At 40.3% G+C, this 70902-nt stretch overlaps 4 protein-coding genes across 13 annotated transcripts in view; 1 reads left to right on the plus strand and 3 right to left on the minus strand.

The window, feature by feature from the left end:
* The window catches only part of VTI1A (vesicle transport through interaction with t-SNAREs 1A), a 273725-nt gene extending 267369 nt beyond the window's left edge, over positions 1–6356 (minus strand). For 2 of the 5 annotated variants that reach the window (XM_027692101.1, XM_027692100.1), the window contains exon 1: positions 6176–6350. In XM_027692101.1, coding sequence (XP_027547902.1) covers positions 6176–6269 — 94 coding nt within the window. In that variant the 5' untranslated portion in view covers positions 6270–6350. Of the gene's footprint in view, positions 1–6175 lie in introns of all 5 variants that reach the window. The other 3 variants (XM_027692103.1, XM_027692104.1, XM_027692102.1) reach the window with 3 other exon arrangements.
* Positions 6357–6661: 305 nt separating this feature from the next.
* On the plus strand, positions 6662–17078 carry ZDHHC6 (zinc finger DHHC-type containing 6). Its single transcript, XM_027692146.1, has 10 exons — positions 6662–7046; positions 8310–8401; positions 9999–10158; positions 11228–11389; positions 11965–12018; positions 13551–13718; positions 14026–14067; positions 14465–14610; positions 14699–14742; positions 16499–17078. The coding sequence occupies exons 1-10, from the start codon at positions 6798–6800 to the stop codon at positions 16600–16602; spliced, it is 1221 nt and encodes a 406-aa protein (XP_027547947.1). The 5' UTR covers positions 6662–6797; the 3' UTR covers positions 16603–17078.
* A 3664-nt stretch (positions 17079–20742) lies between these two features.
* ACSL5 (acyl-CoA synthetase long chain family member 5) lies at positions 20743–41770 on the minus strand. Its single transcript, XM_027692145.1, has 21 exons — positions 41616–41770; positions 32295–32480; positions 31639–31747; positions 30939–31003; positions 30759–30860; positions 30327–30426; positions 28942–29120; positions 28284–28316; positions 28032–28083; positions 27416–27489; positions 26892–26969; positions 26551–26685; positions 25929–26063; positions 25759–25854; positions 25144–25216; positions 24278–24366; positions 24077–24193; positions 23505–23648; positions 22483–22584; positions 22040–22111; positions 20743–21594 (listed from the first exon to the last, which is right to left on the minus strand). The coding sequence occupies exons 2-21, from the start codon at positions 32448–32450 to the stop codon at positions 21454–21456; spliced, it is 2052 nt and encodes a 683-aa protein (XP_027547946.1). The 5' UTR covers positions 32451–32480; positions 41616–41770; the 3' UTR covers positions 20743–21453.
* Positions 41771–67863: 26093 nt separating this feature from the next.
* The window catches only part of TECTB (tectorin beta), a 19369-nt gene continuing 16330 nt past the window's right edge, over positions 67864–70902 (minus strand). For 4 of the 6 annotated variants that reach the window (XM_027692152.1, XM_027692150.1, XM_027692149.1 and 1 more), the window contains 4 exons: positions 70859–70902; positions 69505–69574; positions 68561–68593; positions 67877–68079 (listed from right to left, as the gene is read on the minus strand). The exon at positions 70859–70902 is cut by the window's right edge and continues 119 nt beyond it. In XM_027692152.1, coding sequence (XP_027547953.1) covers positions 68027–68079; positions 68561–68593; positions 69505–69574; positions 70859–70902 — 200 coding nt within the window. In that variant the 3' untranslated portion in view covers positions 67877–68026. Of the gene's footprint in view, positions 68080–68560; positions 68594–69504; positions 69575–70858 lie in introns of all 6 variants that reach the window. The other 2 variants (XM_027692151.1, XM_027692153.1) reach the window with 1 other exon arrangement.

Genomic DNA, 70902 nt, shown 5'->3' on the forward strand with positions numbered 1-70902 from the left:
TTAAAAATTAAAATCAGTTTTAAGCGATCATCATCTGCCAGGTTCCCTAACAGGTCCATGTCCCAGCTGTAGAGATTGACTTTTGACCTGCCTCCAACCATCCATTCACAGGCGAAGGATCCAATAGGAACTGGGGACTGAGATTCAGTGTCACATTATCACAAACACTTCAACTGCTTGACCAAGACTTGGTTTGTTACAGCACAAAAGGGGACTTTCTGAGAAACATTCACACACTGGATAATAAAAAGTCCCCACATTGCTTAATTACTGTGGCATTAATTAGTGGGGTATTCAGGGGTTTCGGTACTACCATTGGCACTGCCCTTTGCCCCTCTCACGGCTATATCTTCCATCCTTCAGACAGTAAATCCACCCATACTCTCAATGAAGTTAACACAACTCTGAACATGCAACCATTTATAATGCTGTTTGTTTGAAACTAAGAGTATCATGAGTCATCTATGCTGGTGGTTTGCCGATGAAGCAAATAAAAAGTGAATTGCACTAAAGTGTCTCCAGTCACAGCTCCTCAGAGATCACGATGGGTAAGTCTACACTGGCACAAGACTTTATCATGTATCTTTAAACTTCAGCTTTCTTTTTTAGTCTGAATTCCTTTGTTTCTCTTCCACATGATCTCTTTGTATCCTGGAACTGACAGATTAAAGACCAAAAGGGACTATCTGATGATCTGCTTTGATCCTCTGCATGCCACAAGCCACTGAATTTCAAGAGGGGACCGCTTTATTATTAGATATAATTTAGCTTCTCACAGGCTGAAATGTTTATCCATCTATCTTCTCATTTACCTAACATACCCCACACTCTCATTTAAGGAAACACGAACATCACAATCTGTCCTTCCTCTGTTACATACATTGGAGCTCTGCCTGCAGAGAGGATCAGGTTCAGGATCATCTTTCTTGCAAATCTGGAATTCATGGTGCCACGTCTGGTGGATTCCACTACAGCAGAAGCTGCAGGATATATTTTTTGTGCAGCACTTTTAGTTTTCTGCTAGCAATGTCTTTCTTTAATTCCCCACCAAGTTCTCATGATAGCACCCAGGCCAGAATATTTAGTGATTTATCTTCTTAAAATAACTAAACCCAAAAGAAAAGAGAATCTGCCATCTTTTTTCCCACACACATTTCTATTCCCCTACTCAGCATCCCAAAACACCTCCATTCTTTCCTTCATCAGAAGTTGGCAAGATGATGGTGGACAAAAATAAACACAATGGAAGATATAAAATACACAATATTGTTTTATTGAAGCTGAAATATAATTTTAAAATATAGCAACAGAAAATATATGTTCTATAGTAATTTCAGTATTTCCCTGAGTTGTATTGGATGACTATTTCCATAGACACTTAGTAACCTGAAATTTAGGGATATAAAGCTGGGGTTTTTTGGAAGGCATTTCATGCTGTACAAATTCTGCTTGTACTTGTGATTACAAGAACTATGTAGCACTCCACTGGCCAGTAAGATCCTACCTACTCACAGAGAAACTGAGCTACAGACCTTTAGTAGGGAAAACTCAGTACACAGGGAGATCTGGCTGAAACTGCTCCCATAAGATTGGGGGGGGCGGGGTGGAGGTATTCAAATGATATCCAGTGGTTTAGTTAATTAAACTTTAACCCAACTCCAGATTTTAACATCAGCCCAGATTTACCAATACATAATCACCCAGCTGGCAACAAGAGGAGCTTCTGGGAGTGAGGTCTAGTGACAACAGGCCTTTGTTGTTCCTTCAAATACAGATGTATGAGAGGCACATGACAACATCCCGGCACAGCAGCTTTGGAGAAGTATCTTCACAGACTCCCAAGAAAGCAGCTGCTGACCCTCTAGGGCACACAATAGCATGCAGTCCATGGAATGGTTTTCAAAGCATTTACTTTCAGCTTTACTTTCACTTCCATGGTTAAGCGAAGGAGAGAACTTATTTCACAGTCAGAATCCCCAGAGGAAGGAGGGCACAATATCACAGGATGACTTGCTCAGAGATTGAAAATGAGATGCAAGGGAGTTACTCTGACTAAAAGAAGCTTGCCACTAGTGAATCAGGACAAACAAGCTACTATCCAATTAAGGATCCTCATATTACCAACCCTATAAGTCCACTGTGACTTAGTAGTTTTCAACCTGCCAACTTGATTATATCTTTAAATACACTTCCATCACACGAAATGAAAAGTAATTTTTTAATAACTTTTTGTCTTGATTCAGAACTGAAATATCCTTTCAAGAAAATAAAAAACAATGCTCCATCAAATATATCTAAATTTAATTTTTTTCTCCATATTGCTAGACAGAATGCCCCAAAGATAATATTGCATGTAGCTTGTATAATTTAATTGGTCAAATTGACAAACTACAGATAAATATAAAGATTGGAAACAAAAGTGTGGTTTTCCTCTGTGTAGGATTGCAAACAAAAATCCATTCTGTGTTTCTCCACAAGGTTGTATCACTTTCTTAAAAGAAACAAGTTTTCACTACATTTTCCTCAGTTCTTTCAGCTTTGCCCTGGCATTAGTCATGTTTTTTGTCCCCTAAAATACAGCAGTTACAGAAAGGTGAGAATCTGCCTACAAAAGCAGAAAGATAACACAGCACTGGTTTGATCTGACAGCCAATGAAGAGATTGAAAAAAACTGGATCAAGACTGAGTAATCCCATTGCTTGTGGAATTGTTTCTTTTTATTAGTACATGCTGAAGAAGAGACTGAGTAACAAAGGGCTTCAGTTCACAGACCACTTGTAGATTTTGCTGTGCTGGCTCAGGTGATTTACATGTTCACCACTGCCAGAAGTTACTGTCCAACAGCAGAGATAAATGGAACAAGACACACGTTTCTCTCTGAGTTAGAAACCTGTGTTCTAGAAGCATAACACAATGAGCCAGATCTGAAATGGAGACAGTAAACTTCAGTACAGGGGTACAACAGAAAATTAAAGGTGGGACTTTCTTCAGCTAAACCTCTTAGAGACTGAAACACAATGTTTTGATCGCCCAGTAGAAAATGCAGGTATCGAGTATCAGAAGAATGGCAGCACTCTAGTTTAAAACCATCACAGCCCAGAGTCTATTGTGCTGGGAATAGACTAAGTATCACCATTTGTGCTGGTAAAACTATCTTTCATATCAAGCAATCAAAATTTTGATAAATTTTTGGTCCAATCACAAGACAGACATTTCTCTGAAACACCAAGGAACATTAATAAAACACATCAGTCAATTATATTCATTCTTCAAAGACCTGCAGCAGCATCACAGAAAAATCTATTTAAAAGGCATTTCTCTATTTATAACACTTTCTTTAATCCTCTAGATGATGTCTGCCTTAACAGAAGACACTTTTTCCCAAGACATTCTATTGTCCCTGCTGCTTATTGTTTCTGTATTATCAGAGAGCCTTTGTTACATTTCTTGCTGAACTATTTATGCATTTGTGACAACAGGATTGTTTGCTGAGCCATTATGCTGCTAGAACACAAGACATCACGTCCTGACAACACAGAATGCAGGAATGTTACAAAAACAATCAACCAGTATTTCTCCAAGTTGACCGAGCAGGAAGCTTACAGCAGGTCCATCTTGAGCAGCACAGGGAAATAAACCAGTCATAGACTTCAGAAGATCTCTTTGTATTATGCAGAAGTAGCACAAGTCCTTACACTTTTCATCCTGCTTCTTCCAGCGCGGAGGAAGAAGGCCATCAGCAATCTCTCTCAAATCACTGCTGCTGAAAACTGTCACCTCACAACCCCCTCCCACTTCACAGTCCTCTTTTTGAGGCTCTCCCAGCCATCTCCACAAGAACTAACTGGAACTTCTGGTGATGAAGAAACAGATCTTGTAAATGTTCCTATTAAGAAACAAGGGAAAAATGTGCATTTAAAATATTTCTGAATAAAGTGTTCAGCATAGTCAGAGATTTTTTTTTTCCCCACGTGGTCAAAAGCCTCTATTAGCTAAGTCTGCAGTTTGTTTTGAAGTCATAGAAAATGTTTTTTCTGATGAAAGACAGAATAGCCCCCAAAACAGAAGTAAAGCCTCAGTTGCCAATGTACAGAGCAAGAAGCAGCTATAATGCAAATCAGTCTGAACCATGTATGACCAGCCTCAAATTCCAACATGGAAAAGTCACCTCTTAATAAAAAAGTAAAATTAACCATTGCGTTATCTTGATGCCATTTAGCCCAGTACCATGGTACTGGCCCTGCAGGGAACATGTATTCTTTCTCCTCTGAGAGGATGGCAAATTCTGGAAAAAGCAACCTTTTTCTGAAATCTGAATGATTTCAAAGCCTGCTGCTTCTACGCTATGACACTGTTTAAGCCAATACTCTTTAAACATCTGGCATGTAAGCTCCCAAGTCTTTTTAAGTGAATAAGGGAGACTGATTAAGCAGAGGATTATGAAAATCCACTATTACTGAGCAGAATATTCTTCCTACTATTGAACAGACTCTGATGATTTCCAAAATCTATACAATTAGGAACTTAAATCTCTATTCTTTACTATTAGGAAATTAAATCTCTCTTCTTTTTCCATAAATCAGTGTAGAACTATTGATTTTCAGAAAAGGAGCCAGCAGTGTATTTATGATGTCTCCCTATTCCTATAAGAGGTCCTTAAATTTGCTGTTTAAGAGTGAAGAACCTTTGTGCATTCTCTCAGTAAATTTTTCTAGTGCACATTTACAGGTTAAATATAATTTATGAGCAGAGTAAATTACACCAATTCTAAATTCTAATCCCGGGAACTCTTTGATTGTCTCCCTTCTTCATTTTGCAAGTTTCTATTAGAAAATAGACAAAGTTTTCCACCGCAGCTGCAGCTTCTTGGGAATTATACCCTCATGTCTTTTCTGTTAAGATCAAGAGCAAAACAGCTTTGTTAAGCCAAGGAAAAGGCACAGTTTCCTATTCTTTAACCATGGAACTGAACCCAATTTTCTCAGAAGACTTTCTAACTTGCTAAGAATAGAATTGGACATAACCTTCCACAATCAAAAAGGCTTTTACTCAAAATCCCCTAAGATCACATATTTTAGTTGACCACCTACCTCAAATCCTGTTTAGAGTCACTACTTAACGATGCATTTCCCACTCTAAAAGTAGGATGGTATTTCTTTGGTCCTGGATGCCCGATACTTTTCCCTTTAGTCAGACAGGAAACTGACACACCATTAGCATGTGTTTATTTCCTCCTTATACAGTATCCACTCCTATGGTTTAAGTTTCCTAAAGGTTTGGGAACTGTGCATTAGAAGCAGAGGCAGAAATATTAAATGACCTGGAAACAGAAAAGGCATTAAGCTGAGCTACAAGAGGAGCAGATGACAAAATCATGAGTGTCACCTTCCCTCTGTCTCATACTCAGCCCCCTGTATTGGGACACTGATTCATATGTGCTGGGAGATTGACCTGGGCTGATTAATGAGATTATCATTTTCACCTTTTTACCCAGACACTCTTACAGACAGAATTGACTCTGTTGCAGGGACACGTCATGAATCAGACCACGAACGCTGCAGGCTCCTGACAAACACATTAAAGCAAATGAACACTGATTTCTTTTGAATCTGCTCCTGCATGTGAGTCACCACAGTCAATTATCCAAATCAAATGTACGAACAGTGGGCAGCAAAAATAAACATTCAGATTAAATCACGCACGAAATCGGTCTATGCCACAGGAAAAAGGCTTGATTTCCACCACTGATGTTGAGGCATGACCACAATAAACAGCATCCAGCAGCAGTGCTAGCACAGGGAACACCCCTCAGCTCTGCTCAGCTGCACTGGCGTAACCTCGCGTGGCCCCACAGCGGGGCAGAAGGCAAGGGCTGATCCTCACAGGTGACCAGCAAACGATATTCTTATTGAAGAGTATTCTGAACACACCTCATGAGACAACGCGCGGCTCGGACAGACCCGGGGCGGGGAGGTGGATCCCGATTCTGCCGTGCAAGGAGCGAGGACACACATTCGGGTACCGGGACACCGAGACCTCGCTAAAAACACATCGGCCCCTCCCGCCGCCGCCCGCGCGCTGGGAACGCGGCGGCTCCGGGACCGGAGACGCTCCGACAGAGGAGCCCCCCGGGCCTGCGGGGCGAGCGCCGCAGGGGCAGGGAGCAGCCGCTCACCTCCTACCAGCTTGGGCACCTTGCCGATGCGGCCGGTGATGTCGGCCGTGAGCACGGCGAAGTCCTGCTCGTAGCTCTCGAAGTCCGCGGACATCGCGGCGGTGCCAGTGCCGCTGCCGGGGCGGCCCCGCCGACACTGCTCTGCGCCGCTTCCGCGTTCTGATACCGCCAAATGCGCCCCGCCCGCCCCTGGCTGCCTCGCCGCAAGTTCCGCCGGTACTCTGGTGCTTCTACCGGCACGGATTTAAGAGCCACGGCTTTAACCCGGACTGGCCTGGTGTGCGGGGTCGCGCTGCTCCTCAGGCACAAACCGGCGGCGGCGGTGATGGGTCACTCCTGCCCCGCAACCCCGCAGCGCAACCTGCAGGGGCACACGGACGCGGCTGCCGCATCGGCTGTTTCCCGGAGGGCCCGTATTGAGGGCGCACCGCGGGCGGGCGGTGGCAGCGCGGTACCCGCTCCCCCCCCGGCCCCGCCGCTCCTCCCCTTCCCTGCCCTCCCCTTCCCATCCCTGTCCCTTCCCGCCCTGCCCTCGCCTGCCGGCGGGAGCCATGCACGGCGGCGGCGGCGGCGGCGGCGGCAGCGGGGCGGCGGCAGCGGCGGGCGGGTGGCGGTAGCGGGGATGGCGGTGCCGGGCGCGCTGGGGCGGGCGCGGCGCCTGTGCCACTGGGGCCCGGCAGTGGCGCTGGCCGTGGTGGCCGTGTGCTCCGCCACCGCCATGGCCGACGCCGCGCTCTGGTACTGGCCCCTGGACACGGCCGGGGGCAGCGTCAACTTCATCATGCTCCTCAACTGGACCGTCATGATCCTCTACAACTACTTCAGCGCCATGTTCGTGGGGCCCGGGTACGTCCCGCTGGGGTGGACGCCGGTAAGCGCTGCCGTGAGACCACCGCGCCCCGGGGCCGGGCTCTCCCGCGGTCTCAAGGGCAGAAACCGCGTGTCTTTCCATGCCACCTCTGTCCCCTAAGAATGCTCCGGGCTCGCAGGCCACTCCTCCCTCCTTATCTTGTTTCGAAATCTGCCCTTTCCGCCTCTTTCCTCTCCCGCCCCGCGCTTAGTTGCTGCTTCTCCCAGAGTTCCCAGTCCGCTCCAGCTTGCTCCATTCCCTCCCGTGCTGTCAAGTCGCTGTGTTTTATAGGGGCTTCTCAAAGCAAAAAAACAGGAAACAAGTAGTGTTAGCAACACTTGAGAACCTCAGAGTTATCTGCAAGCTCCTGCAGGCACTTGTACTGGAGGCTTTGCTGCCAGCACTAACAATTAGAAGAAATTAATTTAGAATTTTTTTTTATGTGAGCCAGAAAATTATATGTTGATCTTATGCTTAATGCAGTATTAGAAGGAAATTTTTCTTTCCTGTGCTTCAGTAATCTCTTGGAAGAGGAAGTAGTCAAGGACCACAATGATAGAAGTTCAGAGTTTCAAGGCAGCTGCCCAGAGTTTTGTGTTCCAGTGGCACAATAAAAAGTTTAGTAATAGTGACATTTCTACTTGTGGAATATTACACAGGACAGAGTCTAGTCAGAAGAGGATCCTGATGTAGTCTTAGCAAGACAACTGCATATTCCACTTCATGAAGAGAAGAATTTGTCCACAATTACTACTGGCTATCAACAGGTGTCTCTGTCTCTCATCCTGCTGTAGTCTGCGTGTGTATGTGTGTGTGTGTGTGTAAGGGATATTATAGAAGATAGATGAACATTAATGCTTAACCAGTACTGTATCTTAGTAGTAAACCTAGATTGGCTTTTGGAATAAAATGGAGAGACGAGGGGCACAAGATTGATTGTTTGTATTTTTTTTTTAATTATAAAGGCCTCGTGCTGATTTTTAGTCTCAGAACTTCACTATCAAATCCTGCTTGTACAGTCACTCTTGCTGACCGAAGAACTGTTTGTTTCTTTTAGCAACCAGCACTTTCAGCAGTGGGAGATGGCTGTGTTGATAGCCAGATTAGCTAAGAGATTATTTCATTTTGGTTTTTTTCTCTCTTTGCCACCTACCATTAAATAGTGTTGGACTGTGAAACTCACCCTTTCAGAAGAAATCAAATATGCTTATGTTAGGAAAATGCCAAGAATATGCATTGTTAGTGAAGTTATGTATATATCTAACACTCCTCTTCTTTTTAAAGGAAAAATCTCAGGATTGCATGTATCTCCAATACTGTAAAGTGTGTCAGTCTTACAAGGCACCTCGTTCACACCACTGTCGAAAGTGTAACAGGTACTGTATTTCTTTAAAATTGTTTAAAGTCCTTATTAAAGCAGCTTAAAAATCTAATCGTAGACTGTTACCATAATTTGTTCTTCCAGGACTTGTATTGTGCTTTTTAAAAAAAAGCTTCCATATGAACATTATACCTGTTTCAAATATTTCCTCTTTGTAGCTGTATGATTTCTATACAGTTTTACTGTATTTTAGTTTAATAAATGAATGTCTTTAACATTTTCCTTATAGCTTGAAATCAGTTTCTCCTAAGAACTTCTTGACACTACTAACAAAACAATGCAGTCCTGCTTCAGGGATGTGAGTGTGTGTAAATACCTAAAAGTCTTTGAGTCTTTTTTATGTTCCGAGTTCAAACATTCACCTACTGAGGGAATAGAAAAATCTTTTCTGTCATCTTTCCAAAAGTGAATTAAATGTTGATTTGAGTGGAATTTTTGTACTATTCTTTTACTCTTCACTTTTTTTGAGGGGAGTCTGCATGTTAAGTGAGGCAATAAATCTTTTTTAGGTCAATTTCAGAAGTTTGTACCTTGTTATCTTCCAACAGACTTGTTCTGATACAAAAGATACTTTTATTATAAATAGCTGCACTGGAATTTAGTGCAGCTTGAAAAAATCAAGGCATTTCAGCTCTCTGCAGTCCAGGCTGTGGTTGCATTTATCTTGGGTTTACAGGGCAGGTCGTCCTCTGGAGGGTTGTTAAAGAATGGGGTAAAAGGATATTGCAACATACATGTTCATTTGTTATTTCTATAAACACACTGTGTTTTTAGGAAGTTGAAACTCTAGAGCTGTGCTGTAATTTGGCTGCATCATCTCCAGATTTAAAATTTGAGGCTCTTTTCCTTGAGTGACAATCTTTACACTGAGGACTGATCACTTAGGTGGTCACTTACTTTTACACCTGTTAAGCTAATTTGGGATGTGAACAAATCTTTAACCCCGTGGGGGTTTTTTGTACCTGTAAGCTACACCAAAATAACCAGCTTTAGGTTGAATACAAGAGTGTATCTAGGGTGTTTACACTTGGTAAAGATATTTTGAAAAGGATTTTCAGTGGTATGAGGTCAATACATAGCAGTTGAGGAAACTTTCAGTGTTTACTCCTGAAAATAAAGAGGCACTAACACACTTGCATCTGTGTAACTTTAAATATTTTTTCTGCAAGTAGTTCACAGGGAATTTGATATTTCCTTTATTTTTCTGGTGTGCTTATTTAAAAAAATTAGCAATAATACTAGTGCTTAATTATTGTGATGATAGTTCTTACAGGTCCCATCTTATGGCTCTGTGTCCTGGCTCTGGAATATGCTGCTTTTTAGCAACTAGCAAGTTTGAGTAAAGAGTAGGACAGATAACTAAGAAGGGTAGGACCTGGAAGCACTTTTTATTTGCTTTCTTTTATTTTATAGTGTGGAAATATAATTCTGAATAGCAACAAAAAAAGAAACTACTGTGTTGGTCTGTTGGAAATTGGTGGGTTTAGATGAATGAATGGTGTTTGAATAATAAAAAGTTAGCTGTCCTTTTCTTTGAGCTTTTTGATAAATATCATGTGTCCTTTATATTAATCAATATTTGTTATTCACAGATGTGTCATGAAGATGGATCACCATTGTCCTTGGATCAACAACTGTTGTGGATACCAGAATCATGCATCTTTCACTCTGTTTCTCCTCTTAGCTCCACTGGGATGCATTCACGCTTCTTTCATATTTGTTATGACTATGTACACTCAGCTTTATAACAGAGTAAGAAAACATAATTAAATGCTTAGAGTATTTAAGTCAGATGCGTAAGTTATCTCTGGAAGTACGAGATAATTTGGCTTTCTGAGAAGTAGCATGTGGAATTCCTTGCTATTGTTTCAACACGTGCTCTTAGTTCTGCTCTCTACCTGTGAGAAGTATATATATTAATTGGAGGAGGATTCAGAAAAAGATGTTTCTGTTTTCTTTCTTTTTTTCCCCTGTTGCTTGTCATAATCACAGAGAGTTTCCTAGTGCTTTACATTGTCTGAAGACAATTTCTGAGTAGCACTTTATATAGAGAGAGACAGTCTGTGTTGTGGCTGCCACAGAAACTACCTGCTATTTATTTCCAACACACAAGTTAGACGCTATTTATTGTCTTTTACTTGCCACTTTTTTAGAATTGTGTCCATTTCTTCAAGGAAAGAAAAGTACGTTATTTTTGAGACTAAAATTAAATGTTAGTTTGTGGTTTTTAAGTGGAAAACTTTAACTGTAGCAACAATGAGCAAAGGTTGTTCTGCAGTGCAGCCCTTATCTCAGATTCATGGTTTCAATTATGAGCTTTGATTTCAGCCTTTGTGGTTACAGTGAAGAGCTTGTTAACATGAGCTGAGTGTAACAGATGAAGTTGTATTTGTAACAGCCGAGTGCAGAGTGACAATGTTGAGAACTGCTATCTGCCAAAGCTTTCACAGGCAAACCTGTAGCATTTCCGTGGAAAGTGGGTCCTGTTCCATGCAAACCTTGTCTGTCTGGCACTTATCAATGTGTTTTTGTTAACATGCAGGAGTCTAGATATTTTTTGCTGATTTGGGGCCTGTAGAGCTGACAAGATGGTATTTGTGGTTTCACTTTCTATCTCAAAGGTCTCCATCTAGCAAAAAAACATATTGATGAAGACAAAAGAAAAATCTTTTGAAACTTTTTTTTTTTTTAATTACTACACTTGCATTATAAACCTGTCAGAAGTTGGACACTTACCTTCAGAGCCAGATTCCTTATTGGTAACTTGCTTTGTTTCAGCAGTTGGAATGTTCTAGACCTGAATGATATTTTCCTTTTGCAGATATCTTTTGGGTGGAGTTCTGTGAAGATTGACATGAGTGCAGCCAAAAGAGACCCTCGACCCATTATTCCCTTTGGCCTGTCTGCATTTGCTGCATCTTTATTTGCCTTAGGACTGGCATTAGGAACAACTATTGCTGTTGGTATGCTGTTTATTATCCAGGTAATGTTAAGGCTCTGTTACAAAGAAGTTTGAAGTTTTGCCTGCTTGTGTAGCAGAAACAGAATTCAGGATTGAGATAGGAAGAGTCGTTTAGAGCTTATGTTGCTGTCTGACTTTTCCAGAGGTTTATGTAGCTTTATCCCAGTTTCTCTGTTGTTACTACAATTTTTTTTCCATTATTTTTCATGGGAGAACTTGGAGGTGAAAGTCTAATGAACTAAAGAAAACATAAGATAGACTTTATAAGCTCTCTGAAATAGGCAAAATACTTGGCCCTGTCTCTGAAAATAGGTATAAATGTGCCTGATATGTTGCTTAAAACGTTTTAGATCTTTGGAAGGAAGCAAAAACATTTTAAGCATAAACTGAAATACTGTGTAATACAGACTTAAGTATATAATTCTGGAGCATGTATCTCTGCTGAGTGTTAATATTTAACATTTTATGTTTCATTTAAGTCTATGAAAGTTGCTTTGTTCTTTAAAATAGATTTAGTTTAAGTGAAGATTTCTTTACATAGGTGATGTATTTCTGCAGAAAATAAATGCTAATTTCACCTGTCACTTTTATTTTAGATGAAAGTAATTTTGACAAATAAAACTTCAATCGAGTCCTGGATTGAAGAAAAGGTAAGCTCTTATTATAGTATTCTTGTACTGTTACAGAGTTTATTCTCCATATTTATTAGTTTTTTGTTTCACCTCTCTGGATTTAAACCAAAGGTGTCATTTCCATTCACCACTGACTTAACACCTACAACCAGCATTTCCCTTACTCTGTCTCTGAAATTCAGTGAAAGAGATGAGAAATCAGGTAAATGCATAATTTTTCTTTTCTTTTTTTGTTTGGAGGAGTTTGTTGAACCTAGAATAATATTTGCTTTGAAAAGACCTTGCTTATCCACTTGAAACATGTGGGTGTTTTCATCTGAAACTTGAGTTGTCTTTGTTGTTATACCTACCTGTATATTTAATTGTCCACCTCACTGACCCATTCTAAGTGACATCTTCTGGCTCATGGTTTTCCTCATTTCCTACTTTGGATTGTAAGGGAGGATTTTTCCTGATTTAGGAAGATTTTCCTCGATGGGTAGGATTCTCCTTGATTTTGTGGAAATACTAGAAAATACTTAGTCTTCTTACCTTTAAATTTCTCTTTGATTTCCTTATCTTTGTGGAGGTTTTCACAAGATTTTTCAGGAAAAATACAGTCAAGCAGTAAAAGCTAAATTTAGAGGAAGCAAAACTGACTCAGTGTTTAGAAACTAGTTCAGTGCTACCAGGTTTTTTTTATTTAAGTCCACAAACATTTCATGAATGTCTTCTAGTCTTTCTTTTATTCTGTGTGTCAAAATTACCATGAGAATCTTGACTGGGTATAAGTACTGAAGTGTTGTAATACAGGCTCTTTTCAGAGCATCTGGCTGGATCCTAGTCCTGGTAGACCTTTGAATAATGGGACAATTGAATATAAATGAAAGAAATTTCTGTTACAACTGTATAGTAGGTTTTGGAATAATATGTTCAAATTTTTATTGTAAAACACAGGCTGCTAATATGTCCCTTCTGATAACTGAACATGGACTGTAATACATAAGTATTTAATAAAATGACTTTATTGCAACAGAGGGCACTCTTCTGTGGCTGCTCCACTAGATGTCATTGGTACTGTGGGAATGTAAAGCTCTTGACTGTGGAATATGGGCAATTCAGAGCATGTCTGTGTGTGCAGTTCTTAGAGGTGGAATTGGCACTGCCCTTGTTGAATTGTGCTCATGATCATCAATCAAAGAATCCTGAGCTGTGAAAGCTTCTGTAGGTAACTGAGAATTAGTCAGGCATTGGTCCTTAAAAATGCCATAAAATCAGAGCATGGAGTGGGTTAACAGTGTAGTCAGTTGACTGTTGTTTCAGAGTAAGTGGAGGGTGATGGGGATGGGGGACACTCAAACCAGACATACTTCTAAATGCCGTGATTGTTATAAGTAGTTTTAAAAGGCTGGGTTAGTATAGCAGGAATTAACTGCTCTTGCCTCAAAATGTTTACCTTTAGCTCTCATGGACCCATACAGGGCTTATGACCTGGCATTTTTCATATTTGCTGCTTGATTGCAGTTTGTAGGGTATGTTTTTATGTCCTGCATTTCTTAATTATTTTCTAGGCCAAAGACAGAATCCAGTACTACCAAACGGGTGAGACCTTTATTTTTCCCTATGATACGGGAAGTAAATGGAAGAACTTCAAGCAAGTGTTTACATGGTCTGGGATTCCTGAGGGAGATGGCCTGGACTGGCCAGTTAGAGATGGGTGTCATCAATACACTTTGACGGTAATTGGTCTGCAACGATATCCCAAGTTAATTCTCCCCACTATCTAGTTGTCTGCTTTTCTTTGCAATTATAGACTAGCTTTTTAAATAACTAAAATAGACTGGCTAGAAATAAATATGCGGTGTTCTGTTGAATGTTCTCTCATTTTTGATAGACTAAAACTTATACTTTTGTGAGTGCTTTTAAATGCTAACAGTATTTCCTGTGTTTATTGAATGGTTTCAATACCTGGCTTCATTTTGCATTGAACACACAAGTCCTTTCAAACTAAACACTGCCTAAATTTCTATTTATAATCATTTATAGATAGAGCAACTGAAACAGAAAGCAGACAAGCGAGTAAGAAGTGTAAGTATTTGTGAAGTTTGATCTGAAATGACGTTGAAGTATCAATATGAACATGTAATTAGTTGCTAAGTCTATTTCTTTTCTTAATTTTAAATTTAGCAATTAAATTAAAACTTTTCCACACAAACAATGTATAGCAACCTCTGCTTAATTCAAGTTGGCATTTAGCCTACTTTGCATTTGCTTCTTAGTTTCCAGATGGGAAGAAATGTGATAATAAAGATGACTGTGCTTCATTGTTAAACAGTTAATTTAAAATTTAGAGTCCCTTTGACAGCCACTGTCATTATGCTTAAATCTAATAATATGCTTGAATTTATTTTTTTGGTATGAAACTTATCAGCAAGACCATAACCCCTTAAAAGAATCTATTGCTGTGTTCTGTTAAAATTTGTAGGTTCGGTATCGAGCCATAGAAGATTACAGTGGTGTCTGCTGCCCCGTGACTAAAGGTGTTAAAACGTTCTTCACAACACCGTGCACTGAAGAACCCAGAATTGCACTGAGTAAAGGGGATCTGATTTTAGCCACAAGAGGCTTAAAGTTAGTGGCCCCACACCTTTATGTTTGGTTAAAAGAAATATCGAGATGAGTTCTGGCGTCTAACTACCTGTTACGCTTCCTTCCCCAGACACTGGATGTATGGTGAGAAGATTCTCGACTCAGCTGCTGATGGTATGAAGCAGTTATTTTCACTTTCTCTGTTGAAAATTGCAAATCAGTTTTATAGCTGTCTGGAAATGTAGCCAATATTATATGTTCAGTTCTCAAAATGTATAATGATGACCTTACTTGCATTAGCTTCTCTCCACTCCACATCCACAGTTTTTAGTCTATACATCTGGTAGACTTGCCAGTTTTGAGTAACATTAAATGACTCTGTCAGACTGGCAGAACACTCATCTAGTAGTTTACTGGAAGTTGAATGGGAAGGGGGACACTTCATATTCTAAGAAAAAGTTAGACTTTTAGACTCTAAAGAGATTATTTACTTTTTTGATATTTAAATGGTGGTCTGTCTTAAATACACCAGGTTTCCTATCTACACACCCTGCATAACTGTAAGACTGGGATTAATCTTTGTATATCTTGAAAACAAGGAGACATTATGTCTTTGGTTTGGAATAATTTCCAAAGACTTTGATATGCATTTGTAAAACTAACAACTACGTGTGTTGAAGATGTTAAAGGTTCCTACTGATCTGCAGAGAATCAATATCACAGCCACCTACACTGAAGCTTTTACTTTTTTTTACTTCAGACCTCTTGCTTTGGACTGAAGTAAAATTTTATCTAAAAGACAGTGTGTTGGATTCTGTTGTCTCTTCCAAACAATTGTTAATTTATTGCATGTGCATTCCATGTTGGCAAAAGCGAGGCTGCCAGCAGCCAGTACACTGACAGTGTCCATGCTTTTTGTGGGAGGTCTGAGACCTTTATGGGCTGGAAATGCTTTGGCAGCTCACTCCATGAACTCCTTCAAACATCAAATCTAAATGTGCATGGTAATAATTTGTATTGTGTTGCTTATTGTGAAGATTAGCAGACATATCTGCTATATTGAATGTTGGTGTTTTTTTTTAATCAGGTAGAATGTAGTGTGGGTGGGGAATGGTGAATACTGAGAGGCTGGATTAGAATCCAAAATAACATTGACATTTTGGAGAACTAGACTTCAAAATAGGATGAGATTTGTTAGGAATGTATAACAAAATGCTATAAATAAGCAGGAATAACAAGCTGCACTACAACAAGATGGCAAAATGAATGATTCAGTAGCAATTCTGTGGAAAAAGGACTCAATCATAATCTTAAGATGAGTCAACACTTTCAAAAAAGAAAAAAGCATATAGCTTCCCAGGTGTATGAAATAATCCTTTGACACTGGCAGAGACTCAGCTGACATACTGCCACAAGTAAAAGCAGTTGCTGCATCTCAAGAAAGGGTAAGATCAGCTATAAAGAGTTGAGAGGAAAACAGTGAAAATAATTAGAATAATAGAAAATGTGACTTATCAGGCAAAGCTGAAAGAATTGGGATGGCTTACCTGGAGGGGAGTAGGAGATAGAGAGCCCAAGGTATGTACAAATAGTCATCAGCTGCATGAAAGTCTGTGGTAGAGAAGTTTATCTGCTTCTTCTGTCCCTGGTGTGTAGAAAGAGAACTTGTGAACCCGATTTATAGACAGAAAGATTAAGACAGGGTATTAGGATGAATTTTTCTCAAGGAAGGTGGAGGACTGGAAAACTTTGGAGATGTCTGAAAACATTGTAGGTAATGGAAAAGAATCAGTGCATCCTAAGGCAATGATGTTAGGAATGACTTAGATGTTCTGTCTTATAGAAGAAAATAACTTATTCTGGTCCTGTGTTTTTCCTCTGTAGTGGGTCATGTTTTTTTCCAAGTTAATGCAAATTTTCATGTCTTAAGGTGGAATAAGAGAACGAGGCTGGTTCCCTAGGAAGTGTGTGGAAAAATGCCAGTATGACTCTGAAACGGATCAACCAGTGGATGGAGAGAAGAAAAACAGATAGCCTTCTAATTTTTTTAACTATGGAATGGAATTTTTACTTCAGACCACAATCCTTTACTTGAAATTTTCTGTATATTACTTTAGATTTATGCAATGAATATGTTAGGATGAGGTTTTCTTTTCCTCACAGCTGAAAGGGTTGGATATACCTGTGCCATGGTTTGCATACTTTTTAAACAATAAATAATTGAAGAAGCCATTCAGTGGATTGCCTTCAAGATGCATCTTTTTCATCACAAGTCAGGATTTTTTTTTTTCTTTTTGCTGTTTAAATTGCATTCTGAGGGTTCATTTGTTAGGTTTTTTCCTCGATCGCATCTGATTGTGATGCGTGCTGCTTATCTTTTGTATTTCTCTGAAGCTGCCCCTGAAAAATCACAAAATAAACATCTGATTCAAATTCCAGATAAAATTTGTTACCTGTGACTCTTAATCGTGTGAATTGTCCACCTCAAATAAATGATACATTCATATTCACTTGTGAATTAATTGTTCTTAGACCTAGAAGAACTTGTTTATAGGCATGGGATCATTAACTGACTGGGAAGTAAAGATTTCACCATTGTAAGTTGTCTTTCAAGCTTAGAAAGATTTCTGCTCTTGGGATAAGAATATTCTGTGCTTTTCATGGCAAAAAATACAGCCAGCACTCTCTGCTTCCTCTGAAACCTGAGCCTGTACCCAAGAGACTAGAGTTCTTGTTCTATGTAGGAGCGAAAGAAAGCAGTAGCCAAGAATGAAAATTTTTGTGAGTCGGGTTGCTGCTAGTGATTAACACCTGTCTTAGAGCATTTTCATTTAGCATCTCGTATGGATTATTAGCAGGAAGACCTTAAATTGCAGTAACTTGTACCAGCTGAAGTCTTTCTAAATGTCTCCAAAATGCAGCAAGTGGCCTTGCTCTCACACATTTAGTGTAGTTGCATGTGACAGACGTTGCAAGTTTTTGCAAGTTACTGTTTTAAACAAACACCTGGTTTATCTCCATCTGCCTGAGTTGTCTCGGGCAGATGAACAGTTCTTAGACAATACTAAGTGCGTACAGAAATCACTACACAGAGACAAGCCAGCATTACTCCTCCTACTCAGATGCTATTTCCAGCAGAAAGCAACTTTTTTGTTACCCCCAGCCTACTGTGCTTTAGTGCTGACAGTGAACCATAGTCCTGGGCTGTTTCTGAGCTGTGGCAAGGGGAGAGCTAGTGTTCAGTTTTAGTAGTTTGCAAGGTGATTTGCCTCTTGAAAACAAAATACTTATTTTCTAGAAGCAATTAGAGGTGTAGGGGTGAATCATACTCCTAGTTTCTTTACTTGCAAGGATGTAGCTACTTTGAAATATGAGCAGGAATTAATATGAAAACCCCCAAACTACATGGAATACTTAGCCTCAACTGCAGTAGATTCTGATCAGGTCTGTAGTCTATAACCAAATATTACAAAAAGAACTTTGTCTTCCAGCTGAGAAAGCTGGCAGCTCAGGACCTCTTGAGCTTGAATTAAATGTACATTTCGGGCAGCCTGTTCAACCACCAAATAATGAAAATTTTGTTTTCTGCCCCTGCTTTTGCCTCTAGTCTGAAGAGATCGGCCTTATGACACTACGGACTGTGCCAAGTACCACAGTTCTCAGTGAGGAAAGGCCTAGGTTATGACCATACATGACCAGCTGTGCAAAAGACTAGCCTTGGTATTCTTATGCATGTAACTTGGAGGTGATTGCCAACAGTAAAAGAAATAAATGATGAAAAACTATAATCCAGGTCTCTTAAGAGTTGAGCAAATACAAGCTAGTGCTAGAGTTTAAGCATCTCATACAGCTTTTCAGATGCCAAGTAATGACCAGGAGGAAAAAAAATAGAACTTCCCATGCTAAGATGCCAGTGATTTGCAGGCTACTTAGCTTTTACAATTGAGTTGCCTATGGCATTAGAAAATTATTCTAGAGCTATCTTAGTAGTATGGATTGAAATAAGAATCTCATTAAAACCAAATTATGAATTACAAGTCAGTATTTGAACACTTCCTGCCTGGATCAGGAACAGTAAAGACTAACAAGGAATTGCCAAGTTGGAGGCCCAGTGGGTTTTTCATAGAGGTGGAAGGAAAAAACAACAAATTTTATTTTGCTATGCAATTCTGACATGATTTGGGAGCCAAAATCAGACAGTCTAGTTCCTGATGCAGTACACAGGAGTTGTTTCCACTTTGTTAAGTAATAGGAAGCTCTATTATCAATGTTCATATTAAATATCTGCCTGATGTGAATCATGTCCTTTAGTTGTGGTATCTCATTATTCAGCATATATACACAGCTATACTGCAGACCCCTTGGATCAGTTCATAATGAGAGCTTTTAAAAGAAAGTTGAGAAGACTGGATGTTATTTTAGTGCCAGTCTTTGTATCATGGGAAAAAAGTTGCAGAGGGTTGAAGTTCATTGTCCCTGTAGCCATCCTTACCTCAGATCTTTGTTCCCTGGGTACAACAGTGCTTCAAGGCTGCTGTAGCTTTCCCTAGTGCTCAAACAATAGCCTGAAGTAATTTATTGCACCATTTCAATGCAAACATGGCTAAGGTACTCTTGTTTCCACTTCAGATTGATGTTGTGGAAGCCATTCCTATGGCAGAAGTGGCACCCAAGAGCCCAGTTTCAGACCAATTTACACTTGAATTGCTATATAAGTTTTATTGTTCAGGCAGTGCCATTACCTGTTGAATTCCATCTCTTTGTAACAGCTACCAGCAGATGCCACAAACATGAAAAATGTAAAGCACTGTAGCTTACACTGTGAGAAGAGGCTTGATTGTAATTAGGAGCAAACCAAGAGATTGAGGCATTTCCTCTTCCGAAAGAGAATGCAGCTCTACTGTATTAGAAAGTGAGCTGTACAAAGTTGCTGCTTTCTGAGCTGTGGCACAGAAAAGGAGGCCTTCTCTACTTAGCTCAGAAATAAGAGATCACTTTGAGTTGAATGAAGCATGTGATTGGTATCTGAACACTGCTGGTTGAAGGACCCACTACAGAATGCTGGGCTTCAACATCCAAGCAGATCTCTACAGGGAAGTGTCACTGTTTATTGTATCAACAGAAGTATTTTCTGGGCACTGCACCAGGTGGCATCACAGGATTCAGCCTTATCAGTTTACACACATTTCAGTTGCACCAGATTTACTGTCCCCAACTGACTTGCTCATTTTTGTGTCCAAAACCAGTTTCTGTATACATTTCTTCTTCCCTCAAGTTGTTTTATGTTCTCCCCCATGGCTCATGGGGAGAAAGATTAAGTCATCAGTAAGTCTTATGTCACATTGCTTTAAAGAAGCATAGGAAAGATAAGCAGCATACTTAGATACACTTTCTGAGTCTTAGAAGTCTTTATAGCCTCACATTTGTGACAAGCACAATAAGTGACACGAGTTACTTGAAAAGGTCAAGGTCTTGGGCCCAGACTAGAAACAGAATTGAGTCAGTTGTTTTTATTAGGCAAAGCTAGAGATGCCTCACAGCAAGGGTAGGTCCTTCCTGACCAAGAAGTCTACTTGTTTTCATTTTGGTATATCTGATGTAGAACATTAAATATGGAGAGGAACAGCCACTAGCTATTTGACCAAGATAGAGAAGACAATTCTTGTTCCCAGACAAGGAGAACTGGCATAGGAAAGGTACCTGTACACCTTCCCCATATTGCAACCTTGTTAGCGCTGCATTGCCTTTTGAACTGATACAGCAGACTGCTGCAGGCACAGGGAGGAACTCCCAGCAGAGACAGCATAGATTGATTGAAGACATAAGATAGAGAAAGTATTCATCTTGCCTAATTCATTCTCTGAATCAGCAGCTTTAGCCCAAGAAAATATTTGACACCTTATTTTACCTGATAGGCTCAGCAGAAACAATAAACTTGGAGACTTTGGCATATATTCCCTTACTACAAGGAAAAGAAAATTGAGTAGAGGAGCAACATCTGGACTATACTACCTTATTTCCTCATGGCTTGAATTGTGGCTGACCAGTGACAGCATAGGGAACAAGTTAGCATTCTGCAGCAGTTGTGTTCCAGCTGCAGCCATACAGAACCAGGCAGCAGTAAACCTTGCTGACAATCTGGTTGCAGCAGATAAACAAGTAATTCACACAGGCTTTAGTTTGATTGTGCAGTTACAATTTATTGCATCCTATATCCTTAGGATTGACAGCAAAAGTTTTCCTAGGCTCAAATTCAAAAGTGAAAAATCTTTAACACTGCCATTTCATTTGAAAATGTGCAAAAACTGATCCAGTGCCTCCCATACTAGAGTATAAACTATGTTTGCTGTAGCCACATGTCCTTTGTAAACCAGTTGATGCCAAATTACTTATTTTCATTAGAAGCAACCTATACCATGTGGTCCAGGGCTAGGAACAGGAAATTCACTTCTGTATTTGCTGAACAGATGTTATCTTCAATTCATATTGTGTTCAGTCTGATTGCAGATCAATCCACAACAGGTCACAATGGAGTTCATAGTTTGAGCAGGAAAACAAGATTTGCTTTTGACAATGGGAAGTGCATACAGCTGTCTTTTAAAGTCTGAGGCTCTTGCATGTTTTTGTACTTCAGTCGCAGTCCAAGGAAGATTAAAGTTCTGGCTTTGCCTAGACAGCCAGTTCTTAGTCCTGCAGGATGTGACACTGCCAGTTGTCAGTTATGCTATATCCATCTTCATCCAAAAGTCATTTTTCCAGAATACCAGAAACAAATAAATTTGAGTTCTCCATGCTCCCCTCCACTTTATGCCCATGTTCTCCATAGGTCACGTAGTGTCACAGATTTATTTGGATACTCCATGCAGTTTAAATTAAACTGGCCACTTATTCCTGTGCAGATGAATAGAGGGCCTCAATCTGCTCCTGGAAGACTTTAACAAGCTCTGGTCGCTTTGCCTTCATTGTTGGTGTCAAGAGTCCATTTTCTACAGTGAACATCTCTGTGTGAATGTACAGATCTTTAACCTATTAAAGGAAAATAATTTAGCACATGACACTCACATAATTAGAAGAAAACAGTTCTTCCCAGCTTCCTTGAGCTCAGTGCAAGAATTCCAGTCCCAGAGATCCAGTAAATAAACTGGTTTTTGATGGAAGTCAAACTGCTTTTGGCTGACACAGTAAGAAGGTGAAACTACAGAACAGCCCCTGCAGCCTGTTGTGAACCTCTACTCCATCTCATGGCAATTGCTACTGTTGCCCTGTACAGCCACTGGTCTCTCGGTCAAGAGAGGAGCATTGGCCAAGAGACCTGCAGCCAGTCAACATTTCACTGACTGCTTTAGTCAGCTATTGGGAGCAGCCGCCTTAGGTCCCATCCTGGCACAGTCAGTTTCAGGAATTAGGGACTTCCCAGCCATTGTATTACCCATACAGGTACTTGTGACAAGCAGGGTTTGAAAGGACTCACTTGCTCAAAGGATTTAAGGCCAGCCTGTCTCCCCAGTTTGATCATATCTTCTAAAATAGCTTTCTTCACTGCCTGGAAGAAAAAGAGCAGAAGCAGACTGGATAAAGCTGCCATTTTGTAATTGCAACTCAAGACCATAACCATTGCCCAGTCAGGGAGAATTGGCAAGAATACATATTCCAATATTCAAGACTTCCCATATTAAGGCCACTGCAAGGTCACGTCTATCTTCTCATTGTAAAAGAAGCAGCAATAGCCCTTGAAACATCAGAAGATACCTATACTCAGTTCCAGTTTTCACTGTAAGGCTGCTTGTATGACTCACCCAGCATTAAAGCAGTTTAATTTACAAAAAAAGGTGGATAGAACAAAGTCAGAGCAACACAAGATTGGATTTCAGAATTAAATTCTGTCTCTAACCTACTAAAAACAAAGCCACTCACTGGATTTTTGCAGAGGTCTTCGTAGGAACCTTTTACTCCCAGTTTTGCTGCAAATTCTGGAAGCGTCTCTGGATCAGGAACCACTATACCTACTAGAAAAGACTGAAAACAAGTGGAAGTCATGCTGAGAGCAAGATAAGGCATATTAAATGTCTTTGTGAACTTGATTGTGAACAGTGTTTCTATAACAAGTCACATTTACATCCCCATCCATTTTCAGAGTTTCAAAGGCAGCTCCAAGGACTTTCAAGTCACTGAGAGATGAGAGAGCAATAACTGAAGTACTAGCGCTGTTTGTCACATGTGCTGAATGCTCCAGCAATTACTTTTGGCTAGTTTATAAATTTAAGACTGGCCTCTGCTACCATTGGTGGCACCTCTGTGGCAAAGGAATGGAGAAACACTTCTGCTATGGAGAAGGGCTGTGAGAGTTGGGGTTGTTCAGCGTGGAGAAGAGAAGGCTCCATGAAGACCTTATTGCAGCCTCTCAGTACTAAAAGGGGGCTTGTAAGAAAGATGGCAACAAATTTTTAGTAGGGCCTGTTGCAATAGGACAAGAGATAATGATATTAAAATGTAAGACAGTAAAATTAGACTAAATGTAAGGAATTTTTTTACAATTAAGGTCATGAAACAATGGCACAGGTTGCCCAGGGAGATGACAAATGCCCCATCCCTGGAAACATTCAAGGTCAGGCTGGCTGGGGTTCTGATCAATGTGATCTAGTTGAAGATATCCCTGCTCATTGCAGAGAGGGTTATTCTATGATTCTAAACTGTACAGAACTGACCTAACATGCTAATCTCATACAAGTATGTAATTAGCCTTTACATGGCATGCAACCTGATGCCAATTGTCATTTGGGAAGTCTATAGGTCTTAAAGCATATTCCTATAAACATGGTACTCTTGGGAACAGATCTTGTTTAAGAACTCTTGTACCTGCATATATCTGTGCCCTGATCATCCAGAACACATTGCAGGAAGAATCTTGCAGGATGCTCACGCATAACATCACTTACCCTCAGGCTCTCCCCATGTACAAAGACCTGGGCTACAGGACCACTTCCAACATAGACATTTTCTATCTTCTCCGGAGCAATGTATTCTCCTTGTGCAAGTTTAAATATATTCTTCTTCCTGTCAATGATCTTCAGCGTTCCATTCTAGAAGTTAAAAGCGGAGGTCATTCGTTGCAAGTCTCTGTCTTGCTTATATAACAAGATAAACAGGCTTTGCTTTGTTGCATGAAAGGCACCTGCTAGTCTACAACTGGTCTTTGCGTTCTATTGAGAGAATGGGCACTTTGTCTAATTTCTCCAGTTAGCTCAGGACATGATTAGACAGCTCCTTTTTTCTCCTTTGACAGAAACCAAGAAACCTCGTTACGTCACTTCTACAGTGAAGAATAGTCTTAACTATGGGCCTAACAGGTGTTATTTGAGATCTTGTAACCTAATTGGTCTTTGGAGCTTTGCCTGGAGTTACTTGATGAATGATAAAGGCTTTTATCCTAGAATTCCATCTTTTGAGATTACTGTAAACTAACAGGGATTCACATCCAAGGGATCGCTTGTATTAAGCAATTACTCACTGGCAACCACTTCCCTATGTCTCCAGTGTGGAGCCAGCCATCTTTGTCAAGTGCTTCTGCTGTCTTCTCAGGGTCTTTCAGATAACCCTTGAACACATTTGGTCCTTTAATGCAGACCTGTAGTAAGTAAGCACAGAACATTTTTAGTCACCAAGTCTTATGTTTCAGTATTTCCTGACATGGACAGGAGATGGTGCCTACCTCGCCTTCATTGTTAGAAGAGAAGTAGCTCATTTCTTCCACATCATCTAGTTTTACAATATTACAAGCCAGAGGGGTTCCAACATGGCCTAAGAGGAGGGGGAAAAAAAAACACAACTGCAGCAATACTAGATACTTAATGGCTTTGTTCACTGCTTTAGCAAGAACCAGTATTGTTTAAAGGAGTCTGACATCAAATGTTCACAAAAGTTATTGAAATGCCGTTTTCAGACAGTTAATGCAGGACAAGTAACAGCTAAGTCTCAATGCTTAGAGCATTATTGGTGTAATCAACCAGACCAATGCCAAACCACATTTGCCACCACAGGAATCCCTCATAGACCCTGGTATTCATTTCCATTTCATTCTCATTATGCTCTGCAGTTACTGTAGGCCCAAAGACAATGACTTGAGCTTGAATTTAGAATATATTAAAAATAGCCTTGCCAAGATAAAAGCTAAATCTTCAAAGTCAGGTAGTCCTTCAGGAAAATAGTCAAGTATCATGTCTAATATTTTAGTTATAATTATTTGAGTAAAACATACAATTTTGGAGATAAAGCTAGTTCCTTAAAGCCATTTGTGAAGTCCCTGTTCAGTTTGCTCAGCTCTGTATATTCCTTTCCTGTATGCTGGGACAGGGTCTAATCTGACCTATGTTGCTTTGCACAAGGAATCCTCATCTACTTGAGTCAAGAATTTTGGTACCTATTAAGCACATAGGTGATTGTTGCTACCAAGAGTCACTTTGAAGTTATGTACCCATGATTTAATTTTAATTAAACTAAAACCAGTAACGCATCTAGGCTTCAAAGCCCCTTTCTGTTGACAGCTCTGGGAGACTGTCCAAGTCCTAGCTGCCTTACCTGTTGTCCAGTCTCCAGGCATTGAGAAAGTGCATCCAGCTGAGCATTCAGTCTGGCCATAAGCTTCAAAGATCTGTGTGAGAAAGGATGAATATTCCTTGAACATCAAGTCCTTGGTGTGAAAGAGCTCTATTTCAACTGTGCCCATGCTCAAATCTTCTTCTTAGGAAGGAAGCCAATACAACCTTAGCCTTTAAGGTATCTTGATCTAACTGGTGTAAGCAGGTGTTTAAGTTCACCTATCCAAACACTGCTTTGGTCACCTCATTTTCTGTTCTCTGTTCTCAAATGTGCTACACTGGGAGCTCATCAACTGTCAGAATAAGCCACAAAGCTCAGAGGTAGCTGCCTGACTTTGAGGGCTGCATGTTCCTATTTCTGCTGCTCTACTTCTCTTCCCAGAGCCCATAGCATAGTGTTTTGGTAGTGTAGTTCAAAGTCAGCCGTGCAGAATTTTTTCCTGTTACACTAAACTTAGATGAAGCAGCCTGTCAGTCAACACCCAAGACTGACAGCAACCTCCCCAGGAACAACTTGGGCTGGAGCACAGCTGTATCACTGGGCACTTATTTGGGCATAATCAAACAAGTCTTACTTTAAGAGAAAACAGCTTACCTGACAGCCTAATGCTGCTCTCAGAAATGCCAGGACAGAGGGAGATATGGGGGCTGCGCCTGTTACCATTATACGCACTCTTCCTCCCATGGTCTCCTACAAGGGAAATACCAGCTGTCAGATCCTCCAGTATTACACTGCTCAGTTTATTTAGGCTTGAAATAATTTACCTGAACTTTTTTGAAGATTAGCTTATCCCAAATGCTGTCATTTCGAATGATGCCCTGTTTTAATTCAGCCATCTTCATAGTCACAGCCAAGTTTAGCAGGCAACGTTTCACTGGGCTGTTTACACCACTCTGTATCTGCAGGGAAAAGTAGCAGATTCTTGGGTTTAACTCACATCTGTACCTCCCATTCTTGCTTTGTTAAGAGGCACCACATCTTACTTCAGTGTTCTAAGGTCTGTCTTCACTGCTGCCATGCTAAGAGATGAACCCAGAGACAATACTTATTCATGTTACTGCTGGTACACTGCAGCCACAGCTTTGAGTAACAGGGATCCTTCTAGCTTTGCACTTGCTTTATTTGCATTCCAAAAGTAAACAGACTTTTTGTCTCTGAACAGCAACAAACCTAGCCCAGTTATGACTGGATATACTGTTCTTATACTCCAGGTCCCAGGACTCTTTCCATCTCCTCAAAGATTTTAAAGAATTCTTCCTGCCAAGAAGTAATTTAGTTATGACATAACTAGTTATGACATTAACGTTATGACATAATCAATGTTACTTTATATGCTCACTAGGATATATGAACACAAAGATGATTTAGCTAATATTGCTCACATACCTTGTCATATACTCTATTCAGCAATCTTGGTACAACTGGAAATACCGTTGGCTTCAAGGTTTTCATGTCATCTGTTAGCAGCTTGATATCTCCTTGGAAGAAGCCTACTTTTCCTCCACAGCTGTACATCACGGCCTAAAGATTGACCAGACTAAGCTTAGTCAAGGGTAATTCCTAGCTTCATTAGCCATAATTATTTGTCTATGATAAGCAGCAAGATTTCCAGTGCCCACTTGTAGGAAAGTTATTCTGTGAATAGGTTTTGAGGACATACAGATTGCTATAGTATCTTTAACTATAATTTGATTCATAGAAGCTCAGATGTATATATCTGTACATACCTGTACAACTCTCTCAAACATGTGAGCCAAGGGAAGATAGGAAATGGCGATATCTGAACTTGTACACTCAATTGTGCCCTAGAGGGGAAAGAAACAGAAGTAGGTTAGCATTCCCTGTGCCTGCCTGAGTTACTCCTAAGCAGAAAGTTGATAAAGTTTGGATCAATTTGACTACTTTGAAATACACTTCAAATGACTGAAGCAACTCACGCTCATCCATCATGTGTTCAAGATTTGCAGCTCTCACACTAGATCAAAATTAGTTGTATCTTTTTGCAAGACTTGTAATAGTGTTGTTTAGTACTCTTGGCATTTAGGACTGACTCATTCTAGAGTAACTTCTACACAGAAGTTCTTGTTCAAGGTTAAACCAAGGTTCTTTCAATACTATTGTCCCATTGAAATATGGGCACTTAGGAAAGCATCAATTTCTGGGAGTGAATAATTTACAGACAGTGCCCACATTAAAGCTGTTTGCATGATTGAGGGACATACCCTGATGATCACCATTAGGAGTAGCTTACCTCTGTGCATCTAAGGAAGGAAGCAGTATTTGAAACAACATTTCGGTGTGTCAGCATGGCTCCTTTAGGGTCACCTTTGGAGAGATCAAGCAAAGTCAGCTGTAGCTCTGACTGCTTCTGCTATCAGTTTTCCATTTTTTGTTTGGCTCAGTCTGAACTACTTTGGTACTAGGCTCAGTCACAGCATGCATTGTCTTAAGAGTTCACAAATATGCCTCATCTTGAATGCTTTCAGCTACAGATGTTACATAAAGGAAATGGCTACTGAAACAGCAGAGTAATTGGGAGTAGCATAGAGAATGCTGAAACAAGATTTATTTTTTTTTTTTAGCTTCCGTGGATCAAAATACACACACAGGTCAACAACCAATCTCTTGAACATTAGGACTGTATTTTTCATAGAGGAAGACAACATGAATTTGGCTATTCTTGCCCCCAGTTCTAAGAAGCTTTGTCTTAGCCTACTTGTAGCAACAGGGTCCCAAGTAAAACTGCAATAGTGGTTTGACACTGCTCTAACGTATTGTTTTATATTCTTAAGATTTCCTATTTTTGTGCTGGGAAGCTGCAGGGGTAGGCTGTTCCAGTGGGGAAGCATCACTATATATTCTCTTACCTGTGGTTCCACTTGTAAAACACACAACAGCAAGATCATCAGGCTTAGGAGGCTGAAGAGAAAAAGCCACATAAGGTCAGTGTTAGGATTATGGTGCTTATCAGTATTTACATAAAATTCCTAAACTGTGATTAACCAGGAATTCTGGTTCATAAAAGAAAAAAATCCTGCCAGTCTCCTCTAGTAACATGGCATGAGGTCTTTTCAGAGACCAGTTTTCAAAGTTTATAACTGTGCCATAGAGATACTTACAACTGGTTGTCTGATGTTGTTTTTTCCCAGCTCCTGTGTTAGAGAAAAAATATAGCTTAGCAGATGTGCAACAACAATAGATGAATAGATAATTCTATTTCAAATGCAACACTTGTTTTTGCTTTGCCTCTTGATGCTCTGTCTCATTCAAAGAGAGATGTCTTCCTGAATTCAATACACACAACTCTGAAAAACCGACTACTGCAGTTGTGGAAAGCACAAAGTGTACATATTTAATTTTATTTTACATAGGCCATATGTCTTATATTTTACATGTATGCAAGATTAAGCCTAGTATTGGGATGTCTAAGCAGCCACTAATTTGAATTTACAGTTTCAATTAGGCTCAACTGCCAGCTTAGAACCCTGATAAATCCTGTTACAACTGTACCATGAATTAAGCTAAGCAAGTCTTCAGTTTCATGCATACTGACTGTCCACAACACATGAACACAACTTAAGTCAATGGTTTGAACTCTGCAAGTCCATCTGGCTAAATATATCAAGTTTCAAAATGACTGCTCATCAAGATCCAAGCTACAGGAGTGACAACCAGATAATGCTTACATTAAAGTGTCATTGTTGCCACAGAAGGTCAAGATGTCAATCTGGCAAGGTATTCCTTGGCAAGATCAAGCAGAAGCCTTTAGTTACCTACCTCAACCTCCTGCAGTGATAGAATTTCAATTCCAACTTTATCTCCTCTGTCCTTGAGCTCTTTATCAAAGAGATCCATGAGAACAATAATCTTCAGGCATGGGGTCTTTTTTTGCTCACAGTTCTCAAGCAAGACCTGTGCCTTCGCTGGCGTGTCACAGATCACTACACTTATGTCAGCTACAGAAAAGAAATTACGTTTCAGAAGTCTGTTTAGAAGACATTAGACCGGTGACAGCTCAGAAGCACATACGTTTAGAACACAGCATTGGTTTGTTCTAAAGCCATTTGTATTTGTTCCTATGGATTGAGTGGTTGGCTTACAGTGCTAAGAAGGTTCCTCCTACCATCATCAACTGATTGTATAGGTAGAATCTTAAGTTTGCTCAGAGTGAGAGCAAATGCTGAGGGACTGAAGACAAATATCTTCACTCTCAGTCAACACAGGCATTTAAATTTTATGTATTACCATAAGAGTTCAGAATTGTCCTCACTGATTGTTTAGGTTTAGCCATCTTCCTTAAATCCAAAGAAATTTAGGCCTGGTTGAAAGAGGCTGCTAAGTTATGGAGTTAATACCTCAGCTTCCCCACATGTGCAAGTGAGTTTTACACAATTACAAAAGTGTTTTCCTTTAAATTGGCAGAGGAATTGGATTTGCCTGAACATGCTGGTTCCCCGCTAGACTACTAAGTCACAGGCAAGACCTGTTTGCAAGGTTCACCAGCATAACTGTTGAAGGGATTTTGTCTGGCAAGTCCTGTTTATGGGGTGGATCCCAGATTACTGTGACAGTAGCACATATTATTTCCCCCATGTCTCCCAAAAGACTGGGGGAAGAAAGTCTGAAGATTTCTTTAAGCTTTCTTACCAGTTTCTTCCATGATGGCATGTTAGTTGTTGCTTCTGTAGAACAACAGGCACTAACCAGATAGATTAAACAGATTTAGGCATATCTTTACCCTTCCCTCCTCCACTCTTTTAATCCTACAACTTTAAATCAGAGACACACATCTAGTCTTAATTTGCATGCAAGCCTATCTGCATTGTCTGATTGTTTGGCAGTGTAGGATTTCAAGATTTCAAAACCTCAAATAGCAAACAGTTGAGCACTCTGATTGCAGAATGGTCCACAGGATCTAGCAGGTCCTTCCATGGACTTGCAATCAAGACACTAGGAAACATAGGAATCCCATTGGATTCTTCTAGGCATTAAACCATATGCCCTGCAAAGCAGCTTCATTTAAGAAATTAGGTGTCTATAAAAGTATAAGAATGTAAGGCTAAAACTACTCTGATTTTCACATCAAATTTCCTTGAACTTAGCCCTCTCAAAACAAAGTTTCTTAGAAAAGCCATTATGAAAGAGTGGAAGTCAATATTTACCTTTGTTAACAATATATACAATGGCCTCTGGCCCCAGGGTGTCATAGAGTGGAACAGCAACCATTGAGTAGGTGTAGCAGGCATACTCTGAAATGGTCCACTGAAGAGAGAAAACAGCACAGCTAAGGAAAACTAGCAGCTCTCAAGACAGGATTGCCTACAGATTTCATACAGCTTGACTGCATCTCCCATGCACTCAGTGGGGGGGGGAGTTATGTGAGGAGCACATCCATGAGAATCAGAGTAGTGAGAGTTCAAGATCATTGTATTACATGCTTGGAGTGGTATGTGCTCAGTCAGTAAAAAGGGAACCAGGGAGGAAAAAGAGTTGTGATTGTTCCTCATGTGGCCTCAAGCTATTTAAATACAGACCGCCCTCTCACCCCAAGGTGTCAGAATATTGTGGGAAAGAATATACTATTTGTTACTTACCTCTGGCCTATTCTGAGCAAAAATACCAATAAATTGGTTTGTTGATGGTTGGCATCCTTTTTGCAGAAGCCCTGATCCCAGATATTGAGTTCTGTCTAAAACCTGTAAGATAGTTTTTCCCCACTTTAGTGTTACAAGACAGTGTCCCAAATTAAGTCATCTGTCATTTACTATACTCACCTGTTTGTATGTCAGCCACTGATAAGGTTGCTTGGGTTTTCTGTAGCCTAGACAGTTACCATTTCCTAATGGAAGAGTTCAGAAAAGCAATTTCAAAGCTCAGTACTGAAGGTGCACAACACTTCAATACAACACTAAGTGGGAAATATTTTCCATCAGCCATCCAGCTAACTGTACAGAACATAGAAGGACAATGTCCATAGTTAAACACTCTGCCCAAACCAAGATTGTAAGACTGCTGGCTTTATCCTTACAAGCAATACTTCCAAGATCTGGTGATATTTTCCCATTTCACAACCCGCATGAGATTGAAATAGCTTGCAAGGTATCACATATTTCCATGCATAGTGGCATGTGCACAAATTCATATCTGTTGTAGACAGGCAGTAATTTTGAAGTAAAACCCACATGGTAAGATAAAGCAGAGGTGTTCCCCCCCATGCAATTCCTCTGATGTTTAGTATCTGCTGACTCTTGACTGAACTCTACCACCTTAAGCTTCTGATGTTTATTCCCACCCAGTCTGCCAACTAAGACTACAGCTAAATTGGGGCAAGGAGAGACATGGTCACTTGTCTCTCCACCCCACAGAAGGCTAGAAAAGCTTCTGCTAGTCTGAATAATTACCACAGCCAAGACACAAGGAAAAAACTTATTTACTTGTGATAGACAAGTACTAACTAGCAGATACAAAGCTTACCAGAAACATATAGTCCTCTCTGTAAAACTTCATACAAGGTTTTACCATCTTCAAAGTAATAAGAAAGCAGGTTATTATCTGTCAAGAGTGCACTTCTTCTGGCTCCTCCCTAGGAACAGAGCATGGTCATGAAAAAGTGCAGAATAGATGAAATGTCATTAATTCCTCAGCCATTGTCTGAACAATCCCCTTTAAACCATTTCAATAGCATTGCATTGTTAGGGAAGTCTTTTTCCATTCTGATTCTGATCTACTCAGTCATATGCAGAGGAATTTTCTAGATGGCCTACATTAACATTTGATTACAGGTTATTAGAGGGACCTTGACTAGGACTGAGTGCTACCACTTATCTAGTTACAAGAAGTATAGCACCAGCTTCTAAGCTGATGCAGTGCATTTAAAATACAGGAATAAGTCAGTGACAGCCAAGGCCATCTGGTAAAAAGCCTATCTAAACCTGTTGGCAGGAGCTGCTGTTTCTCACTCTTAGCATCTTAACATCTTCCCTTCTTCCCACCATACTGTTGAGTTGTACACCTGAGAGAGAAGGCTGTATATGTCAGACAGGAGAGTTTCCACTGGCACCCAGAGGCAGAATGGATCAGTATTCAGATTAAGCTCCAAATTAGACCATGCCCACAAGCAAAAGTATTACCTCAATTCCTACTGACTGCTTGTTCAAGTCAACAGGAGGCAAAACAGGTTTTGGCCTGCTTACTACCCACAGGAAGATGACAGATCCAAATACAATAAGACTAATCAATGCTGGTGTTGGGAGCGGTGAGAATAATACTTGAAGTATCCAGATCATTGTGCTGGATCAATGGAGCCAGAGCTGAACCTGAAATAAACAGGAGGTTTAGTAGACTTGAGTTAGAAGTTCTGACTACCCATGAGCCATGGTTACTTAAGTAGCTTGTTAAGCAATACTGCAAATCATTTCAGCAGTTTGCCCCTGAAGAGTCCTGGTACAATTATGAAGCATGCTTATGCAACGTTTTAAGCCTCTTAAGAGATCTCAAGTCACCTGTCCCCATAAATCTTAATCTATGCTGCATCCACCTCCACAAAAAAACTGAAGTCCAATGAAGTCACACAAGGAACAGATTACTTCTATTCAAGAGTAAAAAAAATCTGCCTGGAGAAAGCCAGTATATCATTCCCCTAATAAGTATAACCAAAAAAGGCCAACAGTTTAATGATGTGCATAGTGGAAGTAAGAAAACTCCTCAATAATATAACTCTCCAACAGAAAGGAGTTTTGCTGAAATAGTAACTGTATTGCTAAATTACGTTTGTCACACCTACATATATAAATCTGCAGGACAAGCAGTATCTTCATTGTCAGCTCCTCTTACTGGAAAGCAGGGTTTATTCTAGACAAGTATTTCAGATAGTGACAGCATGTTCAGCATGAGATACAATATATGTCAAAACTGTGAAAGTTTCTTTCCACTAGGAAATGATGACCTGGAAGTCATTGTGTGCACTAGAAATCTAGCTGGGAAATACAGAAGCAGTACTGCTGCTTGCATCCTCTAGAGTGTCTTCTTTCAAGGGCAGGGAAGCAAAAACTGAGAACATAACCTTCCTTGTAAGAGACAAAGAAACCTGAGCTTTCTCCCTTAGAAAAAAGTACTTTAATCTCCAAAATGTTCTGATATGTTTAAGATTGAATCACCAAGAGAAATTACTGCTTTTTGTCTGAATCAACTCAGATCTCACCAACTTATCTTTGCTAGTGTCTAAACAGCTATGCAGGAGACAACACATCACACTTTGCAAGATGAGTAACAATACCCTTTCAAAGTCCTTCACACAGAATCAAAGGAACCCGGTCAGTAGATAATATGTCAGCTAGCAACTAACTAAATCCCTGTACTAGAAGAATACCAGGCATCCTGAAGCAATGAGTTCCAGTTACCCTTTAACTATAATTCCAAGGAAGTTGAAGGTATTTTACAAACCATCAGTAAGTTCAGCCAGGGCCCAAAGTCAGAGTCTGGGGCTCTGAGCCTAGACTGACCAGAGTTAGATCACCCATATCTGTGTAAATCAGCAGTCCTAATGTGTTCTCTGGTGAGAAAAGACATGCTTTGCCCACTCAGCATCTGGATAAGAAACAGTACCTCAGAGGCTTGTCATCAAGTCCAAGCTGCCAAATGCATATCCCCTACATATCTGAGAAGTACCAACTCCCTAGTCCTCTTTTCTACTCTAAGCCTTAGTTACCATGTGCCCTTCAAAACTCCTGGCCTTGGCTTCATGTACTGAGAGCCCAAAAAGATTGTGCTACAGCAAGAAAGTAGAAATTGCCCTTGGGACTCTCTACTTACTGATGAACAATTCCTGTCATTGAGCCTATTAAACCTATGGGAGCACAAACCTGTTCTTTCTGTAGCACAACCTATCACCCATCTCCACACCCTTCCTTTGGGCCTTATCAATTGAGCCTGGAGGAAAAAAGAAAACCCTAAAAGCAGGTCTGCTGATTAAATTTACAGTCAGGGCAAAGCTACTTAGCAGTTTAGGTTTAGCACTGCTCAGTTTGGAAGACAGAATTTATTAATAATAAAGTGAATTTGGCAATCAGCTGCTCTTCATGATATCATGAATCATTCATCTGGCCTTGTAACCCATTACTGGAGCAGTTAGCAAGCAGCTTTCTGTAGGTGATTAAACTGTATCTGGCTTATGGTGTGAGTCAGCCACTTCCTCTTTTGGTAACATGAGCAGGTCACTTTTTTATAGCACAAGCGCTGAGGCAGTTTGGTAGAGGCATCTCCATTCTCCAGCATGAGGAGTTGGATATCCAAGCTTTATTCCTTCAACTCAGAGCCCACTACTAGATCCAAGTGACAGAGCAAATCGAATTTGCATCATTTGTATGTTGGAAGCTTTCTAGACCTTTTCTAGACCTTGATAGATCTATTCTCACATGTTTTTAGAGGGATACCAGAATACTCATGTTCAAATGCCTCTAAATTTTGAGTAGCAGCAAGCAGTTTGGGCCCTTTTTCAGTCTTTTCCCATCTCCAGATTGTCAAAAGGAATTTCCATTCTGTACATTTCACATGACTCTTCCCTGGACATGAAATTTTTCAATCAGCAGCGAGAGAATAGAGGTATATACAGGTAACCAGAGATCACAGGTACAGCTGTACCAGTTTTAATGACTGAAGTGTGTTCATCTGCTCATTTTAATGGTAATTTTGAGACAATTTCCTAGAAGCCGTGAAGGATTGGTTGACTTTAGAGTATCATGCTAGAGGTAAGAAACAAAACTGGGGATCATATCTATAGCACCAAGTCCTCCACTATAACTTATTTATGCTGCTTAGCATTAACACTGCCTAGTCAGACAGATCAGTGCAGTTGTTACAAATACCTACTGTCTATTACATGGACTTATTTGGTAGAAACTTTACTGAAGACACTTGTCTGACCTTTTTGTGGTATGGATCATAGAACCCAGTAACTCCAAATGCTCCATGCAGCAGTAGATAAGTCATTGTAAATTTTTTGATTGGGGTATTCTCATGTTCTCACGGACTCACATGCAAGGCAGTTTGTATCAAGACACGTAGGAAGACTGAGCATCAAGCCCTGAAGGATAATGATGCTTGGAGCAAAGAACTTAAAATTCAGAGAGAACACCTCAACAAGAGACTACTATTAAATGCAGCAAAGTTTTTGCCTTCAGGTTCTGAATTGTTTACACAGGTCTCTTGCATAGGGAGAAAGACAGACCAGGCAGTAGTCTAATCCCAGTGTAGCCTAATCAGCATGCCTACAGCTAGTAAAAAATGATTTCCAGTTATAAGCCAAATGATTTTTTAATTTAAAGAAAGACCTGTTGACAAGTTTCTCTCTAAAGCTTGGGAAGTATTATATGATCATTTGCTTCCAGGATGTGGTTTTTGGTTTGGTTTGGTTGTTTTTTTTTTTAACTGTCTTCATTAGCCCACTTATAACACTGAATGAGACTATATATGCAGAAGTCAAAACCTAACATCCTTTAGGTAAGATACAGACATTAGTGTTATGTCAAAAAAGCACAGATACCTAGATCTGTGTTTTGTGGAATACACAAAAAATGCTTTTCATCTGAAAAACTATTTTCAATTCCCTTACTTTATTAATAGAATAGTGACAGTGTTTTGCTTTTACTTTCCAACCATGCTTCCATAGATGGGCTTTAGTCACTTCTATCAAGGCACATAGGGTGTTTTATTCAAGCTGTGGCAAGATATGTCAGCAAATTTGTCTGAATTCCCAGAATTAGGGCAGTTGTTTCCTATGCCTAGAGCTTCTACTGTAACTACTTGTCAAATCCAATTTACTGCTAGTTTATCACCCCTGGTATCCTCCAAAAGCCACTTAATCCTACTTCCCTCAAAGCAGAAGACCCAGAGAGAGGACAAGAGTCTGAACTTGGCAGTTTCCTGTCCATGGTAGGAGAACAGCCTAGATCTGTCCTGTGAAACAGCTACAACCAGAGTTTAACCCACAAATCCAAGTGCCCTGTGCACAAATAATACCTGATCTGTATGAACTTAATGAAAACTCAACTCAGTGCAGCACAAAAGAAAGACAGAGCCTTTTTGACAGACAGCAGCTTCCGTTGCAAGAGCAAGTCTGTGAACCAGTTGCTTTTAAACGTGAAGGCATCAGAAGTGGAGTGCTTGAAACCCCAGAGTTCTGAAAGGCTCAGCTCCCAGATACAAAATATGCAGGATGTCTCGAACCACCTGTTAAGCCTCTTGTGCAATAGGATGCTGGACAGCTGGAAATGTACTTAGGTTGTCCACCCTGCTCAATGGTCAGGGATAAGATGCATTAGGCTCCAGAGTACAAAGGCTTAGTTTTTATCAGAAAAGATTACAATGATATCACTTACAGCCTTGAGTTCAGGAGTACACATTCTCATTTCTACTGTAGCTCCCTGTCTAAAGCTGTTCCTTCACTAGCTAGAAGAAGTTATATTCTCTGTGCTCTCCAAGTGAGGAGATTCTCTCCACTGGAAAGTGACTGAGCTTTGTACCTTCAAGCCCATAAATATGAAGAAAGAAATCAGTGTTATCTCCATTGCAATTGTTCTTTACAGACAATAAAGCAACCTCTGATACTTGCACGATTTCAGAAGCAATAGTCATGCACTGCCTGGGACAATATCTTCTAGAATTACATTTGTAATCTAGAATTCTTTGTATCAAGTTTGTCTAAACTTCTGAGGTGATCATGACAACCCGTTTGCCAGCATTAGTGAGGTAACACTGACTCTTTCCAAGCAGGAAGAGCAGACTACAACCACCTACACTGGGGTCACTAATTCGTTAGTTGACCACCAGTACCTCACTCTTTCCATTTGCTTACACAGTGCAGCTCTTGCCTGGTGTCATCCTGCAGATGTGAGCTACTTACTCCTTGGAAGCATTGTATCCCATCTTCCTCCAGCTGCAGCAAGAAGTCTTGTGTTCTGGAGGGTTTAGGAAAATCTAACTTTTAGCATCCAGACAGAAGCTAAAGCACAAAAGCTCAGCAGTGACTGCTGAACAGAGCCAAGCAAAAACCACAAGCAAAATGCTCAGTAATCTGCATTAAGCCCCAGATATGCTTCAGTTAGGCTTTGCTTTCAGAGTACCTCTTATGAGAGTCACAGCCAAACAGTTCAAGCACCCTTTGATCTTAGCTGAGAAGCTCTGCTAGGGGGTGGGAAAGGACGAGGCCTCAGTAACTTACTTAGAGGAAGTGCTCTGTGGTTTCTAAGCCTTACTTATGAAACCTATTGAACTTTGGCTTCCAGTAAACTTAAACAGAAAGGTCATTTTCTAATAAGGAATTTTAGTATGTTGGATATTGCTGTCCCTCCGTTGGGAGTGCAACAACATCATGACACCACTTAATACTAAAAGTTATTTTCTCAGATGAATTGAAAAGCCAAGTTTTCATGTAGTTTTTAATCAGGTTTTTTCTTTGAAAGCTACCTACTCAGAGAGATAACTACCTGCTCAAAAACATGTTCAACTAGCCATTTGAACTTCCTAAAATTAAAAAAATAGTCAGTATAGCAAGTTCTGTTACTGTTCATCCTATTAGATAATACAGGTTCACTTCTTGCAAAACATGTATAATCAACATTACAATAATAGGAAGTTATCTGTAGTGATAGAAAATGGTTTAAAGAGCTAAGTTTAAAGCTCAGTTTGAAAATTCACATAGAACTCCCAAGAAAACTAGAATATTATCATTAGGCACCTTAGATGGCATACAGAGAAAAGATAGCACTGAAAGTTTCTAGATGCTAATGTCTTCTATCGCTTCATATTATTACAGCACTTACATTATGGAGAATAAAAAGCAAACGTGTATCTGAACTTCACTCAGCCCAAGGTTCACATCTAACTGATAGCACATTACTAGAGATTTCCAGGTAGGCTTTTCAGAACTCATTATCTTGAACCCTGCAGCTAATTACTACACTCAAATGTTGGTTTTAGTAAAGCCCATGTGAGTAATAACAAGCAAGCCCATAAGTGATAAAACAAATAAAGTGTAACTTTGTTACTTACACAGAAAATATTGCAGATCTAAAATAGAGTTGACAAGCAGTGATAAAGGTACCTACCATTGTAAAGATAGGGTGAGACTCTTAGCAGCATAGTAGCAAACCAACATTCATTAGGTAACACTCCTGTTAAAAACTACAGCCAGTTCCCTCTCCCCAGTTTAAATAAATCAGCAAGCAGAAAAGCATGCTGGGAGGGGAGCTTTAAATAGCAGGAACTTGTGTGGGGAACTGGAGTGATTAAAAAAGAAAGTCATTAAAAAAAACCAAAACAAAAAAACACCAAAAAACCCTGAACATGCACATGATAAATTTATTGAATTTTTTTGGTTTGCTGATGAAAATAGCTTGAAGTTCACATGTTTGTGAAGATCTAAGTAAAAAGTAAACTAAAACATTTTGAAATTATATTTACCATTTATTGTTCATAATGTGTTTGCTATTATTTTCTCTATGCATAAAGCTGTATTCTCAGCAATAGAAATTTTATCTCTATAGCTGAATGTACATTAAGCTGAGCAGAGCTTTGTAGCCTGGAATATCAACAAAATGCTTTGAGTACAGTATTTCTCATACACTGCTGTAATGGACTTGCTAGTATGTTGGATTTCTGCTGCTGGCTTTGGTTTATTTGGTTTTGGTGTTGGCTTTTTTTGTTGCTGTGTTTTTTTTTTCCTTTTTCTCCCCCCCCCTCCCCCCAAAAAAGCTACCTCTCTCTTTCTGCAGTGTTATAGACTTACATAGGTGCAATTATTTGCACAAGGTAACAGTGAATCATGTTTCAAGCTTCAGTTTTGTTTCCTGGTATGACAGGGATATTCTTTATGGTTTTACAGTTGCATTTCTTTGTTTAAAAGTTTATAGCTGTTGCAGTTTCCCTTTTTCTCTTTAATGCTTGTCTAATAGAACTGGAATTTTGCAGTAAGTTTGGAGGGGTGGGAAGACAGTAACTTCACCCATGTCCTTCAGTGCCTTAATCTATATTTTAGAATTGTTTTCCCACTTAGCAGTTTACCCATTTGAAAGTTTTTCTGCACTGCATGATTTCAGAATAATCTACTAGGCCAACTATAAAGCTGGAATGGAATTAATATAGAATGTACTTGCACCCAAAATACAACCTGTCCTGGACCTTGGCTTGCTAAAACACGTAGCCCCTACTAATTGCAATTATGTTTTATTGCTGCTGTAAACTCTGTACTGTTCAGGTATAGCTAACTTACATGTAGTTGTGACATTATTTAGCAATGTAGATATTCTTTTAGGGAAACTGAGGCTTAATTCACTGATTTTCCTGTAAGCTTTCTATGAGGATTTAAAAGAAATAGCTTTTTCTGCGTGAAACTCCTCTGCCTTTGGCTTTGCCTACCCAGATCTGTTCCTGTGGCATTTAAGTGAAGTTGTGAGCTTCAGCTTTAACAGTGCCAGGCAGGGTGTGCTTGTGCTTAGAGAAAAGTCATGCCCCTTACAGATAAAGAAAGCAAGGCCAAGCTCACCCAGCCCAGCCAGCTCCATTGTCACCTTTTCTGTGTGCCCCTCTGAGGATTTTTCCCTTTCAGGTATTTGGCCTCAGACTGTTAATTTTCCACAAAAAAGAGAAAAAGAGTGAATTTGCCATGATCAGCTGTTGGGTAGCAATGCTATGTATCTCAGGTGCATTGACTTTGGCTGCAGGTGTGAGAGAACATGCCCATAGCTCCTTCCTACCTGGCCTGTCAGGAGTCCAGCATGTGATACTGAGGTCCACAAGCTGGACTGTATTGCCTGGACTCAGTGAGTCTCACAGCTCCAACATAAATTGGATCAAGGGATGCACACAGGAAAGCCTTGGGGAGGATAGCTTCTCCTTAATAATTGGTTCTGTTCAATGCTCATAAATTAGAATACGGCTGGCACTCCTTCCCTGAGATGCATAACAAATGACATGCAAATGCCGAGGCTTTTCATATTTGGTAAATAATCAGAAGAAACTCCAGATTTTTGAAAGGCACAGATCTATTTGTTGTTAGTAATTTTCTGACAAAAAATAAAGCAGAGTTATTAATATCTCAGTCTTTGCTTCTCTTTGTACCTATATATAAAATGTACACCTGCATCCCTCGTACCCGTTAGCAAATTAAGATGAGCAATAGGTAGAGTACGTGTATACAGAATTCAGGTTGTTTCATTTCTGTTGTCACTGTCACAAAAGTTTTGCATAAAGGATGAATAAGATGAGCTTTTCTAATCAACCTTAAGGTCACGGCACAACATGAGCTTTTGCTATCCAAAGATGCCAAAACAGGCTTTCTACATATAACAAATAGCAGAGGATGTAAATAAATGAAGGAGAAGCGTTGTCTCTGGGTACAGTTTTCTCTGTTGTCACTTCAAAACTTGGATTTAAATTTTGTGAGTCTGTGGGAATTGTGAGCTCACTTTATTTGAATGATTTTTGAATTCCAGTTTGTTTTCTTAATGTTGTAAAAATAATCTTTATTTCTCTGCTCTGCTTTTTGGGGGCAGCATCTGGCTTTTTGTAAAGCACAGTAACTGCACTAGGACATAAATGATCTTCTCAGAGCATAAGTGGGTTCCTTACAAAAGATAGTACGGAAAGAATTATGGGCTTGGAAGAGCAGCATGCTTTTTGCAAGTTCTCTTACTTGCAGCTTGATTTTAGGTTAATCTTTGTCTCTGCTGCCCTCTCCTTTGTTACAGGTCTGTACACAAGCTGCAGCTCTGTACACAAGCAAGACCTTGGAGAAGGCTCCATCTCTATAGCTACAAAAAGCAGTTGTACTAAGGCAATGGCAACAGTCTGGTGTGCAATACTCTAAGATCTGTGCATTTAAAACATTAGTAAAGGCATTATAGCCAGCTTCTATGTTTTTAGTTAGGGGTTAAGGTCTTATTGTAGTAAATGTTGCCAATTAACTTGTGCATATAAATGATCTAGGATATAACAAGTTTTTACTGCCCGTGATGCTGTGAAAACAAATGATTCTTGTATTTTTGGAACTCTGTTTTAAACATTAGTCTGAATGGGACCCTGGCACTGATACTCTGTACATTGTATCTTTAAATAGGCATAACTAACAAACTGATAAGAAAATGGCTTCAGCCTGGACAGTAGGCAGGTTTCCAGTTCCAGCCAGTCTATAGCAAAGGGGAGTGTTCAGGTAGCTGTTTTCGCTCAGGTTGTGATTTCTCTGTATGCCACTCCTGAGCCCAGACTTGCTGCTTTGAAAACCTACAGCCAATCACACAGCTGTTGCCTTTAACAGAGCACAGGGTGATAAGAAAGGTGCATTGGATCCAGGTATTGAAGCAAATTAAGGCTATTATCCCAGTTGCAGTACTTCTCTGCAGGAGCAGGCAGCTGAGTCCTTGAGAAACACGGGCTGTGATCGGGAGGGATTTGCTTACCTTCCTTGAGTGCTGGAGGAGAGTGAAGGGGCTGGTACAGTTTGCTTCCTTTGCTGCTTTGCAACTCCAAGTGGGTGTTCAAGGGTTGGTCCTTCCCCAGCTCCCGTGGTGCTTCCCCAGCTCCCGGGGCAGGACTAAGCCCCGAATCATCAGTGTGTGGCTTTAATAAACAGGCGACACTGCACCCGGGTAACCTTTGAACCTGCCTTGCAACAGGTTCAAAGGTAAAAAAAAAAATTATTCCTGATCAAATATAAAGAGCAATTTTAGCTGGTTAGAAATGTTAAACATACAACTCCTGCGCAACAGCGCTAGAGGAGAGCAGCACATTGTGAAAGCTCACCCCAGCCCTGCAAAAGCTGCGCACTTGGGATTTTAATAGGACTCTCATTTCCTCAGAGTGCGTGGGGCACTGCGTAAGTCTTATTCCACTGAGAAAAGGTGCCTCTTAGATTGCACTTTGAGCAAGCAAACATATTCTGATATTTTTCACCAAATACTTTGTGTAGGGGCCTCTCCTTAACATGTCCAAACGCTGAGGTCTGGGTTTCCTTTGCAGCTCAAGTGGTCTGTGAAGTAGCTCACTCCTTTATGGTAGGGGTTCTCAGCACAGATGGGATGTATGGGGGCTTGGTCATTTTACCATGATGCACCTTCTCTTTTGAAATTGTGCAAAAGGTATTGCACTTGCTGGACTAGCAAGTTGGCCAAGCCTGTTTTGTGAGAGATTTCTTGTGTTGATTTAGCAACTGTGTGTTTTTTGGTTTGGTTTTCTTTTTTTTTTTTTTGCCTTCCTCCATCTCTGAAATGGGAATAAGAGAGCAGCTATGCTTAATGGTGCTTGAGAAAGACTCATCTGTGAGGTGAGGAATGCAGGCTGGGCTGGCAGGTGGAGCTTCCTGGCTTCACTTCCAAAGGCTGTGGATGTGATCTTTGGAAGATGTTTTCTCCTCATGATCCAAGAGATAATGCTAAATAGCAAAGTCCTTTCAGCACTCACTTATAGTGTCAGGACTGGTCAAGATCATGAAGCTTTTGTTCATCCAGATCTGGTTTGTCTGGTGCTGGAATTTGACTCCTGTGTGAAGAGTAAACCAATACTAACACTTTTCACTTAAGACCTTAAGTATTCTTAATTGGGCTGGGGAACCTGCCTGTATCAGTGGATATGAATAAAAATTGAAGCACCTGTGCCAACACAAATTCTCATGCTAGACCTTCTGATGGCAACCTCCTTTAAGTTTTTAGAAAATGTCAGTTTAAAGAGGATGAAAGAAAATGAATGAGATGGTTCCAAACTTGGTGTAAAGAGATGATACCAGTGTGCAAGTCTCTCGACTTCTATCTGTGGTTCATCTTGCATATGGGAAACAAAGCAGTTGAGTCAATGCTGTTATGAGGTATGCAACAGATACTAATAATTAGTAGTTGGGCAGGTCCCCGTTCAGCCTAAGTGAATATTGCCTCATCTCAAAAGGGCTAAAGTGACTGACACTATCCATAGTTTTGGCTCCTGAATGCATTTTATATGCCAGTGGGGGGGGCGGGGGGAAGGCGGGGAAGTGGAGCAGAGTCACTTTTGGAGGGAACAAAGCCAATTACCTGAGCTAGCTGTATATGTAGGTGTGACTGTGTTTCCTTCTCCACCCTTGCTCCCTGGTACGTGAAATACATGGCATTTTACCTCTTTTGAACAGCAAATTAATCCAAGTTGTGGTGTTTTGTCACCTCTCACCTATATAGTTTCTTCCTGATGAATGAAGACTATTGATTAGTTCACAGTTAAAAACTGTTCTGGGAGACCTGACCCACTTGGAGCAGTGAGTGTGTTGTCCCTGAGTCTGGCAGGCTGGGCACTTGATCAGAAGTCCTGCTGAATTGCTAATGGTGGGTAACCTTTTATCAACTTGTTTTGAAAGCAGGTGTGAGAACACATGTTCACAAGCCCTAAAAGACATGTGGGCTTATGTTCTGTAGTGGAGGCCTGTCTGTGTACATTATCTGTATTCCTTGTTTCTGAACAAGTGATGCTGTAGTTTGTGATCTCAGTGACCAAAGCACACGACCAATGACATAAAATAGCCTAGATCAGCTGTGGAAGCATCACCTGTGTCCCAACTCTGAAAAAGAGGAGCTCAAGGCAGACCTACACACATAGGTTTCTTCCAAAAGATTGGAAAAAAATTTGTTTCAGTTCATGAAAATGGTAATTTTTCCCCTCAAGACTTAATTATGAAGAAAATGGATGGCAAATGATATGGTGAATTCTCTGTAGGTTAGCAGGGGCTCTATGAATTGTATCAGACTAGTCATTTTTGAAGTGTCTGAGCAGGTTATGTCTCAAAATATTTATTCAAACTATTACTTTTTGACAGAAGTGTCTGCATGCATGGGGTTTTCATGCAAGTAAGAAAAAAATTTTTCCTTTGCTAGTTTTTGTAGGTGATAGAAAGCTCAATAGTTTCCCTTCTCTGTTTAGATCCATCTTCAGTGCTATCTAAAGGATCAGATTAACACATCTTTCAAATGTAATCATTTGCCCCTTGTGCAATTCAGGTGACACTTGAATGATGAAGCAAGGCACCAAAAGGAAGCAAAAGAAATTGAATGGAGTGTTTCTTCCAGCTCCACTATTGAAAACAGGATCCAGAGGCATATTTTAGATACCTGCCAATGAACATGTAACTGTGGGGTATCCCTGAATGCTGATTTAAAGTGATTCTTGCTGAGGTTGTGCAACCAGTCTGAGCTGAGAAAGAGTGGAGCTAAAGGTCATTACCATACAAAGCTGCAATTTAATCACTTCTAGGTAATATATAAGAATTTTTTTTTATTGGTCTTGTGCAATTTACTCAAATGCAATAGGCTGTTGAATGATAAACACAAAACAAACTCTAACCCTTTAGCCTAAATAATTACCCTTACAGTAGTAAAATTTGGTGACAGGATATTATAAGTCACTCTTACTGTGTTAAAGCATTTGTATAAAAAGGGTGGGTGTGTAGTTAAACTGCTTTGACCAATTAAGGAAAATGCACATCTGAATATTTGCAGTTGTGCTGTGGTGCCCAAGAACGGCTGCACACTAGTGTTGTTACTGGATATGGCTGCTGCATAAAACTGAAAGATTCAAGTGAATTTGCTGTTTCTGTGTTGCCATTGACAATCCTGCATTCTCTTCTCTTCATGCAAAGCTTGAGTGGTGTCCCTGTGTCTGTGGTTTTAAACCCAGACAAAAAAGAGTCTTAGGATAACTGTGAATGTTAAATACATATCAGTATGAGCTGGCACCCCCTACTTCGCAGGAGCTAAAAGCATCTGATTTCTATCTTGACTTGATGACTCTAAGAATAACAAGTGATGGATAATTCTACTGATTTTGACTGGAAATTATGGAATATGTTATAATGTGTATATACATTGGTCTATTTGGGATCAGAATTTGTCCTCAAAAGACTAATTCTTCTGAGCTCTGACACAAAAAAATATTTGGCATTGATCACTTCTGTTTAATCTGATAACACTCATAGATGAAAAACTAATGAAGCTCTCTCTGCATGGTCTCCAATGCAGCAATGCCATTCCTATTTTAAAAGCCCTGAATGCCATATATTGCATCTTAACCCTGGAGACCATCCAGTATGAATTCTGCCTGGCTGTGACAGCAAGGCTCTGATGAAAGTCTGTAGATAGATTAAATCAACAGATCTTTTCTTCCTCTGAAGGTTAATGACAGAGGGGAGGCCGCTGAAACATGAAGTGGGCAGACACGGTGAATACAAATGAGCTTAGAACCAGTTTGCAGCAACTCCTGAAGATTTCATGGTATTTAACACCTGATGAAAATAAGCCCTGCCTATCAGGACTGCAGGTCCTCTGACACTTTGAAGCTCAACGCAATTTTGTTGTTTTGTTCATGCAGAGCTTGTCTTCTGCATCAACTCCAGACTTCCAAATCCAATCCTGAAGCAAGTTCCAAGAACTGAAGATTCGATTCATTTGCTCAGTAGTTTCCATAGGTCAGCTCTGTTGTTCTGCTTACATATTAATCTAAATGTTTTGCTGTACTTAACCTCCCCTACTGCCAGGATAAGATGTGGGCAACAGAAGCAGACATGGCAGTTTATGAACAGAGACTTTGACTATTGACCATTCAAACCGGAGGCAAAAAAACTGAGCAAATTTTTCCTAGTGACTTTAGACTTTGGATCTTCATACTAATAAAAGAAAAAAGAGCTAATGTTCAAAGTGAGCAATATGTGACGTGTAACATTTAGATGACAGAAGTTTAAAGACCACTTGGATTGTTTCTGTGTTATCACAGTGCTGTAATTTCTTCAGGTGGTTTAACTTTTGAGGAAACAACAAAATTCCATTTTTTCATTTTCAAGGTACCATGCTTTTGATGTTGCAGTGGTAAATACAGTGGTTTGCTAAGATGTCTGTTACAGTCCTTTGTGTGTTGTGTCTTGGACCTCACCTGTTTACCTGTGCTTGACACAAAGGATAAGCCTTGAAGTTTAGCTCTTGTTCTTATATTCTGAGGAGATTTGGGGTCCATCTCTAATTTAGAAACTCTAATACAGGGACTCTTTCTTCCTTTCAGGATGAGATAATGCTACTGATATTGAAGAGGTGCAATTATAAACCAATATAGAGCTCCAGCTTTTAAAATACAGCAGATCTTCTGCTTATACATTGTTATTGGAACAGTGCAGAATGCCTGTAATTTCTGAAATCTTTTCTTTTTATCTGTGCTTCAGTCTGAGTCAGTTTTGTCCCAATTAAAGACCAGACTGAGTATAAGAAGTTCAAGATGTGGCTTGTTGTGAGAGAAGGAAGGTGTCCAATGCTTTTGTGATTTAATTCTATGGGTTTCATTAGATGCATAGATTTAAAAGACCAATGAATCATGATATCTGATCAATACTTGCATGTTCTTTAATTTCCTAAGTAATTGTATGTATTTCTTCAGAAATCTGTGGAAACAGACCACTGGAGTTAAATTGTAGAAGGCCTTTGACATCACCGTGGTGCAAGATCACAAAAAGAGGCATTGCTTTGAACTGTGCATTTAGATTTTAATTAAGCCTGTCTTGTTGAAGTTACTTATTAATAATGAAGGCACTTGTATTTTGGTGCCTAAAAGTAGGTTCAGAAATGTAGGGACTGTGATTGAGGTAGTTTCAATAGCACATGTGGCTTTTCAGGGTTGTGCAGATAAAGAAATGCCAAATTCAATTTTGTGCCAGCTGAAGCTACTGACCTTAAAAAAGCCATTTGCTTGACTAAATTTGGTGTATGTTGCAGTTCAGGGAAATACACTGAGAAAAAAGGTAGTAATATTCAAATTCAGGCAATCAGTACTTCCTGTGGCTAAGTTGTAACCCCTGGGTCATGTTTAATAAGGGTTTGGAGTGAGGTGAGTAAATGCCTTTGTCTACCTGGTTAATCAGTGTGTGATGTATGGGTGTGTTACATGCTCTAATGCCCATCTATGGCATTTCCACTGTAGTCACTGCAATAGACTTGCAAAGGGGATGCATTTGATGCTTTTTGTTGAGCTACAGCAGATATGATTGTGAAAAGGTACTTTAGCCTGTGGGAAGTCATGGAAAATCATTAAACAGTCTTGTCATGGTGAGCGTTTAAGTGCAGACATTTTACTTGGATTTCCATTGTGTTCAATGTGACTTTTCCTGTGTTTTAAGCTAGCAGTTTCCCGGATTTATGTTGTTTTGGACAGAGAGGATCTGCAAAAAATATATAACAAGAACAGGGATTTTTCTTGGGGCAGGATGGCAGCAGAAGTATGGCATAGCTGATTCTGGATTGTGTGGGGGATGGATTAGAGAACCTAAACTTGCAATTATTCTAATGGTAAATGAATTCAAGACAAAATGCAGCACATTAAATTCTACACCTTTTATGACCTCGTGGTTGAATTGCAATCACCTAGTTACCTTTGATAATGCTGTTAGAACTTATGCAGCAATCCACTGAGGTGGTGTGAATATTCTGCTGAGTTACCTCAAGGCCTGTGTTCCAGCCCTAAATGATTTAGAGAGGACCTACTGCTCATGTTGCAAACTTTTAGATTTCAGGCCATAGCTGGGGCAGATGACCATGCTTTGCCAGCTGCCTCCTCAGGGCAAGCTCAGACATGGATTATTTGGGTTACATCTTTTTCAGAGCATGTGGGATATTTCATATGAACAAGATAAAATGAGACTTGGTCACTGTTCCAGTAAACCATGCTGGATTTTTGTCCTGATGTCCAAAGAAGAAAATGCAGTGCTGAAAACTTCGTTAAAAATGAAAAAAATTTACAGAAAATGGAAAAAAGTAGAGAATAAACAGAATGCAAGAGAACAGAAAACACATTCATGCCGGCTGTAAGCAGAGAATCAGCCTATTCTGCCCTGGTAGTTTCATGACCTTTGTCACCCGTGGCATTGGACTCCTTGTGGGGCATTGATTGTGTAAAAGTTTGAAGAGCAAAGATTATTTGGGCAGAAGAAAAGGCGAGTGAGTGTTTGGAGCAGGCATTGGTGGCCCCTTTTTGCAGGACACTGCTTATACCCCGAGCAACATGGAGGGCACCAATAGCCATCTACTGCTTGTCCTGGATCTTTGAATGGTGTCAGAAGTTGTTTACAGAGGTTGCTGGAGGATTTGGAACTTTTTCATCTGTTCTGGTTGCATTTGGTTTCAGAGCAAATTAAACCACCCATCTTGCATAAAATGCATGTTGTGTCTGATGACAGGCTGAGGAGCATGTTCATTGCTTCACAAGGCTGCACGAGTTCATTCAGTCCTCAGTGTAGAACCAAGGGAAATATTTGAAAACTAAACAAATGAAAAACCCAAGCAAATAAACAAACACTAGTACTGCTTTCATTCTCTATCATCATCTGCCAGACTTTTTTCTCCAGGAAGAGAATTTCTACCCTTCCTATATTATACAGGATGCAACTTCTGACTTAGATAGAGAGAAAAGAACAACTGCACCACTGAGGCAATCTCACTAGTGGTACTTTCCTCATCCTTAATTGCTGTTATACTGCATTCAATATACTCAGTTGTTTTCTTGCCAACTGAAGTGTGATAAACAATATAAAACAAGCTGTAAAATCTGACCTGCCCTGAGTTGCAATTATAAATTGAGTCCAAACTCAGGATGCCATTGAAACAATTAAACCAAAATGCTCTGATTAATTAGGATTATCTAATGAATATCTGGTGACAAATAAAGAAGTTGGAGCCAGCAGAATATAAAGAGGAATAAGAGGAAAGTGTAGTGTCTGAGGTATGGTGACAGTGTGGTCTCAGTGTGCCCTTCAGTGCCAAGGGAGGACTCCTGCCTGTTAGTGCTGCAATAGCTCTTGCTCTGGTAAACCTTGCCAGTGCTTTGGTTAATGTGCCAGACACCTTCGAGCTTGTTGTGGAATTTCAAGCACCTTGTAGCGCTTCCTACCCACATGGCAGCCAGAAGCTGGGCTCAGCCACCCAGATTGCTGTCAGATATTTCCAACCAGTCGTCCTCAGGTAACTTCATCACAGCTTTTGTTTTTGCTGTTCGTGTTTGCAATGCCAAGAAGTCCTTTTATGCCTTTGCCTGTCAGGTTCAGCAGGAGAATGTTTCATCCCTTTTGTACCAGATTGCTCAAAACCTGAGGTGGAGTATATTTTTCTGTGGTTTGCTTGCTTCACCCTCCAAGTCTTGTGATTCTGGGGTTCTGTTATTTGATAACAGTGCTTGGACCAATGTCTTCCCAATTTCAGTGGGAAGTCCTGGCATGGGAGGAGGTTTTGCCTAATATGTGACTCAGACTTGCATCTGTCATCCTTGGTATAACCCCAGTTTGACTGCTGCTTTCCAGTAGATGCAAAAATACTGTGTTCTGTTTCCAGGCTTTTCTGCAGAAGTGCTTTGGGAGAAGGTTATTGCTCTGAGGAGTCAGGAGGATTTTGTCAGGGGCTCTGTACCCTCTGACGTGTTTCTTCTGCCTCTGAGCTCACAGGTTATTGCAGTGCTCTCATCTCGGATTGCACTCATCTCACTCTCTGTGAAAGTAAAAAATTCTGAAATCCTTGTGACACGCCCATGCTCCTGCCAGTAGTTGCTAAAATGACAGGGGGCTTTGTGACAACAAGCTGGAAAATTTGGGGTGGGGAGGAGGTGGGAAATTGATACCTCTGTGTAAGTTTTTTGTGTAAGTTAACATAGTGTTAACACGGTTCTCCAGTGTCTTCTCATCCGCTTGTGGTGAGACCTGCCTTTGACATGGATTGCTTTGTGCCTCTGCCAGATCTTGAGTACAGTGCTTCTGCTATGAAGTTGATATTTTCTGTTAGGAAGTGGGAGGGAATGGGGATTGTTTGTCTGTTAATTATAACAAATGACAGAAGGGTAAGCACTTAACAGCAAACCCAGGCAAGTAGTGCTCTTCATCTGTACTGAACTCTTGAGCTTTTGGTGGTTGCTGTCAAAGGCTTTTTGCAGTCAGGTCTATCATTTTCTCTTATGAATAGCTGGTTTCTGTCCAGAAAGTACTTTCTAGAAGATATAAGAGCTATTTAGGAAGCAGTTTGATTTTGCCTCTAGCCGTTTCAGAAGGCTGGACTCTATTTTGCTTTGAGGATCTTTCAAACCTTAAAAAGCAAGACAACATTTTTAGGTGAACCGAATTGCACGATTTTTTCTGAAATGCTGAAGCACAATGTCTTGACTCTTTCCAGCTGGACTAGGGTGTTTTGCAATATGATTTGCTGCAGTTGCTGCCAACCTGAGCAATACTTTAACCAGTCAGAAGCAGACAGTGTCTTCAGGCTCGATCTGGGATGTCTGGGATGGCACTTCAGGCACTAGCTCTTGCTGCCTTGAGTACCTTTTAAGCCTCTTTGGCACACAGACTGCTCCTTTCTTAACCTTTCAAACACAACACCTGCCACAGCATGGTTTGCCCCAGCACTTCTTTGAGCTTCTCTGACAGTCTGCCTGTAGCTTTAAATTAATTTGCTATGACGGTAATCACAGCATTTTGACTCACTGTGTAGCAGTCCAAAGAAGGTTCTTCCTAGTAGAGGTATGCAATAGGAAGGCAAATGCTAGAAAATATTCCTGCAATACCACATCTCTGTTTATAACTGGTAACATCCAACTTAAAACCTTCCTTGAGGCAATTGTGGCACTCAAGCTGGGCTCATGACTATATCATGTAAGGAAATCCATCCCTCTGATAGCAAGAGCATACAATAAATGCTGTGAATTCTATAAATGTCAAATCAGCATCATCAGTGAAAAATGGATCATTAATTAGATGAGTATTTGGCAGATAATTCTGAATAACAGAGGAAAATGTGAAGGGCATTAATCTGTTTAATCACCTTGTAAAGACTAAAAACTGCTTGAATATAGGAAGCAGTATACACTCCACAAAAAAGACTTGTCCTGTGGTAATACCCTTTGTTGTCCTCTTCTGAGTGCTGGGATCCCAAGCTCACTCATGTGTCAGTCCATGCTGTGTAGTGCAGGTCATTGCGAGACTTCCTCCCGACATGCAGTCATTTACCACACTTCATTTTGTACACATATTGTTGTAAAACCTTTGGTGTAAGTAACATCATTAATTATTTCCTATTAGAGTAATACATCCAGATCCCATCTTGTTGACCAAATGTAAGGAGAGGGTCCCATATTCCCATAGAGCAGGAACTACTGTAGAAAGTGTTTGACTTCAGCCTCCCAACACAGCTGGAGGACAACCCAGGGCTCTGGAGATTCTGCCAAGTGCTGGAAATGATGACTCTGTCTTTTCTTTCCTTTGCCTCTCTCCTATTTTCTTCTATTTCATTCAAAAATGGTGCACATTTTTTTATTATGTTTTTGCAAGAAGACATATTAGGAAACAATTCTGTAACACCCAGATAGATTTCATCTCACTTGCATTCTCATTATCTCCAAATTTTGCAATCTGTGTTTGTTAAAAGAAGATAGAAAAAAACCCCAAGGGAAAAAAACCCCAAATCTACGATGTTTGTCTGAGGAGGTGTATCCAGGCAGTATAGCTGATGGCTTCACTTAGTTCCATGTAGTCAGTGGTATAGTTTATATTCCATAGTAGTACTTCATAATTTTAAAAAAATAGCATCCATGCTGTTCCTGGGATCCTCCTTTTTTCCTTGTGGGTTGAAGTGCTATTTGCTTTCTTCCAGTCTTGAAGTAAGTCCACATGCTCTTCAAAAATACATACCAGTATACATTGATTCATTATCTCACAGATTTCCATGTATCAAATAGTTGTCATAAAAGTTAGGAATTTAGAATTTTTCTTTTTCTATCTCCATTCCCCTTTCTTTTTCCCATCTCCACCCCTAAAGTGCAAATGCACAAATCAAGTGATCATAGAGTAGCTGCTACTCAAGAGTGGTAAATGGAACTAGATAGTCTAGAGAACATACTCCACATAAATACTCTCCTAGCATCTTTTAATGAGCTTACTATGAAAGATCAAAACATACATTGTGACACACGAGAGAGCAGAAGAGATCAACAATATCATTGAAGTCTTAACTCTGTGGCAACAGGAAGTTGTTAACATCAGCTAAGCACCTTTGCCCAAGAAGTGGACAAAGCAAGCAGCTTTTTTTCCCCTTTTTCTGTTAGTTTTTTAGGGGGTTTTGTCTTAAGTCACTCACCTCTTTCAGTAGAATATCAGTTGCTGTTTCTGTAATCTCCTTAGCACTGTTCTTAGCTTCTTGCTCTTTGCTCTTCAATCTGCTTACTCAATCATCTTTTATACTGTGACAGCTACACCCTCACGCAATAATCACTTGTTTTTATACAGTGCATTCACCTCAGTGATTTACCCAGCCTACTCACAACCTTACAAACCTGAACACACTGTTTTAATGGGATGCTGTCTACCTTCTAGTTTCCTAATCTGTTAGTGGTATGTTTATGTGATTACAAGATCACCTCAAGTATGGCAAATGGCATAGATTACCATACATCAATATGGTGAAGAATTTAAATCTGAAATGGATTTTCCCCATTCAATGGAAACAACTTGCAAAAGGATTTTCTCAATGAATCCACTTTTACAGTAGAGAGTTTCCATATGCTTGTCAGACATTGAAACTTTTCTAATGCAGTCAGTGTCCAGATTTAAAATTGGGTTTAAAATTAGAGAAGTGAATTACCTTTCCATCCACAGAGCCCTTGTGATCGTTGGTTCCAGTCATCTTAAGACAATGCATCTAAGTGACTGCTGTTTACATTGACAAAAGTCTAGGGGCTGGGGAAAGTCCCTCTCAATTCTTCCCCAGTTTGTGGCCAAAAGCTTGAGCAGTTGCCTATAACAAGCTGCAGGTTTTTATTCTTTAAAGAGTGTGGGCTGTGGCTCTATGACCAGAGAGACCTTGCTGCACTGTTTTAATAGCCCTTTTACCAAGTCCAGACAGAGATTGTTCAAGAGCAGCTGATGCAGCTGTTCCTGCTCGTGTCTGTGTTGTTGGGCTTCTGTTCAGGTTGCAGGGAGTAATAAGCAGTTCTGTGCTGTCACAGGGTTGGTGCAAACAGCATGAAGAGCTTCTGTGGAAGAGTGGTTAGCTTTCATCTTGCAACATTTTTGTTTGCTCAATTACTTTTTTCATTTCGTACTGACCTTTTCCCAAACCAAATGACTTTTTTTTTTTCTTTTTAACTCAGGGACTACTTAAGGGCAAAACTTGTTCATCTTCTGGATATAAATCTTGATACAGAGATACATTATAGGGAAAAAATGATCTATTGCTGTTTGCATAAGAGTTGCTTAGGTAACACATGATCCCATATAGTTAACTCTGTCCTCTAATTTTGATCACTGTCATCTGTTGCATCCTTTAACTCTCCTGCAGGGTCTTCAGTTTCAATACAGTCCCTTCCAGTGTGAATGTCAGGCCAAAAATAATGACATTTTTTTTGTGATCTGGGTATTTCAATAATATAGAGAACAGCAATGCTTTGATAAAGTCAGACAAGTATACATGAGTTAAAGATCTGGGAAAAAACCTTAAACATTACTATAGCTTTTTCTAAAGCTTAACAGGTTCTGTGTGAACATCCTCCAAAACTTTCCCGGTTAGGAAAATATCTATTTTTTTATTTCAAAATTGAAAAGTAGTTGTATTTCCTAATATCTAAAGGGTAGGAAAAAATGCTGAAGGAGTTTATACTATCAAAAAGACAGGATGTTTCATAGGACATAACACTGCTTAATAGGTGAAAGTGTAAAGTGCATAAACTACTGAATAAAATTGCAGGACATTAGACTTTGCCTGTGTGAACCAGGAAAGTGTCTTTAGGTCTGAGAAGCCTCCAAGCACTCTTCTTATTTTCTGCTCTGGAGTGAATTTCCTTGGCTGTATCCCGCCCAAGGATAACAGCAGTAAACCTTAGCCCTGCCAGAGGGAATAAGGTGGTGTGAGCAGTTTCACTTTCCTAATGGCTGCAGACATTGGCTCCTGTTTGTTGCTGAAGGTAAAAAATGATGCCAGATAATTGAGTCACAAGGTTTAAAAGGAAGATTTATTGGTTGATCTCTATATATGGGTGACTGACAGACTTTTATTGGAAGGTCTATGGAATAGCTCTTTATGACAAAATTGCTCTCTGGACAAGGGTGGAGTTGTGGAGGGTAAGGACTCTCTTCCTAACATAAAGATTATTGGATCTATGGGTTTTGTTATTAAAGGCTCAGACTGATGGTAATAAATTCTTTCTTCTTGTGGTCTTCCCTGAGATTATTGCCACCGTGTGAACTAGTTACATGAGTGCCCAACTATAATGTGAAGCTAGCAGAGATTTTGCAACTCTATTTGTGAATATAATAGCAGCTCTGACGGAAAAGACATTTCAGCAGGCCAACAGTAACCTGCAAATTGCTTTTACTTTTTGGAGCTGATATGTCAGAGCTTCACATTGAAGTCTGAAGGCAGCTTTGGAGGTGGGGAGTAGAAAGGAAGGGTGTCTGGCCCATACATGTCAGTGGTTGGAGAAGTGATCATCACCAGTATCACACGTTTCTGAGAAAAGTGGGCTTTGATCCATGTAGTTGTAAATAAAAATGGAGATAAATCAGGAAATATTTCTTCTCTATAATTTTGCTCTTTTATGCCGTAACTGTGAACTTTAAAATTTGCATGCTTCTAAAGGGCTTTCATTGGCTTGGTATTTCCCAATGTCCTCAATAGACATTACTCAGATGTTTAACTTCAGTTATGATATCATCAGTGACATAAAGCTGTTAAAAATCACCCTTACAAGCTTTTCTCTAGGAAAAAGTATCTGGAATTGAGGTTTGGAAGACTATTCTAAACTTACCAATACAACACATAAGGGAGTGATCCAGATTTGGGCTCCAATATTTACATTTTTGTTTGCTCTTGAAATTCTTCCTTGAAATTCTTAAAGAACTTAAAAAAAAAGCTCGGGAAATACTTATATCAATTAATTTACTCCATGAATGAATTTGTCCTGTAAAACACAAAATCACGGCTTTTGTGATTTATGCAAGGTACAGTAATTTTTCAGCTGTATGGCAACTGTATTAGATAATAGCCTGAGATTTCTCTTTGACCTGGATAATGGCACTATAAAGTATGAAAACAGTTGAAATCCTTGGGAGATCAATAAATCCAAACTGACCTTTGAGACAAAGGCAGAAGCCAATGGTAATTGTGGTTATTGAAGACTATAACAGGGCAGAGTTGCACTACAGAATAACTTTTGCCTTCTATTTTCTGACACAAAATAAAAGGCCATCTTCTTGTGACCATCTCTAGAGTACTTTTTTTTGTCTTCTGATTGAAATATCCCTGTGTTTCTGTATGGACAAACAGCAAAGCTGGAAGTTGTCCTTCTCTGACACTTCTGTCAAAATTGTGTCCTCTCTATGGAAATTAGCAGAAGTACTTTATGAACATCCTCTGACAGGACTTCTGCTGTGTTACCTGGAAGCTCACCTGAAGCTGCTGTGTAGGATTAAGGAGATGAATTGTGGACCTCTGTAGAAAAGCAGATCAGTTAATATCATCGTTGCTGCTAAGCTCAAATACAACACAAACATGCAACTCTTCACCTGGAAAATCTCAATTACATATCATCTGCTGTGGGAAGTAATTTCAGTTTAAATACAGTTTTCCTTTGTCAGTCAAATCTATTTTTCTTGCAAAGCATCAGCAGGAATTCATTAAGGGAGCAAAAATAAGTACAAATCAGCTTGACTTTATCAGAACTTTACTCAGCCTTTCTTCACTAGGGAGGCAAGAAAGTGCTGTGCTGAGGTAAGAAAGGAGTGTAATGGACAGCACTTGTCTCTTATGGGATGAAGAAATTGGATACTGTTGCAAGTGGTGATTATTTTATAGTGCATATTTGTAAATAAATGCTTCCCAGTTAGTTATGGTTAATATACAAGTGTGTAATAAACATTTTGTGATAGGTAGTCAGATTTTCAGGTTATATGCGATTCCCAAAGACTATAGTGTTTCTAAATCTGTGTGGACTCCATCCTCACTGTTAGCTGTTTAAAGGATGATTTCTATTTCTTACTATCTCTTGTAGAAAGTGTGTGAAGCTTTAAAAACAGGAAATGTTCCTCTCTGTGCTAGAATGCAGCTATTAGTGAACATTGAAAACTGCTACTGTGACTAATACTGCAACCATCTTCTTTGCATTTTATTTTATGGACTTCATTATGTTACTCACTTCAGTAGCATAGCACAAGTCAGAACACTCAGCAAGGATTACTGTGTGCCTAACACTGTGGTACAGAGACAAGTTGCATCTGCATCTGGAGTAGCCAGTATCTTAAAACACAATTCATCCACATAGAACAAAACTCTGCATCTAAATGGACATCTGATCCACTTGGAATACCTCTAATTAGGATGCCTGTACTCAGGACCATTTCATACCAGTCTGCACCTGAGCTCTTTAGGAATCTGCTATGTGCATCTTGCATGAGCACAGTTTTTGGAAGCTGTTTCTTTGGTAGTTTGTAAACTCATTGTTTTGTCATTTTAAAATTGCATATATGTTATCTTCTGTCATGTTACCTTACAAAGATATATAAATTTATATTGCAGCAATAGACAGCCCAAGCACAGGCCATTGAGTCTAGCTAGGTAAATGACACACAAATAAATGATCTTTTGACAGGCTTCTTGCTGGCATTGTACTTAGTCCTGTTTGCTTGGTGCATCCTAACTGTGCAGGAGGAGGACTTTGCTCTACTCACTCTAGATTCAGCATTTTGCTCTTGTGTGGAGGAGGGGACAAGAAAGATGTTCACATATGACACTATGAATATAATAAACTCTGACCTAAGTCACTCCTATGTATAACATTATGATCTTTATGGGTCCCATCCAACTTGAGATATTCCATAGTTCCATGTGACTGCACATTTCAGTACTTCAACAGGACAGTGCAAATGCAAACAGCGACGTTCTGCCCTCCCTGAACTGCAGAAAAAGTGACACAAGACACAAAATATATGTAAAAGCAAAAGATCAGAAAGAAGGTAGAAAATTGTCTCCTCCACCTGTTTAGAGCCAGGTCATAGTGAATCAATGGAATATGAGAAGGCAGAAACTTAATTTTATTAATTGCCACAGTGGTGGGGGTTTGTAGTTAGAAAGGTGGTTTATGCCCGGGTTGGGCCTGCGAAGAGGGTGAGGTGAGGTGTGCCTACATGCCAATCTGCTGATTTTCAGAGTGGAGCAAAGTGGAGACTCCCCTGGTCCTCCTGAGCTTTTCTGGGATGTACTGTTCTGCTGCCAAACATGATTCACCTGTTTGTGTGGAGCTCAAACCATCCCTGCTCATCAGCCTTACTTAATGCCCCCTGTAATGAGGTGGTGTCTCCACCTGCCCCCATTCTCTGGACACTGAAGTAAGAGAAATAAAGCTTGTACCTTTTCCTTGGGAAAGCTCTGGAGGCAGAGCTGTCAGGTGCTGGACTTTGATATATATGGCCATTAATTCTGGGCATGAAAACAAAGGTGAGGAGGGGGAAGAAAGAACTTTGTTATTAATACTGTTGCTTTTCACCGTTGGAATATGCTGCCAAATTCCAAGATATTGATGGACTTTGAAATTTTAGCACAACATTGCCAGGAAAAAAAAAAATAAGTGTTTTAGTAAATATTCTATGGCTTTTTAGTAAAATATTTATTTTGGAAAATGAGTTTTCCTCCACAAAAAGAGAGGAAAAATGAGAGGATGAATGAACCTGTTTCTGCTTGTCTTTAGTTGTCACTGATATCTTGTTTGCAGATGTTTCTGTACTAGTTTAGGCTGCTGTCCATCATCACTCAACAAAATGCTTTTCATGGGGATTTTTTTATCACTTGATAATTTTGGTTTGATATTCTGGAAGAAATTATTTTTCTGCGCAGCAAAGAGAAGCCTGTGGTTGACAATCTTCTTGCATAAAAGAGCAAGTCCTTTCTTGTATTACCTCCAGGCAGTTTACCTGCAGGACTCTTAATGGGTAAAATATTGGTGACAGTTTCCAGCTGCCACAAAGCACTTAATTTTCATCACCACAAGATATTCAGCTGATCATCAGACAAATATTCAGCAGGCAACACATGTTTATTTGCTAAATTACAGCCCACTGGGCTTTCCAGAGACATGTCTGTGGTTAAATACCGTACAGAAGTGTTCGCTATGTGGTAAATAATTGATGTAATTTTAGTACTGATCAGTACCTCTGTTTGTTCTGTGACAAGTTGTAAAGGAAGTGGCTGTATGAGCCTCTTCACTGCCCCCTCAGCCTTGCAGTCATTCAGGTGTCAGTCAATTATGGTAGAAGTTAAGCAGATTTACTAAATGGGAAACTTCTCTTTGTTGTCTTGCAGTTTAAGTTCAGCAGCAATGCAATTAGTCCAATTTAACTTTTTTATTATGTACCTGTTGGTCAATAGGACAAAATCAACAAACGAACTAATGCATTAAAGTTCTCACAATCCAGCAGTGAGCTAATCTTAATTTCTAGCCTTTTCCAAGGAATTCTTTGGATTCAATATTGGAGTTACTAATTGGATGCCAGAGAAGGGGCATTGTTTCTGGACATCTTCCTGGAAGATGCACTGAGAAACAGCAGTGTTCTCCTAGTGTACCATCATGGGTTCCTGGTAACCCTCAATTCTCCTGGGTAATATACTAAGTATTTAAATTTTTTGGAAGAGAGCTAGGAAAGACTTGAAGGGACAGCCCTTTCACAGCTCCTTTTCTTCAGAGAAAGAAGTTTGATGTTGTGCTCCCTGCTTCTTCCTCGGATTTGTATACTTAAATAAGTTTGTCTCCAATCAAACTTCATCTGAGGCACCTGTGAGTGATTTTCAGTTCCCCACGGACTAAGGAATCTCAAAGTCCATGTAAGAGTGATGTTTCTAGGTATGATTTTGTTCCTTCCTACTTGAAGAATGACACTAGCTAATTCTAGATAGCGATTGTCAATTAATTATTGTGGATTGGAATCAGAGCTGCATTTGGGACTAAGTTGGAATATATTTATTGGAAATGAAATTTATTGGAAATGGAAATTTTAGCTGAAAATTATTTGGCATGTAACAAAGCCAGGAAGTATCTTGAGACTGCTGCATTTTTGTTGCACTTTGGTTTAGGTTTGTTGGTTAAGGTCTGTTCTTTATCTGGCCTCCTGCATGATGCAGTCCTGCTGTATGTCAAAGGAAATGTTAAACCACCAGGCTATGTTTGTAAAAAAAAAAGAAAAGTTAAATATGGAAAGGACATCTGGGGTCAAAGAGCGCTTACTGCAATAAAATATCTTTGTACAATAAGTGTTAAGTGAGGTAATTTTCATGGCTGTACACAATTGGAGTTAACCAACAGGCTGCTTCCTATTATAGCTTGTAGCTGGAGGTGTGTTTGCAGGACCTGTGAGCATATACCAGCTCCTTTGAGGTGATAGCTAAATGTTCTGTTTTAACTGTCACTTATGAGGTTGAGATCAATACCTCTAAATCAGACCCAGGCAGTTCTGGTTACCTTAGGCACTTTTCAGAATAACCTTTTGGTTTGCTTTTTAACTCCAGGTCATTGTGAGACTGGTTTAGGGAGAGGTGCTGCTTGAGGGTAGGTAGGCAGAGGGAGCTGAGTAAGGTGCAATGGTTTTTTAATCTGACCAGGTGCAGCATCATCATGGGTTACTGGCCTGGTGCCAGTCCTGTGTGGTTCAGGCAGTTCATTAGCAGGCTGTCCCCAGACTGGCACTCTAGGAAAACCATTTTTGAATGTCTGGTGTCCTTCTCTCCAAATATTAAGCAGGGGAAATTCTTTAGGGATCTGCCTGTCCTGGGTCTTTTCCATTGAATTACAAACTCTACTGGAAGACTCTCAGCAGGTCTACAGTATTTGGTGAAGAGAGCCCTGATTTAGTCCAAAACTGGGAATAGGAGTGTGGACATCATGCCTTGTCAAAGCTCATTGTTCTAGTTGCTCTGTAGAAAGAAAACATTTAGAAAGGCTGCTGAGCAGAGGGGAGAGATGTGGCACAAGAACAAGAGCTGTACATCCTAGGCAGCCTGTTTTTGGTGCTTACCTCACTTGGAATATGCTTTCTGTTTCTTTAGAACGTACATGAGCACAATGCACTTTTGAAAAGTGATGTAGTTACTCCACCATCTATTCCAAGTCCCAATAAAATCCCCTTTGGTTCCCAAGGACCAGCAAAAAAAAGTCACCTCGGATCACCTTGGTGGCCTCCTCTGGCCAACAGGTCCATGTCCTTCCTTTGCTGAGGACCCCAGAGCTGGAGGCATCTCTGCAGGTAGGGTCTCACCAGAGCAGAGATCACCTCCCTCGACCTGGATGCCTCACCTCTAACACCCCCAGCAGATACCACAAGGTCTTTCTCACAAGAGGATGGCACTTGATGAAAAGTATGTCCACTTCTTCACCAGCCTGGAAAGTACCATGTTTGAGATACTGAGTCATGAAAGTAGCCCTTTTGTCTATGCAAGAGCTTGTGGAAAGGCTTTGGTGTAACTTGAGCCTGAATTTACTCAGCAGTTCTTCCCCAGGCAGTCTTGGGTCCTGCTGGTTTCACCATGAGCAGGCCTGTTACCATCGTATATTTATAAAAAACAAAGAAGAAACTTGCAGTAAAATGTCAGTCCTTTGGGTTTTTGTAATTAGCAGGCTACTCTGACATGCACCTGAACCATCTGAGAAGGATAAAATTGTGCAGTTTGGAATCTTCTTGCTCTGCGGATTTTAAATAATTTCTAGCAGGAAAATGTAAGAAACTAATGGGAGAACATCCAGCTTAACATGCAGCAAAGGCAGAGAGAACCTGAGGCTGACCAGGTTCCTCTCATCCACAACTTTAATTGGTTAAGTGCCTTGTCTTCTTAGGAACGCTGGCTCAGTGTACATTGATGAATTGGGAGAGAGGAGCATATTTTAGAAAAGCATACTCTATAGGTGGCTGGAAAACTTCCACTATCAGTATTCTTCACTCAAATAGAGATTATTTTCTCTGAAGACACTATATTTTAACAGGTTTTGATATATTTCCCCCCCCCCTCCAAAATATTTTATTTGTAGCTTGTCTCCCACTTTCTGAAATTTTTGTGGGGAAGAAAACGTCCAATTTTTAACAACATGACAGAGCAGTTGGATGTGTGTCCCTGCAATTCATTAAATAAAATAAATATGAAAGATAAAAGATAGTGGAAATGGATTCTTAAATAACTGCCTGCATCTGCCTGCAGTCCCACAAAATAAATTGCTTCCACATTCTGGCTAGATGTCTTTCCTCCTAAACACAGGCCCCTTTGTGGACTTAATGAATATTGCAAAAGTGAGTATATTTAAGAGTCATAAGAACCGAACTATCAGGTACTTGGCGGAGTGAGAAAAGCATTGCTCTTTTCAAACATGACAATGACATTTTATAAATGTTAATTAACAGAAATTCATGGTGTGAAAAAGTGGCCAAGAGAAGAAAGCTATGAGGATAGAGTTTTGCTCACTTGTGGAAGGCTTATGACCACAAATAGTTTGTACCTTTCACCTAACAAGTATCAAAAGTGTTTTGCAGACCATGTGAAATATGTGTTTGTTCACCACTCAAATGCAGCTGTTGGAGAGAAGGAAAAGAGTGGCTGCTTAACAGCCTACAAGGACAATCTTCACTGGTTTAGAGCAGGAAATGAAGACAATTAATATCCAGTTGAAACCAGATGGCACGTTAATTAGGCAAATAGTAAGCTAGTCCACTTTCTTTTGAGTACAGACTGTGGTTGATGCAGGTGTCGTGGGTGAGGGATTACTTCATGTTTGGTTTTCTCTATCTGTGGTCGATACTGTCCCAATTTCAAATGTTTGTCGTCTCTTCTTAAAGCAAAATCGGTCACATTAATCTTGCTACATATAAAAAGCCTCAAAATAAGCTAAAAAGATAAAATGCATAGAAGTGCCTCATCCTTTGCAGTTGTGCTTACTGTAAAGTAGATACCCCTCGAGGGGACCTGTACAGCCTCTTCTGTAACATCCTAAAGACACATGGAATTTGGCAAAGGGTCATGGAATTTCTGGCAAATAGTTATGGAATAGCAGAGCTTTGTTTTGATTCTTCTGCTGGTCTTGGAGAGTGACGTCTGCTAAAATAACTCTGTAGGAAGGTTACTAGCAAACGCATTTCCATAATCTATTAATGGGTGTGAGGAGGAACCTCGTTTCTCCATCTGACAAGGAAAGTTGTGAAGTGGTTGAAAATCTCTCCTAGGTAAAAATACTAAATAAAATTTCAGTTTAGTCCAGTGAAGGACCATTGATACAGTAACTTCAAAATATTTTGGGGGTTTTTTTTCCCCTCTGCTTTTCTTTACATTTTTGGAAAATAGTCACTGCAGGATTGAAGGTTCAGGTTTATTTGCATGCTGCACCCCAAATCTAGGATATGCAATAAAATAGCTGCACTCTTTTTGTTGCTAAAGGTATAAACCACTGGTGATGCTTATATGGTGTCCAGCAGCCTGCCTGTCCACAGTGGGATGAACCATCCCAAAGAAATAGCTATTATGTCTCTGAAATTCCTGAGTGCTGTGATTACTTTGGAGATAGGCCCTGTACCCAAAGAGGAGCTGAAACTGCATTATTGGCCTTCCCACTGGTAAACATCCCGAGTCTGGCTGATTGTGAGGGGGTGTGGAGGTCCAAGCATAATGGAAGGTAAGGATTGCCACCCACTGAGGCATGGTGGCACACCTCTCTCAAGTGTGAGGAAAAACCTGTTGAGGTAAGCTCCCTTACAGGTAATTAACCTTTGAGTTTTATTTTATGTTAGGTATGTATGGTTGTGATTTGTTACTGTGGGTCACCAGGTACATGATAAATTGCGTATATGAATTTATTATATTGATTTTCTGTATATATAGAATTTTTCTTTCCAGTATAGATAAAATAAATGCTAAATTTGAAAGTTTTCTCAATTCACAATTCATTTGCAGAAGTATCAGATCAGGCTACATATTTTTCCTTGATTAATATTTCTGTTCTAGTAACATTCCTCTCTACTGGAATGAGTGCCAATGATCTGCTCATGTTATTCTTTCTACCTCAGTTTTTCTTGATTTGTAAAGGGAAGATGAAATATTCCAGATGAATCAGTTACTGTTTTTAGAGTACCTTGAAGTATTCACTAAAAGGTGCTAGCTCGGAAGTGTTGGGCATGGAGACAATCAGAAGTGCTCAGAATGTTCTTATCAGCGCTTATTAATCACCATGTAAATTTATAGTGCTGGGCAAACATTTCACAGCGATAAGACTTCTGTTTTAGCATTAGACTTTGCTTTAGCATTAGACCTCAGCTTTAGTGCTCACCAAGGAATAGGATCCACGTGCCCCACTTCCTGCCGTGCAGTACTGCATCATTTTGACTCTGCAGAATGTGCTTATGGAAAAGCAGAATGCAATTTAAACCTACAAAATACTCTCAAAACATATTTCAGGGCATTGTTACTGATAAGTCTGTACTACCCATTGTGGCTTAATTGTAATTTTAAATTAAAGTTAATATAATATATATCCTGATTATCTGTGTCTGGGGTGTGTTGATGTGCTTGCTCCCAGAAGAAAAATGGTGATTTTTTTTTTAATTAAGAGCAGGTGAGTGTAAACAGAAGAGCAGACTGTCTTGCACAGGGTGAGTGGGATCCCGTCCAGTGATGCTTTGTGTCACAGAGTGTAAATGCTCAGAGAGAGATGGTTTGTGGGCGGAGGATGTTAATGTGGATGAAACTACACACAGAGAAAATTTAGCAGGAGAGGAGGCACAGGCTGCTCGATGTGGAAGCAGTCTGGGAAGGCTGGAGATGGATTGCACCACAGAGCAGCTGTTTGCATTGCAGGTGGGCTTCCTAGGCTGGAATTTAATATTTCTCTTAGGTTTTAGAACCAGAACATATCTAACCTAGTTGCTTTTAAAGAGCAGGCGTACACATTATTGTGCACTAGGTTTTCCCTGTAACAACAAAGTGAAGAAAAATGTATTGGGAAGCAGGGCTGATCTCTGTGTTTCAGAGTGCAACCCAGCTTCTGACAGAGCTCACGATGTCTCACCCTTGTGTGACTGACTTCCAGGCTGAAAGAATTATTACTGATTTCTCTGAAGCCACTGGACTTGACCTTTGCAGGGCCATAGTGATATGCTACATGAAAGGACAGTGGGATCCAATCAGTCAAAAGATATTTTTTCCTCTGCACATGTGAGTGACGGCCCTTTGGATAGGGATAACTTGAAAAGATTTGATCTTCGGTACAGAGTGAAGAGGTTTACTCCTAATACAGGCCATGTACGTCTGTGATATGTTTTGTAATGTACCGAGTAATGGGTCTTATGATACTATTCTGAGATGTAGGGTTTTTCCTTGTCTCTGACTGGGACATTTAAACAAAATGTCATGGATTTACAGGATAAAGAGATGAAGTTGGTGTTTAAATGAAGATTAAGACTGGGGAGTTTCTATACATGGTATCTGGATCTGAGGCATTGCCTGTGTTTCTATGGTGTAATGTATTGCCAATTCTAGCAGCGCATGCAATGTTTACCTTAGTGTGAGTTGAGATCCCCTACAGAGAGGTTTCAGCCCTGATGTGCTTCACTCCTTCCAGAGCTGCATTAGCAGTGGTTGCATAAGGTGGGCATGTCAGGTCAGACCTAGTCTGGCATCCCTGCAGCAGAATCATTTGCATGTCCCCCGGTAACCACCTCTGAAGTTTGGATTTGAAACTGTGAGATCCCAGCATGAGATATAAGGCATTAATGCTTGACCAGAATTAATTCTGAATTGATAGTCTCAGAGCCTGTTCCTTCTTTTTCACTATTGGACCTGGGGTGACAGTAGTGGAAGGGGTCACAGTGCCAACAGCACTGCTTGTTTGGGGATGCTAAATATAGACTGTCAATGATGGACAGTACCAGCTTGCATTGGTGATATCCATGCTTGTTTTTTACTTCTGAGGATTCTGTCTTAGATCTGACTCACTCTTTCACTGGCAGTTTCTGTTGGACCTTCTTAATGATTATTTGCACCTGCAGAGACTGTCAAATAAAGGCCACCCAGGTTAATGGTGTTTATATTTGCAAGTGAGAGGTGACCTAAATTTAATGAACAAAATACTGTGTAAAATTGTGTCACTGTACTAGCAATATTGTGCTGCAACCTGTGCTGTTATCATCTTGACACCTATGTGTGTTCATTTCTCTCCTACTTCTTGTCATGACCTCTGTGACCTTGTGCTTCAACATTGCAAGCTAAACTGTGAGAAGGAAAGCATGTAAAAATTCATGCCTTGTTAGAGTTCATCCAAATGGGAGGAAGAATCAGGACAAAGCCAATTTGGAATCTTTGGGAAAACAAATGTTAGGTTCTAAACAGATTATCTGCATCCCCTTTAACTAACCTTCCTGTCTTCATGTTTCTATGGCCAGTATTGACTTCAGCTTTCAGATGCAGAGATCAAGGCAAGCATGTTCATGCCCTGACAGCTGAAAAAAATCCATCAATATGTGCATCTGAAATGATGAAGTCTACCAAGCTTCATCTTGTGCTAAAATCTTTTACAATCATTATATTTTATGATACTGGCAAAATAAATAGTATTTAGTAGAATAAGTAGTGATGAGCCATATGCAGGTTAGGAAAAATAAAGATTAATTATATTCTATATTTTCTATGCAAATTATTTAGGATGGCAACTTGTGCTTTTTTAAGGAACAGTACTTCTGGAGCTGTTCATACAGTGCTGCCTTCTCTGGCAGATAGGCCTTTTCACAGTCACCTCTGGCAGCTATTTTTCTGTTGTGTTTTGTTTGCTTGTTTTAACAATAAACTATTTCTGGATTGTAAGGAGACAGTGATCCAGACTGGGACAGGCAGCAGGGCTGTGCCCATCCTGCAACCACAGCTCACTGGGTCATGAGCCCCACTCAGTACAGTAGCAGGTACCAGAGATATGTATGCCCAGAGGCTCCGTCCCACGGTGGGCAGGGAGGTGGCCTGGGAATTCGCAGGCACACTTCACAGCTGCTGCAATCCTGCAAGGTTTGTTTCAAAGCAAAACTTGTTGCATAAGCAGGAAAAAAATTCATCAACCTACCAAGGAAACTGAGTTCAAGGATTTCTGCACAAAACAGCCACAGTAGGACAGCAGTGAATGTTGTAAAGGCAAACCAAAAGAAGCAGGCTCTGGAGAAGCAGCCCATGCGTCAATCTCGTTTGGCAAGGACAAGAAGGTAAAGCCACTTGGCGGGTGTTGAAACGCGGGGCTTTAGTGGGAGGAGGGAAGAGGAGAAGGAGACAAAGCAGCAAACGTGGGCGAAAAACCTACACTGTCATTATCTCTGATCAAATTGTGGAGCACAAAAACATCCAGCAGCTCCGCTCTACTTTGGGAACTGGGAGCACTGGGGAACACCTGGAGGTGCCGGATCCGCCTGGGCTGCCACGGCCGGGCGATGCTGTCCCGGGAGCGCCCTCGGCTGTGCGCGACCGGCAGTAACAGCGCAGGGCCGGCGGCGCTGGCTGGGGCTTGTCTGAGCCGCTTATAAACACGGACAGACAGAGATTACTCCTAGGGGAGGAAGTGGAGTCCATAGAAAAGGGGATTCTGTAATGCATGCGTGTTCTAGCTCTGCGTTATCTTCATAGCAATGACCTTTCACAAAGAACAGGGAGCTGAAAATCCTAAACTTAACAGAATTATTCAGGAGGCTTCCTCTCTACAAGCGATAGCAAAAATTCTATAATGTGCTGATGCTTCAATATGTACAGACACAGGTACACCTACTGTGTTCATTAATTGGAAGTGTAACAGCTGTAGTTATTCTTTCCTCTTTCACATTTAGGATCCTGGACATTTAATGGAAAACATCTAGGAATGTTTCTTCCCCTTTCAAGATTTTTTTTCAATATTGTTTTAGTAATTACTGGATGTAAGGAATCTACGGTTCTACTTGTTAGGGAATTGTTTCACGTCCTGATATTTCCTGCTCTGTAGAAACCACGGTTGCCCTTTCTAATGATTTCTTCTTGCTGTTTAAGAGTTGTTGTTACTCAGGTACAGACCTAACACCTGAACCCTATTGTGTCTGCCACCAGCTATGTCAAGGCAGGGTAAAGCTCATTAGCTTGTTTTCCAGCCTCAGATGTGCTCAATATGCATCCACACCACGCAGCTATCTAGCACTGAGCCCATCCAAGTCAGCAAGACATTCTACTCCTACAGGGTACTCTGCTTAATCTAACCAGTCAATACCAACAACAGTATTGAGAAGCAGGAAAGAAATGTCAGGTAATTAATTCTGAGTACCTTCTAATTATTGCTACATGAAAAGCACCCTTTCCTCCCATCCTTGATATGTTTGGCTAGTTTTTATTTTGTTCAAAGACTTCACAGAACAAACTAGGACCTTGCAAGACCAGGCCTGGAGGGGAGTTTGGTACTATGCTGAGACAGACAGGGAAGGGAGATCCTGAAGGTAAATTTGACTTTGAAAAAATGCTGAGTTTGCATATCCTTACATTCCTTATAGAAACAAGTACTATGGGCATCACAACTCTTTAAAAGGAGGTGTCGGTAGAATACGTAACCCATGGGTTTTCACTAGTTTAAAATGCCAGCAGAGAGTGGGGAGAGGCAAATCTGCTTTGGGTTTCTCCAATATTTGAGGCACAAAGCTCATGGAATGTTTTATTTATCAGGTAAAATGATGCACAGGGATTTTTTTGTGGCTTTCATTTTTCCTCTGTAAAATAAACGTCTTTAGTAAAGAAGTCCAGGTCCAAACAGGATTGGGGGAAGTTAAGAAACACAGTTGGGCTGCATTTTATAATAAAACAGCACAAAATCCAGTCACAAAGAGTAGGTGGAAGATGATATCTGTAAGAGAAACACAGACTAAATGTGAGTACTTTTCTGTCAGATCCCTTTCACGTTCTCTTCCCACCCTCTTCAATGCAACTGCATACCCTAATGTGGCTCTGTCAACATATCAAATGTTAACAAATAGACTTTGAAAGGTGTGTTTCAAACCCTCTCCAAATAGAAATGCTTTCAGACACCTCTGATAACCCAGTAAAACATGATTGTTCCTTTTTGGGAACAGGATGTGACAATAAAAAAAGTAATGTTCAGTATTGGAAGTTATTGCTATGATTTTATTGTCCAGAGTGAGAGATGTGCCAAAAGGAGGAAAATAAAGTGTATAACATTGGGAAATAAAACATGAAATATTTTCCCTTCTGTCAAACTTACTATATTTTTCAATTTTTTTTCTTTGAGCTATGGGTTTTATGTTGACAAAGTCACTCAAAATCTGTGTTTGGGATTGATATTTTCATTGTCATACTTTGCTGTTTACCTGAGAGTCTGTAAAATCTGGATAAACCTTTGCCTATATAAAAGAAGAGGAGAAAGATTATATTGGGATGACATGTTTAAAATAGGGTAAAGTGCACTAGTGCGTCTCATAAAAGCAGAACAGAAAACCTTTGCCACATTTTGAAATTCTGTATATTTCTTCCTCTTGGCTTTACTGTCTGAAGTTGTAAAAGGATCCTCAGTTCTTTTATCTTCTAAAATTGATGGGGGTTACTGGTGCAACATAGTGAATTGTAATAATGCTGTTCTATGTGTATTTATAATTTTAAATTGGCTTTCAGATTGGGGTGGATGTAGTTGATAAACTAGTATATAGGGCTCCAGTGATAACATGATTTGTTCCAAGGACTTGTTTCAAAAGATGTGCTGGATCTACAGGATTAAACCAGCTCAGAGAGAAACTCCTGGTGCTTCCAGGAGGCAGCAGCTAGAGGAAAGAGTTGTTTTACAATGGGGAAACCCGATGGCAGTGCAATTTGTGTGTCAGGAGAAATAGGCATGAAGCATCCCCATAACACTGTGTTGTTGGTGTTGTGGGTATGCTGAAGTACCAACCCACAGCGTAAAGAAAAACTCTCCTGCTGCTCCTAAGCCTGACCTCTCCCGCTCCCGTGTAACCTGTCAGAGCATATCTGAGCTGCTGCTGAGGTCAAACGCAGGTGAGCAGAGTTTACACTGCAAGCTCGGGGTGTGAGTGGTTTGGCCGTTTATGATAAATGCCAAATAGGTGCCTCTCCTCGCTTTGTAAATGAGGAGAGTTTTACTGAACTCTTCTGCCGGGGCTTGGCGGGGACCAACTTCTGTTCAAGCCTCCTGCTGCCATGGGGGAAAGGGGTCTGAAAGAGGGCTTTGGCTCCCTCTAGTTACTCCTAAAGGGAGTTGCTTCCCAAAGGGAGAAACATCCCATAAAACCCAGTCACTTACTGCGTACAGAGATCTCTGCCACTAAAACACCTCCGGTTTGTTCCATGCGCTGTTTTCGTCTATCACATATCTTAAGAGAAAGGAGAGAAAGCCACATATACCAAAAAAATTATAAGAAGATCCAAACACAATTCTCATGTTTCCAACCAAGGAAATTGCTGCATATTTTCTGGAGGCTTTTTTTTTCTGCCTTTAATTATTGGGATTTTGTGGTGCAGGAGAGATTTAGGGAGAGTCTTTACAGTGCATTTTCTGAGCATTTTGGTGGACTGCCCCTCCCTCCCTGTCTTAAACAAAACTCTTGTCAAGACAGAAGGGGGAGAATAGAGCTTGATCTGTTTAACCCATGACCTCTGGGAAGGCTTCTGTGGTTGTTTATTGCTAATGATAATTGTTGTCCATTGCGTAGAAAAAGGAAGCACCAAATCACTTCCATATAGATCAGCTCGTGTCCAGCACTAATGATGCTTGTCACAGCTGACAAGGTCTGTATTGGAGCCAGTGCTCCACAGATTAAAGGTCCTTGTCCATCCCCTGACCTTTGCAGATCTCCAACTGTGGGCATTTTTATTACAAACTCAGCATGTGGTAATTCTGATTATGAGTTGCTTGTAAGCACAAACCCCCGGCTTGGTTCAACCTTAATTGCTGGAGACCACCAGCTGCATTTCTGAGTGGGAAGTGGGCTCCAGGGATGTTAGCCTGATTGAGCAATTATCCTGCACTGGAGGGTGAGGTGGGAATTCCACCCACTGCCTGAAAGGATGATGTAGATGTTTGACAGTATTGTCAGAAGGGCAGATATGGACTAATGGGTTTATGTTTTCTTTTAATTCTGATCTGTGACTGAATAAAAAGTCGAAGTAATCTTTAAAAACAACAAAATCTAAGCCTGGAGTTTTTTCTTTTGCCATTGAAACATAGATTTTCTAACAACGCGTTTTTGTCAAACCTGCAAGTTTTTTGAGCCAGGTCCTCTCACTGCCCCGAGGGTGCTTTTAGCACTGAGACACTTGGTAAAATGGAAAAAGATCAACTTTCTCCCTTTTTTCAGGCTTGTGTTTCACTGTGGCTGTTTGTCAGACAGGATTGTAATCTGGGATATAGAAAAGAGGTGAGGTTTTCAATGGCTACCTTGCTTCTCAATAATTTTAAAAAAGTTTCCCAATGTTGCATACAGTGCCCGTGGCATGACAGGAGTCGGGGTGCATGGCTGGGCACTCAGATTCACACACGGCAGTGCCTCCATCCACTGAGACCCCTGGCACTGGCTCTACACTTGACATCTTGGAAAGGTCTCAACATCCTCTGTCAAAATTTAGAAGCATGTATTTCTCCAGGAGGGAGGACTTACCACTGGGCAGGAGAACTTCTCACTGTCACAGACGTGCGTCTCGC

This window comes from Neopelma chrysocephalum, unplaced genomic scaffold (genome assembly GCF_003984885.1).
Source record: "Neopelma chrysocephalum unplaced genomic scaffold, ASM398488v2 Primary Assembly neopelma1_85, whole genome shotgun sequence".
Lineage (NCBI taxonomy): Eukaryota > Metazoa > Chordata > Aves > Passeriformes > Pipridae > Neopelma > Neopelma chrysocephalum.

Coding starts and splice junctions, on each gene's coding strand:
- ACSL5 (XM_027692145.1), bottom strand. CDS start 32,450: ATGATCTGGATACTTCAAGTATTATTCTCACCGCTCCCAACACCAGCA. Junction 31,004..31,638: donor GAGAGGACTATATGTTTCTG/GTAAGCTTTGTA, acceptor CTCTTCCATTAG/GAAATGGTAACTGTCTAGGC. Junction 29,121..30,326: donor TGTATATATTGTTAACAAAG/GTAAATATTGAC, acceptor TCTTTTCTGTAG/CTGACATAAGTGTAGTGATC.
- ZDHHC6 (XM_027692146.1), top strand. CDS start 6,798: ATGGCGGTGCCGGGCGCGCTGGGGCGGGCGCGGCGCCTGTGCCACTGG. Junction 12,019..13,550: donor AGTCCTGGATTGAAGAAAAG/GTAAGCTCTTAT, acceptor ATTATTTTCTAG/GCCAAAGACAGAATCCAGTA. Junction 13,719..14,025: donor GTCATCAATACACTTTGACG/GTAATTGGTCTG, acceptor AATCATTTATAG/ATAGAGCAACTGAAACAGAA.